The 67,138-nt window shown below is 44.1% G+C and overlaps 1 protein-coding gene across 4 annotated transcripts; it reads right to left on the bottom strand.

Annotated features, from left to right (window-relative positions):
• Positions 1-14,906: 14,906 nt before the first annotated feature.
• NTAQ1 (N-terminal glutamine amidase 1) lies at positions 14,907-59,381 on the bottom strand. 4 transcript variants are annotated; one of them, XM_025871074.2, is made up of 6 exons: positions 59,131-59,379; positions 54,614-54,713; positions 53,224-53,274; positions 49,241-49,389; positions 48,254-48,378; positions 14,907-16,100 (listed from the first exon to the last, which is right to left on the bottom strand). In XM_025871074.2, exons 1-6 carry the CDS (start codon positions 59,217-59,219, stop codon positions 16,054-16,056), a joined length of 561 nt encoding a protein of 186 aa, XP_025726859.1. In that variant the 5' UTR covers positions 59,220-59,379; the 3' UTR covers positions 14,907-16,053. The 4 variants fall into 4 exon arrangements, with proteins under 4 accessions (XP_025726859.1, XP_025726858.2, XP_025726857.1 ...); XM_025871073.2 differs by lacking the exon at positions 14,907-16,100 and adding an exon at positions 31,369-31,547 and having other exon boundaries at positions 59,131-59,378; XM_025871072.2 differs by lacking the exon at positions 14,907-16,100 and adding an exon at positions 40,810-41,515 and having other exon boundaries at positions 59,131-59,376.
• Between the last annotated feature and the right edge of the window lie 7,757 nt (positions 59,382-67,138).

Here is a 67,138-nt window from a genome sequence, read left to right as displayed (position 1 = left end):
AAGACAGAATGCCTGCCTCTATGGAATTTAGATTCTAGTAGGAAAAACAAAGACAAACAAAGCAAGTAGGAAAACATTTAATTCATAATAAGTGCTATGGTAAGAATAAACAAGGGTCTGGGATGCAGAGTAACAAGGGAACCTGCTGATGACAGGCTGAGCAGTGGGTCTCTCCAACAAAAGATAGTGAGGCTGAGACCCAAAATGTAAGAAAGAGCCTGCTGCAGAAAAGTGAGGTCTTGAGCATTCCAGAAAGAGGGAATGGCTTAAGCAAGGTTCAGATCGTGGTCCTGCCACTTACTACGCTGTGACCTTTGTCCCCTTAATTCCGCGAGGTCTCAATCTCCTAGACTCCAAAATGGTGATAATAAATCCATTACTTATGGTTGTGAGGGCTAAGCGAACTAATGTGAGTAAAAAGGCATGGAACCAGGCACACCACACATGTTCCATAAATGTTAACAATCATGATTCCCCAAGCAACATTGCTCTGCATCTCTAGTTAGGTGTGATGTGCTCCGGTGACCGACATGGTAGCTGAATTAATACATTTACTCTGGAATGTACCCTGATCCTGCCACTAACTCTCCATCAGAAAAAGACATAAAAGACACATTGGAGTAATCAGATTTTTTTTTTTTTTAATTTCCACCAGGAACACAAAAGCTCAACACTCACTAAATATCCCATGCATTCTTTGCTCAGGCTGCTCTATCTACCTAGAATATTCTTCCCCTGCCTCTGTCTGGGAAGCACCTATGGCTCCTTATGACCAGCTCATCCCTAACGCCTCCTCCGACTGAGTAAATCTCACCTCCCATAACACTTTCCTGCATCTAGACTGTAGTCTGATTTGGGGTTGTGTCATCGTACCCAGCACAGCGCTGGGGCTAAATGAATTAATAACACACACAAACCGTAAGAGACTCTTAATCTCGGGAAACAAACGGAGGGTTACTGGAGTGGAGGGGGGTGGGAGGGATGGGGTGGCTGGGTGATGGGCATTGGGGAGGGTATGGGCTATGGTGAGCGCCGTGAATTGTGTAAGACTGATGAATCACAGACCTGTACCCCTGAAACAAATAATACATTATCTGTTAATAAAAAAAATTTTTTTTAAGTAACACACACCAGACATTCACAAAATGCTTTTGAAAGTCTCACTGATCACATGCTTACCCTCCACTCGAATAAGAATCAGTGTGAGTTTATGGGCATAGACAGAACTATTTATAGCTTCTTGGTTAAAAATTAATGGTAGTTGAAAAAGTAACAAATGTGAAGACCGAGTTTAATTAAAGTTTAAGTTCAACTACATCTTTACAAGTCTAGTGCTGTTTAATAAGCTCAAATTGAACAGACTAAAGTCTCTTTAAAAAACAAATCCCTTTTGGGGCACCTGGGTGGCTCAGTCGTTGAGCGTCTGCCTTGGGCTCAGGTCAGGATCCCAGGGTCCTGGCATCGAGCCCCGCATCGGGCTCCCTGCTCTGCGGGAAGCCTGCTCCTCCCTCTCCCACTCCCCCTGCTTGTGTTCCCTCTCTCGCTGTGTGTCTCTCTCTCTGTCAAATAAATAAATAAAATCTTTTAAAAAAAAATCCCTTTTGTACACTTAATGAAAATTCCTTGGAACCCCTGGGTGTGGTGCAATCGGTTAAGTGTTCGACTCTTGGTTTTGACTCAGGTCATGCATGATCTTGGGGTTGTGAGATCGAGTCCTGGCATGGGGCTCTGAGCTCAGCTAGGAGTCTGCAAAAGTTTCTCTCTCCCTCTGCCCCTCCCCATGCTCACTCTCTTCTCTCTCTCTCAAATAAATAAATCTTTAAAAAAAGAAAATTCCTGGGCGCCTGGGTGGCTCAGTTGGTTGAGCGACTGCCTTCGGCTCAGGTCATGATCCTGGAGTCCCGGGATCGAGTCCCGCATCAGGCTCCCTCCTCAGCAGGGAGCCTGCTTCTCCCTCTGACCCACTTCCCTCTCTTGCTCTCTATCTCTCATTCTCTCTCTCTCAAATAAATAAATAAAAAAAGAAAATTCCTTTAAACATGTTAAAGCTACAATTATAAATCTAACACATCTGCTTTTTTTTTTTAATAAGCACTTCAAATACCTGCTCAGGTAAGCATCAACCCTAATAAACAAAACATTCCCAGGTAAATTAATAACTTACAAGTTTAATAAATTAAGCATAAATATATCTCAAAAACTCTAGCACTGTTATGAGTAAAATTATTATACCTTTCCATTTAAAATCATATCTTACACTAATTACTTATTTTAAGTGGAAATCATAAGGCTACTACAGTAGGCAGAATAATGACTCTCCAAAGATGTTCACATTCTAATCCCCAGATCCTGCGACTGTGTTACGTGGCAAGGGAGACTTTGCAGGTGTGATTAAGTTAAGTGCTTTGAGATGGAGATGACTCCCGACTACCTGAGTGAGCCCAATCACAAGGGTCCTTAAAAGTGGAAGAGAGAGGCACGAGAGGACAGAGTGATGTCATGGACAACAGGCCCTCCCGCCCTTGCTGGCCTTGAAGAGGGAGAAAGCGGGCCATGAGCCACGGAAGGAGAGCACCAGGTATAATCAGGAAAAGGCAAGGGAACGATTCTCCCCCAGAGCCTGCAGAAAGGCATGCAGCCCTGCCAACACCTTGAACTTGGCCCGGTGAGACAGAGGATCAGCGTTTTGAAGTCTTCCCCAGGAAGCCATGTTTACAAAGCAGCAGTGTCCTGGCAGGGGGCAGTCATTCAGAAGTGTGAGCCCAACCCCTGCCTTCAAGAACTTGCATAGATCTGGTCAGCGGGGCTGGGAGGGGCAAGAGAATGTACATCAACTACAACACAAGATCCTCAGTTCCAAGTACCCTGACTGAGGTACAAAGTACCAGAGGAATTCAGAGAGGAAGGACTGAGTTCATGCTTGTGAAAAGGAAGAATGTGGGATAAGACAAGCCTACAACACACTCTTCCTGAATCGGTATAAACAAAGGCTCCTCTGGAATCTGGAAGCCAGGGACTGTGGCTTAGAGCCCAGAGACCGAGACTCACCACCCAAGCCTGTTTGGTGCTGTCAGTAGGTTTCTTGAAAAAGACAAAACAAAACACTGACGGTTGGGCAGGTTTCCCTTCTGAAGGGAACTGAAGAAGCGCTCTGTGTTCCCTGGGGACCCAGGGCCTGAGCCTTGTCGTGGTTCTCAAAAATTAACAAAAGCTCAGTGAACCCCAGGTCCTTTCAATGAACTCTGTGATGATCAATTCTGAGCCAACTTGGCTAACCCATGGTACCCATTTGTTAGGTCAAACACCAATGCAGACGTTGCTGCGAAGGTAGTTTCTAGATATGATTAACATTTAAATCAGTAGAGAGAACAGATTAGCCTCGGTAAGTGGATGGGCCTTAGCCAATTGTTGAAGGTCTTCAGAGGAAAAGGCTGATGTGCCCCCAGAAAGAAGGAATTCTTCCTCCAGACTGCCTTTGGGCACAAGACTGCAACATCAGCTCTTCTCTGGGTGTCCAGTCTGTCAGCCTTCCTTATAAATTTTTTTTTAAAGATTTTATTTATTTACTTGAGAGAGAGAGAGAGAGAGCAAGACAGAGAGAGAGAGAGAAAGCATGAGCAGGGGGCAGAGGGAGAGAGAGAAGCACTCCCCGATGAGCAGGAAGTCTGACGTGGGGCTCGATCCCAGGACCTCGAGATCATGACCTGAGCCGAAGGCAGACGCTTAACCAACTGAGCCCCCCAGGCGCTCCCAGTCTTCCTTACAAATTATAGACTTGCCCGCTCCACACCTGTGTGAGCCAGTTCCTTATAGATAGATAGATAGATAGATAGATAGATAGATAGATAGATAGATAGATAGATGACAGATAAAGAGAGACTATGTATATCTATAGAGAGAGAGAGGGAAAGACAGAGCAAGAGAGAGAAATGCCTCCGATTGGTTCTGTTTCTCTGGAGAACCCTGACTAGTACAAGCTCCTAGAAAGAGAACAAGGGGAAGGAAAGCCTGCAGGAAGCCTTCAGAGGGCAGGAGGGAAAGGGAGAAAACCCAGAGAAAGAGCGGAATCTAGTGGCTCTAAGGGGCTGTCAGCCAGCTGCCACATCCTGAGAAATCATATTTGGCAGATGCTAGAAAATGCAGCAAAATAGTCGCTCTTACTAAAAGTGAGTTGGCTCTCCTTTCTTTGTACGTTTTAAACTGGCATTCAATTGTTTTAATTATATTTAGTTCTTTCTTTTTGTGTGCGTGTGAAAGCAATGTGAGCCTTTCTATATCCGCTAGCACCCAACTGACCTGTCAGCTATGTTTTTTCTCTAGTTTTTATTTAAATTCCAGTTAGTTAACATACAGTGTAATATTAGTTTCAGCGTACAATGTAGCGATCCAACACTTCCATACATCCCCGGTGCTCCCCACGACAGGTGCCCTCCTTAATCCCCATCACCTGTTTCACCCATCCCCCCACTCACCTCCCCTCGGGTCACCCTCAGTTTGTTCTCTGGAGTTAAGAGTCTGTTTCTTAGTTTGCCTCGCTCTCTCTCTCTCTCTCTCTCTCTCCCTTTTTTCCCTTTACTTGTTTGTTTGGTTTCTTAAATTCCACATATGAGTGAAATCATATGGTATTTGTCCTTCTCTTACTTATTTCATTTAGCATAATACCCTCTAGCTCCATCCATGTCATTGCAAATGCTAAGATTTCATTCTTTTTATGACCAATATTCCATTGTATATACAGACCATATCTTCTTTATTCGTCAGCCAATGGACACCTGGGCTCTTTCCATAATTTGGCTACTGTAGATAATGCTGCTATGAACATCAGGTGCATGTATCCCCCTGAATTAGTGTTTGTGGGTGCTTTGAGATATACCTACTAGTGTGATTGCTGGATCATAAGGTAGTTCTCTCTTTAACTTTCTGAGGAAACTCCATACTGTTTTCCACAGTGCTGCACCACTTTGCATTCCCACCAATAATGCGCAGGGGTTCCCCTCTCTCCACATCCTTACCACCAACACCCATTGTTTCTTGTGTTATTGATTTTAGCCATTCTGACAGGTGTGAGGTGATAGTTTTGTCTTAATTTCAAAATTATTCCAGGAAGCCCCTACTTCCTTCAGAGAGGTAGCCTAGCATAGTGATCAAGAGCAAAGAATCTGAAGTCAATCTGCCTGAGTTCCAACTCTGTCCTGCCTCCTCCTTCTTATATCAGACAGACTGCTTAACCTTGACATGCCTCAGTCCCCTTATATGTCAAATGGGATGGTAACAGTACCTGCATCATAGCACTGCTGTGAGGAGTACCTGAGTTGATGCATTTTAAGCAATTAATACATTTTGTGTGGTTAGAGCGTGCTTAATGCATGGTAAGTTTTATATAAACATTCATTATTATTATTCACTAAGGCCACTTTCCATTTTCTGTTTTTGCCTTGTGCTCTAAGCAGAAAAACCATGTAGCCTTCACTGTCCATAAACAGAAGCATAATTACCACAATTGTAGCCTTTGCTTATTGTTTAAACCAATGGTCTCCTATCATCCCATCAGTAAGCATTTTTAACATAAACCCAATATATGTGTACTTATTAAATATAGGCAGGGGCGCCCGGGTGGCTCAGTCAGTTGAGCGTCCGACTCTTGGTCTCAGCTGAGGTCATGATCTCATGGATCATGGGATCGAGCCCCATGTTGGGCCCCGCACTCAGCAGGGAGTCTGCTTGAGATTCTCTGTGTCTGACCCCTCCCTGCCCCCCGCTCACACTTGCTCTCCTGCTCTCTCTCTCAAATAAATAAATAAAATCTTTAAAAAAAAAAAGTATAGGCAGGCATTATTATCATTAATATTTCAAAGCATAATGAACACTCAGGAGGATAGTCAACGTTAGTAATGATGGAAATATACCCGTATTTCAAATAGTTGGGAGCATTTTGAACTTTCGAGCCAATTTTCGGTTGGCTCTCATTAGCTTGTCATTGTAGCAGAAACTGCAACCAGTGAAGAGACCCTCCTAGGAAGAGCCATGTTAGTGCTGACATTTTCCTGTTCCTTTATGTGCAAGCGTGGTATCTTCACTCTGTTGTGTTGCCGCAAGAACCTTCTTAAAGCATTTGTGCATTTTGTGAGATTTAATTTAAAATCAGATACATAATCCATAAATCCGTGTAGCCAGGCAGACAGAAGTTGCAGTATGTTACAATACACCAAACACGAATGCCTGACTGAGGGTACCACTGGCCTCCGCTTTGCCTTGGGGTCAAGGTGCCTCGGGTACTGACTTGACACCTGATGTCTGACAGGTGGACAGAAAGGACCATTAGCAATCTGGATATTAAATATTTGTAAAGCTTCCGTGCTGGTTGTTCTCTGTTTGTCCCCAAAGATCCATGCCCAGCTCCGTGCCCCGGAGGACTGATCGAAAAGGGCTGCATCCCCCAGCCTCCATTGCCATTGGATTGGTGTGTGGTTGGGTTTGCCCAATGGAACATGCTAGCAGAGACCAGAGAGCAGAAAAAGAGAGAGTTCGGGGTCTTTCTTGCCTGCTGCCTCTTGGCTGGCCACTCATCTCCAACAGGGGCTGTCTCCTTCCTCCACATAACCCTCCCCATGTCTCCAGCTATCATGGGTCTTCTCTCCAAGCCTGGGAGAAGCAATGCTCATTGTTGCTCACCTCTGGGGCCCTCCGCATCCTTTGTGTCTCCTTAACCGAGCCCACACCTCTCCAAGTCGTCCCTTCATGAATGTCCCTTCGCTTCAGTTCCGTAAGGAGATTATTTCCCATCAAAAAACACGAATAATTGCTTTATTTCTTCCTCTTCAAGAAAGCAGTCAATGGCAATTTTCATTTTTTCCTTCCAGGACCTCACTTCAGAGGCCACCGGTTTTATGTTAAAGATTTATCTATGTATTTTTGGGGGCAGGGGAAGGGGCAGAGAGAATCTCCAGCAGACTCCCTGTCAAGTGCAGAGCCAGACACAGGGCTCGATCCCAGGACCTTGAGATCACAACCAGAGCCCAAACCAAGAGTCAGACGCTCAACCAACTAAGCCACCCAGGCATCCCTGAGACCACCAGTTTAAACAGCTATTCTGAACAGTAAGCCAAATCATTTTCCTGACCAGGGTGAGTATTAAGCCTCAGAGTCCCGATTTCTTCCATCGCTCTTCAGGGAAAAGTTTTTGCTTGAGCCAATAAACACCTGCTGACAAGGGGAGGGCTCCCAGAACGAGCCCTGGATAGACAGCCACTCGGCAGCCCTGGCCTCTACTCGGGGGTCTGCCCCACCAGGCTGGAACTGTGGGAAGCCACTACAGCTCTCTGTTTCCTTGTCTACAACAACATGAAGGTATGTTGGACCAGCCAGGCTCTAGGTCCTCTGTAGCTCAAATATCCTTTTGTAATTTTAGGAAGTCATATGGTAGTTCAGAGGAAACTGTTATTTGGTATTTTTGTTTACGTTTTTGTTTTTCTTCTTCAACACCATCCCACCCTCCTCTCCAAAACAAGGACATGCACTCCTCCATCGGTTAGAATGTTTCTTGAGTTAAAATCCTTTAAATTTCATAAACTCCTGAGTAGGGGCGCCTGGGTGGCGCAGTCAGTTAAGCGTCTGACTCTCGGTTTCGGCTCAGCCATGATCTCAGGGTGGTGGGATTGAGGCCCACATCAGGGCTTGACATTCTCTTCCCCTCCCTCTCCTTCTGCCCTTCCCCCAGCTCGTGCTCACTCTCTCTCTCAAATCAAATAATCAAATCTTTAAAAATAAATAAATAAAAATAAACTTGTAAGTAATAAGAAAGCCCAGACATAGTATCAGTAATAAATTGAATCCTGTGCTTTCAAATCAGAGCTGATTCTTCAGCATTTACTATCATACTCTGGCCACACAGTTACTAAACCACAGAGCTATGATTTAAGCTCAAATCTGTCTCACCCTAAACCCAGTGTGCTTTTTATGACACCACAGCTGTCCTCCCTGCACAGCACCTAATACTGTGCCTCGGGAAAAGTCATTGTGAAATACATATTTCCTGCACCAGATACCCAGAGGTCTCCTGGATACATTTTCATTAGCCTTGCCATTCAAATGGGCTTGCTATTAGATGAACACTTGCCGACAAATAACTGAAAGAATTCTTGGCTTGTGCTATCGCCCTGCCACGGGGAGATGGATTGGATTATACACAGAGCACTGCTTTGTTTCCATTCCTTCATATGTATGAGCACAACCCTCTCTTCTCCTCTCCTAGTTAGGACTGTCCCCCTTTCCAGGTCTGGCTTCACGACCAGGAAATGCCTCGACATGAATGTGATCTTAACTTGAGACAAAACAAAGAGGGAAGAAAACCTTGAATTCAGGCAACCCTAAAACCATGAACTTCACAGACGTACAGACATTAAACCTGACAGAGACCTGAAGAGGTGATCCGGTCCGGCTTCTATCAACTTCCTATAAGCATACAGCCCACCCCCGCCCCTCATTTCACTGAGAGAACTGAGACCTAGGAATGGTCGGTATCTGCCCCCAAAACAATACTCTGTAACTTAGTAATTGCTATAATAGGATGTTGAGTGGGGTTTCTCTGGTCCCAGAACTTTGCTTTTGTTTTTTCCTAGTTGATGGATTTTAACTAGTTTCGCTAACTTGGGTCACCTCATTTCCCAGCTCTGGGGACATCTGTGTCTTTCAAGGACTTCTAACATGTGCCATATTTCTTAGCTCAAAAAAAAAAATTGCCTATGTATATAATTTGGGAAAACTTCCAATGACTCATTTCCAGACATACAATTCACAAAGTCATAGCTTCAGGTATGAGGAGAAAAGAGAATGATACACGTTAAATTTTATGGTCTGTTTCATAGAATCATTTAGGAAATAAGCATCTCCTAAGTTATCTCTAGAAGATTTTTTTTTAAGTTTAGAAACTAAGTCCCTAGTTTTGTTTTGGTTTTTGCTCCAGCTTTACCCAGATATAATTGACACATAACACTGTGTAAGTTTAAGGTGTACAACTTGACGACTTGATACACTTGTATACTTGAAATGATTACCACAATAAGGCTACTTAACATTTCTACCAACTCACATAATTACCGTTTGTGCGTGTGGGGGGGTGTGGTGAGAATATTTAGGATCTCTAAGATTCTCTAAGATTATAAGATAGAGAATCTTTAAGATTCTCTTAGCAACTTTCAAATAGAGAATATAGCACTGTTAATTACAGTCACGATGCTGTGCATTAGGTCTCCAAAACTTATTCCGCTTATAACTGGACGTCTGTACCCTTTGATTAACAGCTCCCCATCTTACCCCATAGCTCTGGCAACTAGCATTCTAGTCTCTGTTTCTATGAGTTCAGCTTTTTTAGATTCCACATATAAGTGAGATCAAACAGTATTTGTCTTTCTCTGCCTGACTTATTTCACTTCGTGTAATACCCTCAAGTTTCACCCATGTTGTCACCAATGACAGGATCTCCTTTTTCATGTCTGAATAATATTCCACCACATGTCTACATACACCACAGGACACACACACACACACACACACACACACACACACACACACACACACATTTTCTTTATCCATTCATCCGCCAATGGACATTGAGGTTGCTTCCATGCCTTGGCTACTGTGAACAATGCTACAGCGAGGTCCCAGACTTTGGCTAAAACCCAATGCAGAGGACAAGTAGCACTGAGTATCCTGACATTCAAAGTCCAACAGGTGGAGCCAGCCACCTCGCTGCAGGGCTTTTGGAAAGGCCAGAATCAACCCTCCTGAATTAATATAAAGGAAGGAGTAGCCAGGAGGGGAGGGCAGTGTTCATGGAAAAAGCCTATCCCCTCCCTTAAGTCACAGCCGGGACTCCAGGAGAATCATTCATGAAGCCCAAGGGTTCCAGCCATATGGAATACTGGCATTCCATTCCCCCATGGTTGGCTGCTTGGCCAACGGGCTTGCAAATGTTGCCTGGGGCTAAGGAAAAGAGCCCTGGAGAAGACACAGGCCTGGGAGACAGAGGGGCAGAGAGGCGGCCTGCGCTGTACCCAGGGGCATGCAAGGGTGTGCGAGGTTTCCTCCAGTGGGCTGGATGCTAAGAAGGTAACGAGGCTTGAGCTCTTTCCTGCATCTCATTAAGGGGGGCGGGGGGGCCTCAGGTAAGTGGCCCCAGCAGCCACTGATGGGCGTGAGGACTGAAGCAAGGTCATGGGGAAGAGGCTTTGCTGGAACCAGATCTCCAAGCAGGGAAGTGTGTGGGGAGAGACTCCCAAAGGGGACTTGGAAGGACTTGCTCCCACAGCCCACAGGAGAGCCAGCTTTAGAACCTGCCCCGAAAGGAACTGACCACAAACCGATTAGCTAGAGAAGCAGCCACAACCCACGGGGAGAGGATGGATACCTCCTTTTGGACTCAGTAAGGAAGAGCCTCAGCCTCCTCCCCGTTCCCGCTCTCCCACTACCCCCCAACCACCACCTAAGCTCCAGGAAGAGGGATGGCCACAACGCAACAAGGAAACCAGGCAGCTCCCAGAGCCACCGCCTCCCCCTGCCCTGGGGGGGGGGGGGGGGGGGGGGAGGGGGCAGAGAGGAGAGCTCAGACCTGAGAGATGCTATAAAATTAATCAGGCTGAGGCTCGCATACTGGAATGAGATGCTAATAACCAGCAGGCGATGGAAAGCTGCAGGACTTGGCCTGAAGGTCACCAACAGAGCCATTCCCATGAAGCCTTGGGAGGAGCCATATAATATCACTGGGAGCCACTACTGAAAAAAAAAAAAATCTTTTCATGGTGATACCATGAACTGAGACTTCCCATTTAGCCAGTTCCAACTGACTCAACATTATTTACCTATTATGCACCTGGTATTAGGTCTAGTAATTGAAAAAAGACAACTGGAGTCATATTTCAGGAACCCACATATTTAAGGGGGAGACTCAGATATATGAACCGACAGTTTTAATATTCTACAATCAGGTATACATGAGGTTCAGCAAAGACACAATAATACTTATATCAAATAGAGTTTTCTATGTTTCATTTTCCTCATCTATAAGATGGGAATGACAATAGCTCCTACCTCATAGGATGATTGGTTGGATTAAATGAGTTATTTTATGTAGAACAGTGCTTGGCATAGTAAATTGAACACTTGTTAGTGTTTAATGCTGTAGTTATTATTGTTATCTTATGTTAAATAGCGAGGCACTGTTCCAAGCAGGCTAAATGCTTGCTTATCTCAACAATTCTATGAAATAGGTACTATTTATTATTCCCATTTTACAGAGGAGAGAACTGAGAGGCACAGGAAGGATAAGCAGCTTGCCAACACACACAGTAGAACTGGGATTCAAACCGAGGCTGTCTAAATCCAGAGTCTGCACTCACAGCTCAGGGGTCTCGAATGGCCAATTTTGCTGGGTACTTCTGGGAACACAAAGGCTAAAATGGTTTTTTCCAAAACAGCGACCAATAAAATATAGTCCTAAAATAACTTGCAACAAAGAGGTCTGGCTCTGCCTGAACTTTCTAAAAAACGGTCACATGAATTCTTCAATCCCATTTCAAATTAGAAAAGGCAAAAATTCATTTGGGGGGTCCTGGGTATGCAGATACAAGCTCCCCAGCTGGTATGACTCGGGCCTCCACCCTGGCATGTTGATCCTTCAAGCCTGCATCCGGCTCTTGCAGAAAGCTGCATCCTGCCCCTCAGCCAGGTGCCTTGTTTGATTTGGATGCCACGCCTTCCAAAGGGGAATTTCAGGTCCTCGAAGTATAGCCTGGGCAAGCAATGCTTGCTCTTGGTGTTTATATAACCATCCCAGCTCCAAAACAAGGGATGCTGGTACTCTGTAATTACAGGCTTTGTAGGCCTGTCGCTGGGGAGAGAAGACAAGGATAATAGCTCCATCTGCCTGTGGAATCCAAGCTCTCTCCTAGAAGACCAAGAAAGCTCCCGGAAAAGGATGCAGGAGACAAGATCCCCTAGCACCACCATTCAAAACATCCATTTTTATTAAATAAACAGAATTTGGCTGCTTCTAAACTGAGGATGACTGTGGCCTTGCAAATGACATCATCACATCTGGGTAGCATTTTGATAAATTGAGAGCTCCTTTAAGTCCCCAACCACATAAACCCCCCCCCCCAACATGTTCTTTAATCAAGAACAGCAAGAGTTCAACTTGGGAAGCATAAAAGAGACACACTCATTAATCCATACCATGTATCAGGATTCCAGATATCAAAACCTTGCTTCTCTTTTACAAACCACTAAATTGGAGCTGGTGTCCAGTGCTCCCATGTGGAGCTGGAGGTCCCAGCTTTTAATTCTACTGCATTTCACCAATTCCAAGATGAACATCCTTTTCATTCTTAGTATCTTTGAATTCAAGCTGTATCTTATAACCACTGGCATCTTAGATTCAATGAAGCACAGACTCATGACTGAAACTCATGTACCCCATCAATTCTATTCTTCAATCCCTCCCTGATGGTTCCCTTCCTTCTCCCCCAACTAGAGCTGTCAACATTGCTTGCCTGGAAGTCTGCAGGAGGTACTTAACATGCCCCCCTATCTCTAGCTTGAACCCCTCCAATACATCCATCTTACTGCTTCTAGAATGCATATCTAATCATATCTAATTGTTGGACCTGGGGGATAGGTAAATGAAGATTCTTTTCACTATTTTTTTTTTCTATTTTTGGCAGGTATTGTGGTTTCAGGCTGCTGTAACAAAATCCCCTGGACTGGGACCTTAAACAATAGAAATGCATTCTTCCACAGTTCTGGCGGCCGGGAAGTCCAAGATCAAGGTCTGGCGGCATCCAGTTTCTGGTGAGAGCTCTCTTCCGGACTTGCAGAGAGCCTCCTTCTCCTTCTGGCCTCACATGGCAGACACCTGATTGCACCTCATCTGAACTTCCTCCCATCTCCCGTCACCTTGGAGGTTAATGATGGCTTCAACGTGAATTTCAGGGGGACACAATTCAGTCCACAGCAGTAGGTCTGAAAATATACATAATAGGGGCACCTCAATGGCTCAGCCAGTTGAGCATCTGAGTCTTAATCTCAGGGTCATGAGTTCAAGCCCCATGTTGGGCTCCACGCTGGGCATGGAGGCTACTTTAAAAAAAAAAAAAAGGAAAATATACATAATAAAATATGTAACACATCAGTGAGGATGCCCCAGACTATTAACAAAGGTTACCTCTCCATTGGGGGGGGGGAGACTGATTTGGATGGACACAGAAGAGAGCCATGAAAGGGGACTTTCTCTCTTCAACTGTTAAATGACTCTGGGTTGTTTGAAAGTTTGGCAAGAGTTGCTTTTGTCGTTTTTATAATAATTTTTCCAATCACTTCAAGGCATCTCTTGATACTGGTCTAACACTGAAGCAGACTGAACCACAATATATAACTAAGTCTGTAGTCATTTTGCTCTAAAAAATAGTCTAGATCTCAGTATTGTTGTTCACAATACTCCCTGGAGGCACATTTTTTAAAAGATCTATTTACTTATTGAGAGGTGGGGGGCAGAGGGAGAGAATATCCAAGCAGACACCCACTGAGCGTGGAGTCCAACACAGGGCTCAATCCCACAACCCATGAGATCAGGACCTGAGCCGAAACCAAACGTCGGGTGCTTACCTGACTGCGCCACCCAGGCGCCCCCGTGGGGGCACATTTTAAAAAGAAAACAGATTCACAGTCCTCGGCCAGGCTTACTGAATGAGAATCTCCAAGGACAGAATCCCCAGATCTCTAAAATCTTAAAACATCCCTGAGAATGCTGATGTAGTCAGTCCAAGGACAGAAGTTTTGGGACCCCTGATTTAGGGAAAAATATGAAAAATTTAGGTCAATTCATTCATGATACTGTGATGTCAGCCTGTGTTTTGGTCTTATATTTACAGTAAACGACGGACTAACTTTAACATATCATTTGCTTTGAGAACTTGCTGCATCACGCTGAGGAGTGAATTAGACATTAGAAACAGGTGCCCTGACATCATGTATCTGCGCTATAAAAATATGAGGAAAACCCAAAGAAGTTGGGTCGAAGGCTCTGCTAGAGAGAACTCACAAAAGAGAAGGCACAGATGAGTGAAGGAACCACTCCAAACTTCCTACTTTATTATAAGTTCCAGATGAGGGGCAAACCGCTCAACCAACACTGGCCTGGATATTTTCCATTTGCTGCTCGAGATCTGCTCTCCACCCCTGTCCATCCTCTTTGTCGCCCGAGAGCCTGACCCATGTGAACTGTATCGTGGGTCCCCTGCCTGTAGCTCTGCTTCGATGAGGCCAGGGGAAGAAAGAGAGACTTCTGGGTGGCGAGACAGAGTGAAGGGAGAGCGCTTATGCCCACGGACATCTTCCTGCCAGGCCATGGCGGCTGTCAGTGGACCCTCTCCTGTAGCTTTCTCCCTGGGTCTGGGCACGTCCTCCCTCCCCTCACTCCTTTAGGCGTAGGGGCTGCAAAAAGTTTTCCTATTGCTGCTGTAACTACTTACCACCGACCTGGTGGCTTAAAGCAACACATTTATTATATTATAGTTTTGTAAGTCAGGAGTTTAAAATGCGTTGACAGGGCTGCGTTCCTTCCAGAGGCCTTGGGGAGAATCCACTCTTTTGCCTTTTCCAGTGTCTAGGGGCACTGGAAGGCCCACATTCCTTGGATCTCGGCCCCACACAGCTCCGACCTCTGCTTCCATCATCCAATGGTCTCTGACCATCTGGCCCCCCTCTTGTAAGGACTGCTTGGTCCCAGGCACCACGATCTTTGGTCCAGACCACCTCAACAGAATTTTTATCCTGTCTAGTCCACAGCAGCAAATCAGATCACATCACTCATCTATTTAGGACCCTTTGGTGAGTTTCCATTACACTTCAAATACAACCCAATTTCTTACGAAGAGCGGATAAGACCCTCCATTGTCTGCCCCTGCCTACCCTTCTGGCCCCGCCTCATCCCCCCTTCCTTGTTATGCTCCAGCCACAGGCCTCCTCTTTGAGGCCCTCCAACTTGTGGAGCTCTTTCCCACCTCAAAGCCTTTGTCTGTATTGTTCCCCTTGCTAGGCTCTTCCTATCGTCGGGTCTTAAATGCCACCTACTCAAGGAAGCCCTCCTTTCCTACCCCAAGCAAAGTAGGATCTGACCTCCCCTTTCCTGTCCCAATTCCATTATTCTGTATCTCAGCCCTCTGATTATTTCCTTGGTGGCTTTATTACAATTTGTAATTATTCCATTACATTCTTTGGGTTTTAATGTATTCCCTACTAGACTGCAAGTTCCACGAGCACAAGGCTTAGGTCTAGTCTGATATTGTCTCCGTATGGAGTCTGACAAAGCAGGCCCTTAGTGTAATATTTGTTGTATATGGTATATGGCCATTTCTTAGACTCTAGGAGGCAATGCGTAATCAGGCCATGACTGTAGACTTTCTTGCAGGGTGGGCCAGTTCCCTTCACTTGTTTACCAACCCTCTAACCTGATCCGCTGTCACGATCACTGTATCTCCAGCCCCACTACAGAGCCATATGTACTACATGCACTGAGTAGAAATCCTCACCACCACTATTCATTTCGACTCACTAGCTACTTAGGAACACTAAGCACTGTGTGTCTTACATAGCAGAGGTAAGTAGCATCACCTACTTAGTACTGAAGAACAGCACTACGATACTTATACATGCAAATAACAGCAGGGATTCACTGTGATCCTTATTATAGGCCAGGAACTGTGATAAGTCTGTTACATGCATCATCTCATTAATCTTCACAATAGCCCCACAATGCTATAGCACATCAACAAAGAACCCAGGTTCTAGAATCATACTGATTTGGGTTCAAATGCCAGTTCTGCTACTCTTGTGAGGTTCCTTAACATCTCTGTGCTTCCGTTTCTTCATGGGTGAAATGGGGGTACCAGTTGTTACCGAATCTTAGCGTCATCAAGAGGAGTAAATGGGATCATGTCCGTGAGGTGCTTCACTCGGTGTGTGGAACACAGAAAGCGTTCCATAAATGCCAGATGCTTCTTCTTAACTTGCTCTTCTGTGGGACACTTTATGGCCTGCAGCATCCAACTCTGCATCGAACACAGAGGGAGAACAAATGATCCGGGCTGAGCTCCTGCCCTTTGGGAGCACACAATCAGAGACAGCTGTGAGCACATACTTAGAATCCAAGAGAAGGCAGTGAGTGTGTTCCTCCAAGTGGCTGCATTCATTTTATGGTGTAAAGCTCAGTAACCCTATGTTCTCATTTCCTCTTTCACCAAAATAGCTATCTCTGCTCCCTGAAGAGGCCCTGGATTATTATAGTCCCTCGAATGCCCTGAAATTCTCAGGAGAGTAGGAATGTTTTTTCAAAAGAGGCACAGCTTGGAGCTAGGAGACAAAAGGTTAAATTCTCTTAAGCTACGACAATGTAACTCATTTCCTGTTTTTCTCAACTGTCTAGACACAGATCTCATAAGCATTAGCCATGAATCCCACCATCACGTTAAAAATAGAAAGTTTAAATATGAAATGCTGTGGTGGAGGAAAGATTGTAGGTTTCTACCTTCATCCACAAAATGACTACTTTGAAACAGGACTTTTTGTCTTTGGCGTCAGCTTTCCCCTAAATTCTGTGACGCTATATTTCAACAGCAGGAGTAGAGAACACTGCTTTTTCTACAGAATATATCTGCCCCTCAGGAAAGTGAACGCAATTTTCCCTCTAGGTTTGGAAAGCCATTTGAAGACGAACTTACGGCAGCTTCTCTTAACAAGGAATGTGGTCACACATCAAAGTTTCCAGGTTATTGCAGAGACCAACATTTCGTCCCAAATCAATTTGTGCAACAGAAAAGCCATACAGGTTAGACACGCTTACTTTTTCTTCTTATATCTTCCCCTTCCATAAAGTTTCTGACAAATGTTTTCTTCTGAAAATATATTTTTTCTGGAAAATGCGTTTTTTTGAACTCCTGTAATAATTCCTGGGCAGTGTTACACAGTGTGGGGGATCTACCATGACAAGTTTCCCAAATTTATTGGACCACAGAGCCCTTTTATCATAAGCCTTTTAACACTTCCCCAAACAATATTCCATGGAATTGCAGTTTAGGAAACATGCACTGGATACCTCTATGATTCTTTATTTCTGGTTTCAGAATTATATAAGGTTAGATCTCTTCCCTAACAATCTTAGCTATCTGAATTATAAAATTGGAAGTGAACTAGTACTATTGACTCTGCAATGTTGTAATGGACCTGTTGTTCTCTTTATGACTGGGAGACAGAAGCCTGCCTTACAGACACCCATGCATTTACTTTAGAAGGACTGTATTCATCATGGCTTTTAACAATGGAACAGACACATATTGAAATAAATGTAGATGTATGTGTTAGTATACGTACAAATATTTCCTTGTTCTGTCCACTAAAAGGGCCAAGAAGCAATGAGCACACCCATTACCAAGATCTTGGTTTCAAAACCGATACTCTTGATAAAAGGAACTAATGTTTTTCCAAAAAAAAGTCTGATCGCAGGGTTGGGGCAAGGAAAATACAAGATGAGCCGAGGGGAAAAAGGAAAGTGCCAAAAAGTAAGAAGTACTCACAAATGGTGGAGTACGTTGAAAGGATACAGGACCCAACCTAATTAAGCTCCTAATGGGCAAAGTGGGGACAATTTGAGCAACAAAATAAATAATGATAGTATGAGATTATAACCATAAATTAAAATAAATAGCCTAAGCCCCTCCTAATATAAATATATAAATGAGGGAGAAGGAACAACTCTTCCTGACAGAGAAATTACAATGAATAAATGGAGAAGGCACAGAGGACATAGAAAATCCCCAATGAGCAAACATCACGGTAATATCTTCCCATCCCCCCACGCTCAACAGCTAACAGTTCCAATCATTTTCGTCCACTGAAATTAAGATAATCTAACTCCAAAGTATCCTTGAATGAGGAAATAAGTAACGAAAGCACAAAGGTAGCGGCGGAGAGGGAGGCAGGCCGATGGGAAGAAGGAAAACATTCTGGCTAATTAATGGTTAAGAATATGCATGTACCCTACCCTCAGCTCTGCAATTTTCTAACAGTGACCTGGGCAACTTATCCTTTCTGACTCCTTCTTCTCAACTGAAAAAAAAAAAAAAAAGTTTTAATTAGTGTAGTGGGATGAAGAGTGTACCCCCCAAATTCACGTCCACTCACAAGTTCAGAATGTGACCTTTTTGGGAAATAGGGTCTTTGCAGATGTACATAAATTATGATAAGGTCATACTGGCTTAGGGAGGACCCTAACTCCAACGACTGGTGTCCTAATAAGAAGAGAGGACCCACAAACAGAGAGAAGGCCGTGTGACAACAGAGAAAGAGATCCTAGTGATCGCACTGCAAGCCAAGGGACAAACACCAAGGATCACCAGAAACCACCGACTGCTAGGAAGAGGCAAGGAAGGATTTTTCCCTCGCGCCTTCAGAGGAAAGATGCCCCTGCTGACACCTTGATTTCAGACGTCAAGCTTCCAGAACTGTGAGAGAATACCTTTCTGTTGTTATAAGCCATCAAGTTTGTGATCATTTGTTTTGGAAGCCCTAGGAAACTCAAAGAGTAAGCAATACAGAAGGCGCTGTATATAAAGGGGCTAGCAGAGGGCCATTAATCATCTTTGAGCCACATCACGGCTCTGCTTTAGTCAGGAGGAAGGAGGAGGAAGGTCAGGCTTGATTATACTGTTTCTCAGCTTTGGATATTTTAGCACTAGTTGGCACACTCCCTGCCTTTTCCCTACCCACAACTACTCTGAGTCACTGCCCAGCTACCAGGAACTCTCAAATTCTGGAAAGCAGCCTCCGCCGCTATCCATTTCAGGAGTGGGAGTGGGATTAAGACCCCTATCAAACAGTAACACCACAGAGCAGTACATACAGATTTGAATTGATCCTTCCATCTCAACAGCTAAAAAATGTTCTCTGGGCATGAGAGGTCATGTTATGGAATTGTGCTCCCCAAAAAGATAGGTTGAAGCCCTAATCTCTCCAGTACCTTGAATGTGACCTTATTGGGAATTAGGGTCATTGCAGATATGATTAATTAATTTAAGATGGGATCCCACTGGAGTAGGGTGGGTCCTTAACCCAATGACTGGTGTCCTTATACAAAGAAGAGGCAGAAACACACAGGCAGAGGAAAAGCATGTGACTTGGAGACAGAGATCAGAGTGATACATCTACAAGCCAAGGAATGTAACCCTCAGAAGCTAGAAAATGCAAGAAAGGATTCTCTCCCACCAGTTTCAGAGGAAGCATGGCCTGATGATACATTGATTTCAGAATTCTCACTTCCAGAACTGTGAGAATACATTTTTGTTGTTTTTATTTTTAAGATGTATTTATTTATTTTAGAGAGAGAGAAAGAGGGAGTGTGTGAGCAGGGGGGCAGGGAGGCTGAGGGAGAGAAAGAGAGAGAAAGAGAGAATCTCAAGCAGACTCCCTCCTGAGCATGGAGCCTGATGCGGGTCTCCATGCAGGGCTTGATCCCAGGACTCTGAGATCATGACCCGAGCTGAAATCAAGAGCCGGTCGCTTAACCAACTGAGCCACCCAGGGGCCCCTGTTGTTTTGAGCCAGTTTGTGGTGCTTTGTTTTGCAGGCCTGGGAAACATATATAATTGCTTTAACAAGGCTACATTTTGACACGTGGTGTCCATGATCTCCAAAAGTTCACATTATGAAATAAGTGGATACCGTCAGCATAGGTACCCTTGTAAGTGTCTGTGGTGGTTATTCTTTATTTACACATATGCTTCTCCATTTTCTACCCTTCTCTGCGGCCTGATTCCTAAGGACTGCGGTATCCAGGCTCCCTTGTCCTTAGCTTCTGGTTGGGTTTGGCCGATGAGAGACAACAACTGGGAATTTGAGGGTAGAAGACATAAGGTTGGAGATTTCTTGCTCTCTCCCTGCCTCGGTGTTCTGGCAATGTCTTCATCTCTCTACCACTACAGCTCCCGTTGGGCACCGCTACCCATTCTCACCCAACATCTTCAGCTCTCTCTGAGCTCCATGACACATTGTCCTCCTTTTTCTCCTTTAGCCCTTGTGGTGAAAGAGCTTCCCTCTGCCACCAGTCCCTGAGAGCCTCAACATCCCCAATTGTTCTCTCTACCCCTGCCTACTACGGAATGCATGTTTGTATCCCCTGAAAATTCCTATGTTGCAGCTCTAGCCCACACTGTGGTGGAATCTGGAGGTAGGCCACTTGGGAGGTAAATAGGTATAGATGAGGTCATGAGGGTGGGGTCCCCATGATGGGATGAGTGCCCTTTTAAGAAGAAGAGAGACTAGAGCTATCTCCCTCCAGGTGAGGACAAAGAGAGAAGGCAGTCATCTACAAGCCAGAAGAAAGCCCTCGTCAAGAACCAGTTGGCCAACACCTTGATCTTGTACTTTCCAGCCTCCAGAACTGTGAGAAATAAGTGGCTATTGTTTAAGCTACCCAGTCTGTGGTATTTTTTTATAGCCTCTCAACCTAAAACATTGTCCCATCTGGGTATATAATCCCTTCATTAAGTCCTCTTCAAAATCCCAGGTAAATATGCCTTAGATTTCCTCCCAAGACCCTGACTAACACAGTGGCCATGTTACAAAGCCAAAGGCGTATAAACCTGACCAAGGCTAACTCTATAAGGGTGACTAAAAACTGCAGTTGTCCCCCCTGGACACTGGATTCTTAACTACAATAATTAATTAGTTTATGAACTGCAAGCGTCCATTCAAGTCCATCCAACCCAATAAACTGCCTTTGACAATAACTGAAGAAGTGCCTTAACTCTGGGTTCTAGGAAGACTACAAAATAATACACTAAAAATTATTGAACCAACATTCTACAAAACACATGCCCAATTCTCCTCAAAATTGTCAAGGTCATAAAAAACAAAGAAAGATTAAGAAACTGTAAGAGACCAGAGGAGACTAGAGACATGATAACTAAATGCACTGTGGTATCCTAAATTGAACTGTAGAACAGAAAAAGGACATTCGTGAAGAAAAACTAGTGAAATCCAAATAAGGACTAGAGCTTAGTTAATGGTAATGCACCAATGTTGGTTTCTTGGTTTTGACAAAAGTACCATGATAATATCAGATGTTAACATCAGGATAAATTGAAAGTGGGTAAGGGTTATATGTGAACCCTACAATTTTTCTGTAAATCCAACATATTACAAAAGTAAAAACTTTATTTCAAAAAATGATTAGCCCTACATTATGGAGTAAGAACTATATGCAGGTCAAGGGACAGTTCATTTAAGCATAAATAATTTGTTTACAACAAGGAATATTACAAACTGGGTTCCTTATATAAATTTGATATGCCTCTCCAAGGATATAAAAAACCCTTCAGACAGAGCTGGGAGAAGTTGTGCTGAGAGAAGAGTCAATGCAAAAGATACTCCAGTCACACATGCATACCCACTCCATTAGGAAGAAATAAAACACCCAACCAAGAAACTACAAAACAAAGCATTACCTTAACTCCTACACAATTGCCATTGTTCAGCCCAAAAGAAGGTGCTATTGAATGTCTCAGTGGCTTGCAAAAGCAGTATCTCTTTTTACCCTACTTTCTGTGTTTCTTGAATGGAGCACTTAGGTTACTGAAATGGCAAAACCTTTGGTTTCAACCAAAATGGAATGCCCCTGAGGAGGTGCTAAGAAACAGCCCTCCAGAGAGCAGCTTCAGATGGAACATGGACTCCTTCAGATATCTAGATATAACCCTCGGTCTTTAAGGCCTCCTTCCTTTCATGACATGACGTGTCCACCTCATCAGGTATTAGCTCGTAGCAAAGAGCAGTGGACACAGAGGGTCTCTGGGGGTCATGGTAAGAATAAGCTCACATGGGCCCTGCACAGTCCCTTCTGCCTCTCCAAACTCCTAGCAGAGTGAGGGCAGGCATACACATTTTTGTTAATGCTGCTAAAAGAAAATGAGAGTCCACACACAAACACACAGGGCACGGACTTGTCTCTAATACACGCCTGGATTCCCTTGGCCTGGTTAGTGGGACTATGGTAGGCACTCAATAATCACTTGCGTGGTGAATTAATTAGCTTGTCAATCAACAGCTGCCCCTAGGCATTGATGACATTTTAAGAAAAGGTGTTACTACGTCCCCATCCAATAGTCTCAAGGTTTTATTAACATTTTTATATTTTTACTCTGACCTCTCTACCTCATTCAAAAGTTCATTATATGTCCCCAAATCTACCTTACAAAGAATGTCTATAACTTCATCATTTTTCCATCCATAAAAAATAATAGTATTTGATGATCTTTGACAAGGCTGCCAATACCACTTAATGGGAAAAGACAGTCTCTTCATAAATGGTATTGGTGTTGGTGCTGCATGTCTACAAGCAGAAGAATGAAGTTGGACCCTTATCTTATACCATATGCAAAAAGTAACTCAAAAAGGAATAAAGACTTAAATATAAGACCTAAACTACAAAACTCCTAGAAGAAAACACAGGGGAAAAACTTTATGGCATTGGACTTAGCAATGACTTCTTGGATACAACACTAAAAGCATAGACCACAAAAGCAAAAAGAGACCAAGGGGACTACATCAAACTTAAAAATGTTTGTGCATCAAAAGCACAATCAACAGAGTGAAATGCAACCCAGGGAACAGGAGAAAATATCTGCAAATCATTTATGTGATAAGGAGTTAATATCCAGAATATATAAAGAACCCTAACAATACAACAATGAAAAAAATCAAATAACCTGATTTTAAAATGAACAAAAGTCAGTGCTGAAAGCCTTCAGGGAGCAAAGAAAAAAAAAAAGATAAATAAACAAACAAACAAATAAATAAATAAAATGGACAAAGGACTTGAATAGACATATCCCCAAAGATGATATACCAATGACAACAAACATGTGAAAAGATACTCAATATCACTAATCATCTGGGAAATGTAAGACAAAACCACAATGAGATATCACCTCATATCCATTAGGATGGCCAATATTAAAAAACAAAACAAAACAAAACAAAAAAAGCAGAAAATAACAAGTGTTGGTAAGAATGGGAAAAACTGGAACTCTAGTACAGTGTTGGTGGGACTGTAAAATGGCACAACCACTATGGAAAACGGTATGGAGGTTCCCAAAAAGTTAAAAATAGAAATATCATGCAACCCAGAAATCCTACTTCTGGATATATATACAGAAGAATTGAAATCAGGGTCTCAAAGAGTTATTTGCAAATCCACATTCATAGCAGCACTATTCACAATAGTGAAGAAATCAAAGCAACCCAAATACTCATCAACAGATAAATGGATAATCAAAATGTGGTATATACATACAACGGACTATCATCCGGCCTTAAAAAAGGAAATCCTGTCAAGTGCTACACAATATGGATGAACCTCAAAGACATCATGCTACGTGAAATAAGCCAATCACAAAAAGACAAATACGACACACTTGCACTTATATGCCATTATCTAAAGTAGTCAAACTCAGAAACAATTAGTAAAATGGTGGCCACCAGAGGCCAGGGGTGGGAGGTAAGTACTGTTCTTCAATGGGTAAAGCATTTCTGTTTTGCAAGATAAAAAAGGTCTGCAGATCTGTTTCAAACCAATGTGAATATACCTAACACCATGGAATCATACACTTAAAACAGGTTAAGATAATAAATTTTGTGTTATATAAAACACATGCATATGTAATTTTTTAATTCATTGATACTTGGCAGGGGAAGAGGCATATTTCCTACCCTACTGCTTTGTTTGGAGGCCATTCCAGAATCTTTGTCTCCCCAGGTCTTTCTCACCTCATCTCCCGACCTTATGGCCACCTCATTGTTCCTGGTCCCTTGCTTCATGTGTTACCTCTCATTTATAGCCCTGAACCTATCACTTGTATTCACTGATCCTCTGGGCTTCACCCACCTCTCCCTTTCTTCCTTGCCTGCAAATCCTACAGAATTTGTTCTTTTTCTAAGTGCTCTGGGAAAGCCCTTAGAAGCTGCATATTAATAGCCAGTGATTAATTTATAAAGTCGAACCCTTAGCAATATTCTATACTCAAGATATTAGTGCCAAGTTTTTTTTAAGATTTTATTTATTTATTTGACAGAGAGAGACACAGCGAGAGAGGGAACACAAGCAGGGGGAGTGGGAGAGGGAGAAGCAGGCTTCCCGCGAAGCAGCGAGCCCGATGCGGGGCTCGATCCCAGGACCCTGGGATCATGACCTGAGCGGAAGGCAGGTCGAGCCACCCAGGCGCCCCTTAATGCCAAGTTTAAAGAAATTGATAAAACATCTAATGTAAAAATTTTCATATTATAAAAGCTTTAAAATTTATTCCAAACGTCAAGTAGCATTTAAACCTCACTACATTAACAAACAATCTTATGATACTATCCTGTACCACTGAATATGTGATAAAACTTTCATACAGTATCTGGTGGAAATATAAATTGGTATGAACCTTGAGAAGAGCAATTTGGCGGGGTGCCTGGGTAGCTCAGTCAGTTAAGTGTCTGCCTTCAGCTCAGGTCATGATCTCAGGGTCCTGGGATCGAGCCCCACTTCCGGCTCTCTGCTCATCAGGGAGCCTGCTTCTCCCTCTCCCTCTGCCCTTTGCCCCTGCTCGTGCTCGCTCTCTCTCTCTCTCAAAGAAAATCTTAAAAAAAAAAGCAATTTGGCAATATGTTTCAAAAACCATAAAAATATCCATGCCCTTTGACCTATTAACCCCATTGCCAGGAATTTGCTCTAAAGAAATTACAGTATAAAAGAAAAAAAAAAGGCTTATGTTAGATGTTTATTTCCAAGTTATTTCTGTACTACTGTGTGGACATTATCAAAACACACATTGTCATTTTTCTCCCACCATCCCTTTAAAATGTATTCAGTTTGGGGAGGGCGGGGAGTAATAGGAAGCAGGAGGTTGTCCTTGATTCTAGATGAGAACTATCGCAGGACCCTGCCTGCTCTGGTCACGTTCCGGTAATGACATTCTAATGGTCACATCAAGTCACAGATGTGGTCTTTTTTTTTTTTAAAGATTTTATTTATTTGACAGAGAGAGAGAGTGAGCACAAGTAGGGGAGCAGCAAGCAGAGGGAGAGGGAGAAGCAGGCTCTCCGCCGAGCGGGGAATCCAATGTGGGGCTGGATCCCAGGACGCTGCGATCATGACCAGAGCCAAAGACAGACACTTAACGACTGAGCCACCCAGGCGCCCCACAAATGTGGTCTTACTAGAGTAATTCAAAGTGTTATGATGTTCATCATATTAAGCAACAATTCCAGTTTCATTCGAAAGATTTCTCCCACTTCTCAGCTAGAGCCATCTGGTTCAGTGAGAGCGGCGAGGGAAAGCGGGGGCTCATATGCAGTCAACTTCTCTCTCCCAGCACCCCTTCACATTTCCTCCCCAACTCATTAGCTGCTGTTTTGCATGCCATGTCAAAATGGACGGAAGGCAAAGAGGTAAGTGGTTATGTCTGGGAACACTCTAACTGGCTGGTGATGAGCCAGGGAGAAGCAGTCCATCCCAGCGGTCACTCTCCTCACCCTGGGCCCTGGCACACCTCTCCACTCGGACTTCATCGTTGGAAGTCCTCACCCTCCCAGAGGGTCCTCTTGGCCAGAACTTAACTGACTCCATTAAATGACGGATAAACAAACTGTGTGTGATTATACAAGGGCATGCTACTAAGATACAAAAGAGAATGAGCTACTGACACATGCAACAACACAGACAGAGCTTAAGGATGTTACGCCCAGTGGAAAAAGTCAATCTCAAAAAGCCACATACTGCACGATGCCATTATATAACACCCTTGAAATGGTAAGATTACAGTGATGGCGAATAATAGCCCGGTGGCTGCGGGCGGTAGGGGTGGGTGTGTAGCTGTGGCATTAGGGAGGCATTTTTTTTAAGATTTTATTTATTTATTTGACAGAGACACAGCGAGAAAGGGAACACAAGCAGGGGGAGTGGGAGAGGGAGAAGCAGGCTTCCCGCAGAGCTGGGAGCCCAATGCGGGGCTCGATCCCAGGACCCTGGGCCCATGACCCAAGCCAAAGGCAGACGCTTAACGACTGAGCCACCCAGGCACCCCCATTAGGGAGTTTCTTCATAGTAATGGAGCAATTATGCACCCTGATTGCGGTGATGATTACACAAATCCACAAATCTATACATGTGATAAAATTACATAGTAACACACACGAGTGCATGTAAACATTAATGAAACCCAAAAAAAGTCTGTAACTTAGTTCATAATATCATACCAATGTCAATGTCAATTCCCCAGTTTTGAAAATGTACTATGGTTACGTAAGATGGTATCACTAGGGAAAGCAGGGTGAAGGGCACATGGGAACTCTCTATTTTTGCAACTTGTGAATCTTAAATAATTTTAAGTTTTTTTTAATGGCTCTGGCCCAGTTCTCTCTTCCCAGGGGGGCCCACCTTTGAGCCCCAGGAAACATTCTCTCATCCTTTGCCCCAACAGAGCCTGGGAGGGCAGGACCAAAGCTCGCCCCCTGGGTTCTCTGCCCTCAACTGTAGAAAGTATATTTCAAGCTCTATGTGGTCCTAAGGAAGTCCCCATCATATACTTTCGAAGAAAGCCTTTCCCCTGGGGAGTGAGGGAGGAGTCACAGCACGCATGCACCCTCACTAAGCTGACTGCTTGTGTATTCAGTCTGGCTGCAGAGGTCACGGGCTTGGACTACAGGTCCGTGAGAATTCCCCTGGCATAGTGGATGCTCTAGTCTCTGCCCAGACCTCCTCTCGGGACTGAGGCCCTCATTCCCACCCTGAGTCTCTCTGAAAACGGCTCTAAGTTGAAGAGAGCTATCTCACCCAAGGTCACGTCCCCTTCCCAGGGGCAATCTGCACCCAATGACTGGTCCACATAGAGCCATAAAGAGGCGGCCTCCTTGCTTCCACAGGGGACACCTCTGCAAGACCGTCTCAGCTTCAGACATAGTGGAGGGGCAGCTGAGGCCTTTGCAGTGACCGCATCAAAGAGCAAATACTCCCTCTGCCCAGCCCTGCTTCTTTTACTCCTCCACAGGCATTGATCCCCAAGCACTACCCAGTGAACCTCCTATATACAAATCTCCATCACAGAGTCCTTCCTGGGGAACCTGACCTTTGACACTTGGTGAACTCCACATATGATGGTCAGCCTCACCCTCACTTTGGAATCTGCTATCTACTCAATCGGCGCCTGAATCAAAAGTGAAAAAGGAAAAGCCCCACTTAACGCCATAGGAATAACCAAAGAGACATTTATTAATAAATCATGGCAAATCAGCTCTATGGAATATTAAATAGCCAGTAAAAATTATGAACATTTTGCAGCAAAATACTCTGGAAAAATGACCATGTTCTAATATTAAAAGAATACAATGTTGATTCTGGACTTGGAAAAAGCACTAAAGGACATCTTGGGAATATTTGGAAAAATTTGAATATAGAATGCGTATTGTATATTACCATTGCATCAATGTTAAATTTCCTAGACATGAAAATAATATTGTGATTATGCAGAAAAATGACTTTGTTCTTAGGAAATCCTGCTGTTGTATTTATAGCCAGTCTCTTGGTATCTGCAACTTGCTTTCAAAGGGTTCAGCAAACAATTGTGACCAAGAGAGAGAAAGAGAGAGAGAACTCTTTTCCTGCAAAGAGCAAGAATACTCTCTGCAGTGATCTTAGTCCCATTCCTGTGCTAAATGCTCCCCCTTGTGTACCAAGAGAGCAGAATGCACTCATCAAAATGCACTTTAAACCTCCTCTGTGTAATGGGAAAGCAAGACCCTAAGACTTTTACAGAAGGCAATCAAAGGATGGCACGTTTTAGTATACTCCTTCCCGACCTGCAACCAGCAGTGTAGTTCCTGTCCCCCAGCTTGCTCTCCATGGTGTCAAAATTGGAGTTTCACTTCTGGTGGAGGGAAGGCATAGTCGGCAAGGGGTGGATAGGAGGGTACCTATAGTCTTGTCGGTGAAGGACATGGACTCTAGAATCAAATAGTCCTGGGAATGAATCCCACTTTGTCTACTTCCTAGCTGAGTGACATCTGTTGAGCGTTAGCTTCCTTGTCTGTGAAGAAGGGGTGATAACAGCACTTATTATCAAAGGGTAACTGGGGAGACTAAATGAGATAATGCAGACCAAGACATAGCCTAGGGCATGGCTCACCACTTAAGAGTTAGAGTCCAGTATACATTAGTCATTATGATGATCTATTAACCTCTTCTCGAGGAGACTTACAAGAGAGTTCCTTGGAAGTCCTACTGCCTTGTAGAGCATAGTTTGAAAAATACTACCCTGGAGTATCTGATTTGTAGACTTTAATCTTTGGTGAGAATCCATCCCATTTTTTTTTTCCTAGAAAACTATGCTTACTAGTATTATATTGAAGACAAGAAATAATTTTTTTAAAAACTCCCTGTTGGGGGTACTTGCACTAAAAATTAGGACTATTTCAATAGTGATCTTTCCTAAGTGATTCTCAAGAAAATGGACATTTTTAGTTCTCTGCCAATTTTTCTGCTCACCATTATGCCCCCTCTGGGTCCTCTGCTTTTGACACTCTAATCATGGTCTCCTCCAAGGCAAGTCACTCTCATGTCCCATGTCAAGATGCCTGGAGAATCTCTTTCATGCTCCCCAAGGTCAGGCACCCAACTGCCTACGCTTCTGCCTTCGGCCCTCTTCCTCTCGCTCGCTCTCTTCCTTTCAACAAATCCCCGTGGAGCATCTATTCTGCATGAGAACAAGACACAGTTCTTGCTGGTCTTGGGTACAAAATTACTAAGACCATAGTTCCTGCCTTTTATGAGCTTATATTAGAGTTAGACTCTTGTAGGAAACCCAGACGTGTAAAAAGACCCAGGGAGGCATTATAACAGATACTAAACATAGTCTAGCAGAAAACAACATCAGGAACCCACTGGGCTAAGGAGACCTGGATTAAAATCCTAGATTTGCTACAGACTGGACTTGTGAGCTTGAACAAGTGAAATCACCTCGCTGCGCCTACAGAGTATCATCTGTAAACCGCCTTAGGTTGGGTTCCCCCAAAGTCGACCTTGAGACAGGGACTGGGGTACAGGTAGTTTACCTGAGAGGGGATCCTGGGAAGCACCAGCATGGGGTGGGGGGTGAGTCAGGGGAGGCAAGGAAGCAGGTTACTGAGCAGGTGCCAAGCAGGTATGCCGTGTGGGCAGCTGGGGACCAATCCTGCTTGGGATGCCAGGAGACCTGTAGCACCTCCCTCAAGAGTGTATCCTCCGAGGAACAAGCAAGCTGAAGCATTCACCCTCCAGTCCCTGAGCATCAGCTGCTGAGGACAGCTCCAGGGCGGATTAACTCTTCCATGCGTCCAGCCAAGCACGTCAGGCCAGGGAGAGCCTCTCATGGACAACACCAGGGCTTCACTTAGGTGAGGAAGAGTACGGGGAGATGGGAACTATCAGGGAGGTGGGCACTGACAGCATCTGCTGCACCTTCTGGAAGAACCGTTTTGGCAGACATGAAAGCCTTGAGCAGAGTAGCTGGCAGAAGCGTTAAATGCACCAGAACGTACAAGCAGGATGAAATACCTCCTCAGTGACCCATCCCTGCATGACAGAGTATGCTAACCATGTTGTTCTCTACTGGCTTCCTTTTCAGCCTTCAACCGGTACAAACCCCACCAAATCCTTGAGGGAAATCGCCCAGATCCACCCTTCCATGTCCATGGAACCCTCCCTAGTTCTGACCCTATCGGTTTGCATGTGGAGGCCCTTCCCCCTGGTCTCCCCCCTCCTGCCTCTGCCGACCCCAACCTGCCAACCCCATAAGGACACTCTGCAAAGTGCTAGTCTTCCCACAGCCCTCTGCTGTTTAAGAGCTTGCCACCAGAGCCCCTTTTCTCCTACAAGATTAAGCCCTAAATCTCATCTTGTGGTTTGAGACAGGCCACCCCATTACTTCCCCAGGTTCTCATTTCTATGATCCATGCTGCTCTCAAAGAACAATGCCCTAATTTTGCCTTTGGATTTATTTCAACGTGCCTGCATCTTCATTTTGTGAGATAGTATTAATTCTGGAATCAGACACAGGTTCAAATCACGTTCCTCTATGTATTAACTGTGCTCCTCTGGCTAAGTTGCCCATGCCCGTTTCCTCATCTGAAAAATGGGGATAATACTAATTCCTACTCCATCGGGTTGTTGCAAGGATAATAATTTTATACACAGAAAGTAGCTTTGAGCAATGCTAGGTACAAAACGAGTACCCAATAAATGTGAGCTGTCATTATGGGTTCCCTTGAGGTGTTAAGATTCTTAAAACAAGAGGAATCTACTAAGAAGGGTTAGTCTCTTTGCATGAGCTCATGGATCTCCTGAGCCTTTCTGCACCCAAAGTGCAGCTCAAAGCCCTATGCAGCACAGAAACACATCCTTCACCAGTACACAAACCACTCCTCTGCTGCTCAGAGGTCTCACCTTCACTCTGAGCAGCAAAATCACAGGTTAGAGCTGTTGAAGACGAGGCTAAGAGCAGTATAATGGAAGAACAACTGGGGGCATGTTTCCTCATTCCGCAGGCTCTCACCATGGGAACATTACCTCCAGGTTCTATTAAGTGTGCCTCACACACCCTGACTTTTCCTGCTGTTGGTCAAAGCGATTTTCACAACAGAGCGTGCCTGAAGCTGACCTGTTAAAAGTTGTGTGTGTTTAAAAAAAAAAGTATGTGGGTAAATGTGTAAGTGATGGAAAGTGTCGTTTTTTTTTTTTATTTTAAATCTATTTCTGGGCACCTGGGTGGCTCAGTTGGTTAAGCGACTGCCTTCGGCTCAGGTCATGATCCTGGAGTCCCGGGATCGAGTCCCGCATCGGGCTCCATGCTCAGTGGGGAGTCTGCTTCTCCCTCTGACCCTCCCCCCTCTCATGTGCTCTCTCTCTCTCTCTCATTCTTGCTCTCTCAAATAAATAAATAAAATCTTTGAAAAAAAATCTATTTCTAACAAGTGATATATTCAGAGATCACAATTGTAAAAACAGAAAAGGGTACACAATGAAGTTTCCCTCCCTTCCCGACCCCAGACACCTGGTTCTCCTCCCCAGAGGCAACCAAAATTACCAGTTTCTTTCGGATATTGGATATTCTTTTACATATTCTGTCCAAACACAAGCCAATACATATGTATTTTTCTCTTTTAATACACACTGTTTCACATGCTTTTTAAATACCCGATACAAAAGAATATAACCTAAGTTAACACGAAAGAATAAAAACATCACCACTCAGCTTAAGGAGCAGCCTGGCTCATTTATTTTCACAGCTTCACAATATTTTCCTCTACAGGTGGATTACAGTTCGTCCCATCAGGCCCCAGGGAACGGGCCTGCAGGTGGTTTCCAATCCTGGGCTGTTATCCTCAGGCTGCAGTGAGTAACTTGTTTATCCGCATCGTACATATGTGCAGATCTGGAAGACAAATTCCTACGTCGGGGATGACTAAGTCAAAGAGTATTTTTATAGGTCATTTTTAAAGATAGATATCTGGGTTACCCTCCACAGAGGTGGAGCCAAATTGGTTTGTTTTTTTAAGTTTCCAAGATGCCTAGAAGCCCAACAGGTGACAAAGTCATTTAAGTGACAGACTAAGAGGATGGGAAAGCCAAAGGATCACTTTAAAATGACATTTAAAAAAGATATGGCACATATTTTGCATGAAACCAGTGTCAGCAATTTAAAACACTTTACCTTTCGGAGTATTAATCCTTTCAGAGTATGAAAACTTCTGTCTCTCTCTCTCTCTCTCTCTCTCACACACACACACACACACACACACACACACACACACAATCTCAAAATAACCTTAAGTGAAACAACCAAAGCCCAGAGAGGTTAAGTGATTTCCCCAAGGTAACACAGCATGTGGTGAACAAAAAGCACAGCTGTAATGGTGACTAAGGACTGAAACCTGATTTTTCTTGTATTCTGAGTGCAGGAACTAGGCCTCCTCCACACCTGGCCTTAGAGATCACAACAGCTCTGCACCCTGTGGGCCTTGAGTGGGAAGTGACTCATTCATCACCCACGATTCTAGAAACGGTGTGGGCCAGCACAGTGACTGTATTAACATTTTGCCCCTCAATTTCTTTCCAATGTCTTCCCAGAAATTGCTCTAAAACTCCAGGTCCCCATGGAAACCTCAGGAAAGCCTGTCTGCTAACTCTAAGCGAAATTCAGCTCTGACTGCTCCCTTGTTAACAAACGGGTGTTATTAAAAGCCTGGCCCCAGCAGACGCCTGCTGTAGCTCACAGCCAAAGCCACACTCTCCGTGGCTGAGAGGGTAAAAGAGATAGTCCGTTCTAGTGCCAGGCTATGTGGTCAGCTTGGAGGAAAGGGGGACATCCCCTGAGCCCCACCGTCACAGTCCGACACAGGACAAGGTGTTTTCTGGGCACGTTTGTGGAGTGGGGAGCCCACTGAGAGTGTGGGTGACGCTAATAAAATCACCTCGCGACGATCCTGGCCACCTGCAGAAGTCATCTGTGATGTGCCCTCCAGACCGAGAGGTGAAAGAGCAGAGGCCTGAGAGTTTGTGATTTAAGAAAGCTGCGTGGGCAAGGCCAGCACGATCTAAAACGGAACAGAACCTCATCAGAGCGAGGAACCCAAGGGGCAAGAATTGAACAGCACTGACCCGGCATTATCCAGAGATGCAGTGGTTGGGAGACTTGATCTTCCAGACTCTGCTGGCGACAGAATTGTTCCTTCATGAAAACAGTCGAGGAATACTTGCTGAGTACCTACAGGGCCAGACACTGCTAGCCTGAGTAAGGCAGAGCCAGCGCCCTTGGTCTGGTGAAGGGGGACAGCAAACAGGCTCTTAAATAAATCTATACACGAGGTCATTTCCATTAGTGACAACTGCTATGAAGGAAAGAAGTGATGAAGTGACGTGACCTTGGCTGGTCGGGCAGCTTGGATTAGTGGACTTGGAGCTGGGAACTAAATGTCAGGGAGCGGTCAGCCCAGAGAAGATATGGGAAGGAGGGGACAAGCCAGAGCAAGCAGAATGTGAGGTCCCTCAGGAAGGAATGGGCTCGGCCTGGTTCACAACACAACCTTCATGGGGATGACAAGAAGGGGTATGGACCGGGAGTTGTGGAGCTGGAGCCACAGAGGCGGGACGGTCCAGACCACACAGGGCCTTGAGGGCCTCGGAAAGATTTTGTCTTAAGTTCCTGTTGAAGCCACCGCAGAGTAGCAGGGACGGGGGTTTGTTGTTTTAAAGCAGGGGACTGAGGTGCTCCGGTCTGTATTTTTAAAAGACCACTCTGGCTGCTTTGTGGAGATATAGATGGCAAGGTGGGAAGGAGACAAGAAAAAAAGCAGGGAGTCTTATTAGGGCTGGTGCCCAAGGATGAAATATCCCTGCAGGCCATCCAGCATTCTTTCCTCCATGTCGATGCTCAAGAAAGACAGTAGGGGGGGCGCCTGGGGGGCTCAGTCGGTTAAGCGTCTGCCTTTGGCTCAGGTCATGACCTCAGAGTCCTGGGATCGAGCCCCAAATCAGGCTCCCTGCTCAGCAGAGAGGCTTCTTGTCCCTCTCCTGTCCCTCAACCCTGCTCGTGCTCTCTCTCTCTCTCTCTCTCGCTCTGCTCTCTCTCAAATAAATAAGATCTAAAAGAAAAGAAGAGAGACGAGAAGCGAAGCGAAGCGAAGTGAAGCGAAGCGAGCGAACCAACCATGGGACGGATCTAGTCATAGGGAGTAGCCCCCAGAGCAAGAGCTGCGTGGTGTTAGGCCCGTGGGCGAGGACGGCAGGCCTGGAGGACAGGTCTCTGGTATCATCAGAGCTCTTTGGAGGGGTAGAAGTGGTTAATCCCTTCATAAAGGAAGAACTGCACAAGGGACAGGGACACAGCAGTCTCTCCTTGGTCCCCTTTCCCCTTAGCTCCCCCATTTCTCTGCTCCCTTTACTACAGTACTCTGCCTCCTTCCTCCCGCTCTCTCCTGAATCCATTCAACCACTTCCATCCCCGTTGCTCTGAAGACCTCCATGTTGCCAAAGCCAACAGTCACCTCGGTCCTCCTCAGCTTACTCTACTGATCAGCAACATCTGATCTGATCCCTCTCTCCCTCTGGACTTTCCTGGTTTTCTCTTCGTCCCCCAACCCCCACTCCTGCCCCCACCCACCCTCTCTGTCCATTTCTGGTACCTTCTCGACTCTCCTGAACCCTAGATGTAAAAGTCCCCAGGGCTAGGTCCCCAGACCTCTTCCCCATCTACACCCAGCATCCCCGTCATCTCCTACAGCCCTGTGCCTTCAAACACTAGCTCATGTCCCCCATTGTATATTCCCAGCCTGAATCTCATCCCTGAATCCCAGACTCCTTTACCCAACTCCTATTTGACATCTCATCTAAGACATCCAACTGGCATCTCAGATTTAACATGTCCAGAATGAAACTTCCTGCTCTTCCTCCCCCAAAAGGCTCCACCCACAATCTTTCCCCAACTCAATAAATAGCAACCACCTTTTTACACATCGTACATGTTCACCGTCTGTCCACTCCACCAGAATGTAGGCTCTATGAGCACCGGGGCTTTGTTTTCTCCACTGCTCAATCACCGGGGCAGGAGCAGTGCTTGGCACAGAGTAGGAGCTATCTGTCAGACGGATGAAACACCTCCTCCAGGAGGGCTCCCCACCCCTTTTTTTTTTAATTTTTTTATTGTTATGTTAATCACCATATATTACATAATTTGTTTTGGTGTACTGTTCCATGATTCATTGTTTGTTCATAACACCCAGTGCTCCACGCAGAATGTGCCCTCCTCAATACCCATCACCAGGCTAACCCATCCCCCCACCCTCCTCCCCTCCAGAAACCTCAGTTTGTTTTTCAGAGTCCATCATCTCTCCTGGTTCGTCTCTCCCCACCCCTTTAACCAGATCCTTCTCCCACCTCACGGAGCTGTTACCTCTCCTTGATAGCAGGGTGCACAGCTGCCATTGTGTGGTCATTTGCATGATTCTTTGATTGACGTCAGTCTCTACCGTCAACCTGTAACCCACAGGAGGGCAGGTGCTACTCTGGTTTCAGTTAGCAGCATCTAACCTGGAGCCTGGCACAGAGCAGCCCTTCCGTAGGTAAAAATAATAATATTTTTAAATGAATAAATAGGTAATACAAGCTATGGGACCTTGCTCCAGAAAAATGTGCTCATATCATCATACACAATGTGTGCTGGGACTGCACGTTAGGAATTCTTGGTTTTAAACCTTTCAGGCCACCCTAATAAAATACCACAGACTGAGTGGCTTAAAAACAACAGGAAGTTATTGCTCACAGTTCTCGATGCTGTAAGTCCAGTGAGGGTACCCGCATGGCCAGCTGAGGTCGTAGGCTGCACACTTATCATTGTGTCCTCACATGGGAAGGGGCTAGGGAGACTTCTGGGATCTCTTTCAGGACAGTGCTAACCCCATCCATGAGGGCGCCACCCTCAGGAACTAATCACCTGCCAAAGGCCCCCACCTCCTAATACCATCACCTCTGTGGGTTAGGATTTCAACATACGGATTTGGGAGAGGGAGAGGGACACAAACATTCAGACCACAGCCCCCTTGCTATATTACAACAGGCTAAACCTACACTGCGGTTTCTACAAGTATGAAATACAGGGATATTGTCCCCTCCTTGTTCCTCAGCCACAGCACACACAGAAGTAGATCTCTTGACAGAATGTTCTAATTAGTTGGAGATACGTGTGAATGCTCTCGGAACTGGCACAGACAATGTGTCAACAAGACTGGGAGGGAGCACAGTGAGACAAAGGGCAAAAGAAGACCCAAAGAGAAGCCCTCCCACAGAGCATTCTTGTCATTTCTTCACCAAGAGCAAAATGACTCTGGTGGTGTCAGTTGCGTGTCCCACAACCAAATTCAATCTCATCAACTGGCTACAGCTGCCTTAGGTGCACAACCACATACCATTTCATTGATTTTATAATTAACATCGCTAACAGAAATGCATCTAGAGAACCTCATAAACATACATTCATTCCTTCACCAAATGTTTATTGAGCATCCTCCATGCACCTCACACTGCAAGAGAACGTCTTATGGGGGACGACTTAGCCCCTTTTGTCCCTGCGAGTATCGGACGCTGAACTGTAATTGCTCCAGCACTCGGCCTGGAGACTCACTGCCATTATAACTGGACAGCCTCTTTACCTCAGTGTTCTGTGAAGGTGACAGAAGGACTTGTTGCAGAGACTGTCATTAACCTCCAGAAAGAGTTCTATATACTCAACATGTACACCTGCACCCAACACACAGAAGCAGCAGGTGCCGATACGAGTCTCCAGCAAGTCCTCACCAGAGAGCTGATGATCACCCCTGAACAGGGCAGCTAAGTGAATAATTCTGGTTCAGGCTGGACTTTCCTTTCTGTTCCTTGGGATCTTCATATATTTCCACGTTTTCTGGTTCTATACCTTCTGTACTACAATAGTTACTTCCTTCCTCCAAGGCCTTTTTAAATAATTACAGGACAGTTCTTCAGTTGGGCTTATGTTTGTTCAAAGTGTAATCTTGTAAGTGCCAATTTTTTATCAAAAGATTTCTGTAGACCATGTTCTGCAAAGGCTAGCTTTCTGCTTACTTGCTAATGAGTGATGTGGCAGCTCACTGTCCCTTAAACCTGAGCACTCTGCATCTACCACCTTCTTTTATACAGTTCTGCCTTGCTCACCATGGCCTAACTCTGCAAGTGGTAGGCATGCAATAGACAGGGGGTGGATGGATGACGGAGGAAGGGAAGATGGGGAGGAGCGACGGACAGAAGTAGGAAAATTACCTCCTTGTAACGTCTACCTCTGTTCTCCAAAATCTATTCAAGGCAAATGAGTATGACTTCCTATTCCCCTAATGGTATATATCTGGTATGTCCCAGGCTTCCAACCACTAGTAAGTACAAACCTATCACATTTATAGTAATCCCAAATCTTGATGATTTAAGCACACCTTCACCAAGTCCAGCTTTTTAGAACAGCATTCTCCACCAAAAGTTTCCACGAAGCATCAGGGGCACTCATTATTACAAGCTGAGTGTACTCAAGTTCCCACCAGCTTGCGAGTCCCACAGAAGGTCATTTTCTACTTCAAAGTCATGATGAAACGGGTCCACAGAGAATCATGCTCCTGCTCTGTTGCTCTGAATCAACCACTCAACCACCGAAACTCCAACCTTTGTCAGAATGCTGATCTCCTCCTCCTGACCAAGACCAGCTCCCTCCAAGGTTCTCACAGAGCCATGTTGAGCCCTGACAGCTCCTTCCTTTCATTCCCAGAAGACGGGGCTTTCACGAAGGTGGAGGAGGTGAGGCCAGAGTGCACTGTGAAGGGGGAGCAACGGGGAGGCACACCTCACACCGTAACTGCCACCTGCAGTCCCTCTAATCTCCAGTCATTGATCGGCCTGAACCACTCAGCCGTATGTCTCCCCAACTCGGGTGTCACTTTCTCTCAGGAACCTGTTTTTCTCTCATCTAGCAAGGACTGCTTTCAGGACTCCTAGGCCATCAGATAGGCCTGAACATGTATGAACCATAAATGAAAACAGGGCTCATTTGGCATCTTTCCCACAAGGCTCCTAACCTCATGCAAAAAAAGAGGTATTAATGGGCATAATGGGCATCTGTTTTTCAGTGTTCCTGAACATTTTGTGAAGGGCAATAATTCCACCAACATTGCAGGACACCGAAGGGTGGCTTGCACAAGCACACAGAGGCTCTGACTCCACACAGAAACCCAGTCCAAAAATACCCTGTCACAAGTGCCTGAATGGGCACTAGATTATTTAGGGAGGGCCAAACTGCTAAGTCAAGACTCACCCAATAATTCCGTGACTTAAAGAAATACACAAGGTTGGCTCTGAGGACTTCCACGTATAAGACTCAGCTCCATAGGGTCATTCAGGAGTCCAGGCTGATGGTGGCTCTGCTATCTTCAATGGGCAGCTTCCGAGGTCATTCTAGTGCTCAACCACTCCATCAGTAGGCAAGGGGGTGTAAAGGACTGGGTAGGCTGTGTTTCACCGTCAGCCCCTTACATTCTAATGGTGAGAACCTGGTCACATGGTCACACCTCGCTGCAAAGGAGGCTGGGAACTGTAGTCCCTGGCAGAACAGCCACACATCAGCTACAACTCTTACTCTAGAACAAGGGACAGCAAATTATAGCCTAACGGTCAAACCCTCGAGTCCCTGGATTTTATAAACAGTTTTCCTGGAGCACAGCCATACATTCATGCAGAGTTGAGCAATTATGGCAAAGACCTTATGGCATGCAAAGCCCAAAGTATTTACTATCTGGCCCTTTATAGAGAACATTTGCGATTCCCATTTTTAGGGAAAAAAAAAAAAAGCATGCATTCGGTGGGACAACTAGCAGTCTACACTTTCAAAATTTAACTCAGAAACTGTTAGAAAGACACATAGACGAAAATGTTCCTTCAAGCAGTTTTGTCATACCAAAAGACTAGAAACAACTTAAAAAGGACTGTGAAATTATGGACCATGCATACCACAGAATACAATGTAACCCTTAAAAAGAATGAGGAAGTTCAACATGTACTGATTAGAAAATATCCAAGTATTTTAACTTTAAAAAGTAAAATGCAGAACAATGTTTAGAATGTTACCACTTACGGGGGTGAAAAAAAAAAACAGAACTTAATATATAACACCTATATGCTAACATGGGCATAAAAATTCCTGGAAGGACATAAAAAAAACTGAAGACAGATTGTTTCTGGATAGAGAAATCAAAAAATGGAAGGACGGAGGACTTTTTACCATATACTTTTATATATTTTGAATTTGCATAATGCTCATGCACCACCTATTTTTAAAATAATTAAAAATTAAACTCAAAAAACCATACACACAAAACAGTTTGCCTTTACTTTCATTGCTAACCAACCCCTCTTCTGAAAGACATAAACCTTCTTACAAGCCATGGTAGTATCTCCCATCAGAGAGTCAGTTCTACTGACCTGGGAACCATTTTACATTGTAGAATTTGCTTCCCTGCTCCGTCATGTGTCAGATTCTCAGAGATACCTCATTTCTCTTATTTTCATAGTCAACTTACAAATTCTATTTTAGTCCCCTGCTTTTCTTGAAAGTTCCTCTTTGCAAACAGACAGCATTTATCAGTATTTATTCAGTTCTCTCACACATGTTGGGTATAAAGAGAAGCAACCCTGACCTTAGAGAAAAATTAAGCATAGAAAGACAAAAGTACAGTTCCTGATAAACAACTTTCAAGAAAAATCTTGCAAGGGAACCTACCTTTCAGTTAAAACTGATGGCAATCCAACTCACACAAGCTGAAGAGAAAAAGGAATCCACTGGTTTATGTAACTGGGAAGTTCCAAAGTTGCTGCTGGCTTGAAGCAACAGAAAGATCCAGGCACTCAGAAATGCCTTCAGGGTTTTTGCTCTGCTCTCAGCTCTGCCGGGCGGCATTCTGCAATGGGCCCTTCAGTGGCAGTCAGGATGCATGGGGAGCCCCAAACTCCCAGGCCCCTAGTTTAACATTCCTCATGGAGAGATTTTTTTTTTCTCCTTGAATGTCAATACAGCAAATCCAGAGGACTTTGTGACAGGTCATTCTTAGACTTGTCCACGGTTGGCTCCAAGCCTGTTCCAGCTTAGGCCAAAGGCCTTTCCATTTGGGCCACCAGGACTAAACAAAATGTACAAAGAAGAGGTTCCCGTAAGGAGCTGTAGCAGTGGGGAGTGGTAGGTAGAAAAAAACAACAAATGTCCTCTTTTGCTTCTAACTCAAGATTGTGACCACTGGACATTTTAACAGGCTTAAAACTTTAAACCGTGCTTCCTACACTGGCAAGAAGTAAGGGGTTTTCAATTTCAAGACAAGTTGGCTGCAAAGTTCAAACTTATACACACACACTGTCTGATTTGTCTGTACTAGACAAAATTATGAATACCAGATTGGAAACCTGCTCATAAATTGGCAAAAAAAAAAACTCTCTAAAAATGCAGTTTGTAAATCAGATTACAATCTTTTGGTCCCTCTGAAACTTTCTGCTCAAGACAAAGCATTTCCGTACTATAGCCTGCCAAAATTTATCTTCTTCATTTTAGCCGCATGCTTTTTAAATGACCATCTAAAAGTCAACAAAGATATGTAAGTATGAGGTCTATAATTAGTTCTAAATTATAAAATAACTTAAGAGGTGGTGTTTCTGTTCCTCTTACCAAAGGTTCATTCACTTTCTCCCAGAAGCCTCCTGGTCAGCTGAACCAAACGGATATATGACATTTCCCTTGATTGATTCTTGAGTAACAACTGCAGGTGTCCCTCCATAGCACAAGGCAGAGGATCTACATTAAATGAAAGTTTCTCAATAAGCTGAAAACTCATCTAAGATCAAAAGCCTGGACATCCTTGCTTTTAGAAATTGCTCACTGTTACAGGAGAATCATGAAGACATGCGTGAGAGTTAACACTGTATATGCCGGTTTCATGCCAAACATCTTTCATTTGGAATTATATGATGAAAGCCAAATTTCCAAAACATCTTCAAGAAGGAAGATCGATACATGTATTTTAAAGTAATGGTTCCCGTCTACAAGTAAGATATTCTTGGGTATCTCAGATCATCAAGGGTGACACAAAATCTTCAAAACAAAATTACTTTTAAATCAATTTTATTTAAAAAACATATATAAATAGGCCAAATAACACTCAAGCCTGAGAGGGCTGCAATCTTTTCTTAAGAACATAATAGTCCAGAAAGACTAATACTTATTGCTGATTCAGCTCACAGTACCAGCCCTCTTCAAGCAGCAGTACAATCACCAGCACACATTTTATGGGCAACTTTGAGGTGCATGAGGGAGTCACAGACCAATGAGCCACAGCCTTGCCCTCAAGGAGCTTACAGTGTAGCTGGAGAGAAACAAAACATCCAGAACAGACACAAAGTCCACACATTTATCATAACAAAAGCAATTACTGGCATAAGTTATCACATGTTTTAACAAATGAGTGTTGGAATATCTTAGCAAATACACACTACATCAAGTTTCAACCTAACATATCCAAAAAAAAAAATCGTGTTTTTTTTTTTTTAATTTCTTTCATTCATTCATGTTTCAACTCAACTGAATTAAAAGAGGAAAATATAATTCCAAGCCAAATGTACCATAGTGTTTGCTGTCCCCAATGAAGGGATGAACTGTTCGTGTCCTAGAATTTCTCCATGGTTCTACATCCAGATGTCAAGTTCAGTAGTTCTGACTGCCAAACCGATGTACGAATTCAGATAGGGAGTAGACAGCTCCCCATCCTACCTCAGGATCCATACTGATAAAATCATTCAGGTTCATTTTGGAATCTAAAAAATTCATGAAAGAAATGTCCATTGAAAACACAATAAAACAACCCAGGGACCAAAAGTAGGGAAAAGTATTCAAGTGGAGAAGGGTTCAATATCACTTCTGCAGTATTCTTGTCTCAAACGCGTAACTCAATCTAATCATGACAAAACATCACACAAACCCAAACTGGGGGGACACTCTACCAAATAACTGACCAGTACTCTTCTAAACTGTAAAAGTTATAGAAAGGATAAAAAAAGAAATTGTCAGAGATTGCAGGGGACTGAGGAGACAGAACAACTAAATGTAATGTCGTGGGGTAGATTCTGGACCAGAGCAAAGAAATTAGTGGGAAGACTTGCAAAAGTTAAGTAAGGTCTGTAAGTCAACAGTACTGGATCAATATATATTTTTTTAAATATTTATTTATTTGACACAGAGAAAGCACAAGCAGGGGGAGCAGCAGGCAGAGGGAGAAGCAGACTCCCTGCCGAGCAGGGAGCCCGATGCGGGACTCGATCCCAGGACCCCGGGATCATGACCTGAGCCGAAGGCAGACGCTTAACCGACTGAGCCACCTAGGCGCCCCTGGATCAATATATTTATATCAAGTACATCATTTTCTTGGTTTCAATAATTACACTATGGTTATATGAAATTCAACATTAGTGGAATCTGAGTAAAAGGTATATGGGAATGCTCAATAGTGTTTTAGCAAATTTCTCAGAAGTCTAAAATTATTTCAAAATAAAAACTTAAAAATGCATGAAGGAGGGCACTTGATGGAATGAGCCCTGGGTATTATATGCAACTGATGAATCACTAAACTCTACCTCTGAATCTAATAATACATTATATGTTAATTAATTGATTTTAAATAAAATTTTTAAAAACAAAAAGCATGAATAATCAAACTGCCAATTAATTGGATTCAACTGCCAATTACATGAAATTCAGAGGCTACAAAAGAGATACAATCAGCAAAATCCAGACTGCTTCTCCCAGACCCAGTTTCTTCAACAAATACGTAGGAAAACAAGGGTTGGGCAAGGAATCTATATATTAAAAAAGACTCTTAGGAGACATAACCAAACACAATGTGGGGCTTTCATTTGGACACTGATTCAAATAAAGAAACTGTACAAAAAAAAGATGATATGGGGGCGCCTGGCTGGCTCAGTCAGTAGAGCATGTGGCTCTTGATCTCGGGGTCGTGAGTTCGAGCCCCATGCTGGGTGTAGAGATTACTTAAAAATAAAATCTTAAAAAAAAAAAAAAAAAGGATGATGACTTTATGACTTTTTTCTTTTTTTAAGATTTTATTTATTTATTTGACAGAGAGAGACACAGTGAAAGCAGGAACACAAGCAGGGGGAGTGGGAGAGGGAGAAGCAGGCTTCCCGCTGAGCAAGGAACCCGATGTGGGGCTCGATCCCAGGACCCTGGGATCATGACCTGAGCCGAAGGCAGACGCTTAACAACTGAGCCACCCAGGTGCCCCGACTTTATGACTTTATAACTGTGAATGTGAACACTGGCTAGAGAGCTATATGATGATTTTAAAGAATTACTGTTAAGTTTTTTAGATGTAATAACGGTATAGTGGTCATATTTAAAAAAAAAAAGAAAGAAAGCCTTATATTTTAGAGATCCATACTGAAATATTTAGAGTTGAAATGACATAGTATTTGGGATTGGCTTCAAAATAATACGAGAAGGGGGAAAGTGGATGGGATACAAATGAATTGACTGGCCGTGAACTGATAACTGTTGAAAGTCTGACATACTATTTTGTCTAGCTTGGTATATGATTTAAATTCTCCACACTAGGGGCGCCTGGGTGGCTCAGTCATTAAGCGTCTGCCTTCGGCTCAGGTCATGATCCCAGGGTCCTGGGATCGAGCCCCACATCGGGCTCCCTGCTCAGTGGGAAGCCTGCTTCTCCCTCTCCTTCTCCCGCTGCTTCTGTTCCCTCTCTCTCTGTGTCTCTCTCTGTCCAATAAGTAAATAAAATCTTGAAAAAAAATTCTCCACACTAAAAAAAATTTTTATGTACATATTGCTGTATCTGCCCATCAAAAAATTGTTACAGAAACTGCACTTCCACCATAAACTTACAGAAAACCATGCAAATATATTTAGCAACTCTTTCCAGACGTTGGGACAACAAGCAGCACACACCTGGGATTCCTAAGAAAGTAGAAACAAGTAAGGGAAGCCCTGGGATCCCTCCGGCTTACTGGCCTCGGGGGCAGTGTCCGGAGCCCAGCACACAGAGGGGAACACACCCAGCATGGCAATCTCCCTGAAGTGAGAAGACAAACATCTAGGTTCGGGAGGGGCCGGGCAGCTGGACCTAGGGGGCAGAGAGTACGGGGGGGGGTGCAGAGCGGACCCCCCCACACCTTTCCCCACCCACCCTGACCACGACACACACCCGTCTTTGGCTGGGACTGACTTCCCAGGGGCAGGAAAGAAGCACCAGAATATAGTCGATCTAATAACTGCCAGAACTTCCGTAGTCCCCCCCAGCCAGGGGAGAGAGAACTTGTAAGGTACAAGCATTTGGTAGAGTCCTTAGAAGGGCTGCACCAGAGCACTGGGGCTAAATTAGCACTAGATGAAAGGCTGCTCTGGACCTACACTAAAAAAGCCTAAAAACAAGCCCTGAAAGGACCCAGCTGACTCCCAGTAATTTAACTGCATGCCAACACTGTTTTTAAAAAGGACCTCAAGACCCAGCAACTGACAACATAAATTCAAAGTCCAGCCTCCAACCAAATTTTACAAATCACACAAAGAAACAGGAAAATATGACCCAAAACCAGGGGAAAATTCAATCAACAGAAATGGACTAAAATGACAGAAATAATGGAACTAGCAGACAAGGAGCAGCTATTATAAACATGCCCCATATGTTCAAAAGGGTAGAGAAAAACATGAGCATGATGAAGAGAGAAATTCAAAACATTAAATCAGTCCAAAATGGAATTTCTAGACATAAAAAAATATATAAAATTTTAAAAAATGTGCTGGATAAGATTAACAACAAATTAGTGAATGCAGAAGACAAGAGCAATGAATTTACAGACAAAATAAAAGAATTATGGCTCAGTCATTAAGCGTCTGCCTTTGGCTCAGGTCGTGATCCCAGCATCCTGGGATCAAGCCCCACATCAGGCTCCCTGCTCTGCAGGAAGCCTGCTTCTCCCTCTCCCACTCCCCCTGCTTGTGTTCCTGCTCTCGCTCTCTCTCTCTCTGTCAAATAAATAAATAAAATCTTTAAAAAAATATTATTCAAAATTAAGCACGTACAGAAAAAGTCTGAAAAAAAAAGAAGAACATCACTGACCTATGGGAATAATATCAAGCCATCTAACACATGCGTAGCTGAAGGACAAGAATTTAAAGGAGGGTGGGTGGTCAGAAAAAAATGTGCAAGGAAATAATGGCCAAATGTTTTCAAATTTGATGAAAACTATAAATCCACCAATCTCAGGATCTCAGAATAATCTTCAGGTTATTCAGGAATAAACCTAAAGGAAACTACACTACAATCCATCCTAATCAAAATGCTAAAAATAGTGACAAAGAAAAAAACCTTTAAAAATATTGAGAGCGGAGGAGCGCCTGGGTGGCTCAGTCGGTTGAGTGTCTGCCTTCGGCTCAGGTCGTGATCCCAGGGTCCTGGGATCGAGCCCCGCATCGGGCTCCCTGCTCAGTGGGGAGCCTGCTTCTCCCTCTCTCTTTGCCTGCCACTCTGCCTACTTGTGTTCTCTCTGTCAAATAAATAAAATCTTTAAAAAAAAAAAAAATGGAGAGCGGAAAGCATTCAGAGAAACAAATACAAGATCAGAGCCCACGCAAGCAGAAAACAAGAGAGAGAAGCCTTTAAACAACTGAAAGCAAAAACATGTAAGCCTAGCATCCGTGACGCCACACCTGTATCTTTCGAAAATGCAGGTAAGCACAGAGGATGTAGAAAACTAAAAGAGTTGCTAACACCCTTCTAACACAAAAGCTAGATAATCAGCAAACACAGAACTTTTCTTGAAGTCATCAGAGAGCTAGGAATGCTGGATTACCACGTAACCAGAAATAAAGGGAAGACGAGCACCTATCAGGAATGATGAAGTGGCAGTTCCTACTGACCTGGGTGGGTGGGTGCCAGACTCTACAGAGGCCAGCAAAAGTCTGTGAAAATTTTTAACAAACTGCTTTTAAAAGAAATCTCAGCTTCTGAAATACAACATTTGTTTTCTAAGGCACCCCCCCTTTTCTGTTTTGTTTTCTAAGACTTTTTAATGTAATTAAATAAAAACTGATTATGATCTGCAATCATTCATTATGTAAAAAGATCAATGTATTAAACACAAAATATAAAATTTTTTTTAGAGATCAAGGTATAATAAGTAAACACCTGTCTCTTCTAATCTCCCCCATGAGGCACTATAACATTTGTTTCCCTAACACTCATCCTCCAGCTTGGCTCAAATTAGCCAGTGTTACTAGACATTAGGAAGCAAGAAGATCAGAGGGATATGCGGATAAGAGGCAGGAAAGGACTCAGAAAGAGGGGGAAATTTGGTGTGCTCTATAATTCAGCCCAAGACTTCAGAAGCGTCTTTAAAAACTGAGCCATCAGCGGCTAGTGCTGGAACTGACTCTTCAGGGCAAGGTGATATGACTATAAATTTCAGTTTCCTTCTCATGGGGGCAAAAAAAAAAAATAGTTCCTTTCTTTAAAATACACTAAATGCTGAACTGAAAAAGAGTGGTCTTGCAGACATATGGCCACCAAAATTATTAATCATATAATCCTAATGGTCAACATATCAAATGTACTAAATTCAAGCCCTAAGAGTCAAACCCGCCACTGAATGCAGGGGATGGAGGGAAGTGCTATTAAAGTACCTGAAACAGACATTAAGGTTCAATATTTTTCTTGAACCACTTTTCTTTTTTTAACCTTCTTTATTTTTTTATAAAACACTACTAATTAGCTAAAAGTAATTCTCACTTATCCTAACTTCAAATATATTCCTTTGATAAACACAGGATCTGAAGTACTGAGTTTACCACATGAGAGAACATTACAGTGTCGTTAAATTATGACATGGGAGACCCACATGTTCACCCCACACTTCAGAGCAGATTCCTTTTAGTTTCAGTCTCAAGTTCAGAAGGTCCCTGATGAACTAATCACACACAAGGCAGAAACCACCACCACCATGCCCCCTCCTCATCCTGCCTCGCTGTGCATCCGAGGCAAAGAGCTTAATCTTCATGCACCTCACTTTACACAGCTATCAAATGTGCAAAATAAAGCTTGCCTGAGCTGTGGTAAAAATTCTACTAAACTCCTATGTAAAGTGGCTGGCACCAAAGCCTGGCACAAAATAGCATCTACTGGGCAGTAGTCATCAAAACCAAAAGGAATGGGTGCCTGGGTGGCTCAGCTGGTTAAGCAACTGCCTTCGGCTCAGGTCATGATCCTGGAGTCCCAGGATCGAGTCCCGGGTCGGGCTCCCTGCTCAGCAGGGAGTCTGCTTCTCCCTCTGACCTTCCTCCCTCTCATGCTCTCTATCATTCTCTCTCTCTCAATAAATAAATAAAAAAATCTTAAAAAAAACTATTTAAAAAAAAAAAAAAAAGGAATGACTCAAAGAGGATCCGGGCTGACAGGCTGGTGTTTACTGAGTGCTTGCTATGTGCTAGGCTCTGTGCTGGGTGCTCACGTCTGAAAGAGAAACGGCAGGTGGCTGAAGGCACGCTGTTCCAGGCCACACCCTATACGGCAGGCTGCCCGAGACTAAAAGGAAGATCTATGATACCCCCTCCTAACCTAGGAGCTGTCCCCAATCTAATGCTGAGGCTAGCAAGCAGGCTGGCAGACCCAAAAGCAACTCCAATATAAATGTTTAAAATCATGAGACAGTTTTTCAGAGGGAGCCTCAAAAATCAGTTTGAATCCTCTTTCAGTGATCAAATACACCAAATATATTTATTTTCTTCCTTGCTCAACTCCGATTGCCACTGTCCTATTTTTCTGGTATGTTGTATAGCTTACAGAGAACTTTCACACAGAAGGTCCAAGCCCCAGGACGGAATGACCTCACCAAGAAATGGCAAACGTTGCGAATTACTTACAATCATCAATAATGTTTCAAGCTCATGTGAATGCCAAACAACAGTAATAGGGTGAAGAACTCTTTATCTACTTAAATCTCAGAAATTAATTGGACTGATGCCTAAAAGCACATAAATGTGATGAGTGGTACAATAAAACCTCCTAGATCTCACTTCCTTCTAATGCAGATTTTATCACAGAGCCAGGGAAATGATATTTCACATATTGCAAGGATGCCCTAGGGACTTTCACCCTAACATGAAACCCCACCATGGCAAGGTGCTACTTGTCCCACTGTTAAATGACCCAAGCACGCAGACCTCCTGAGGCCCAGTGTCCCATCAGTAGGCACACCCAATACCCTGGCAGTGTGCAAGGCGGTATGCAGGTCTCGTGATTCTGCTCCTGAACACCTCCCCTCCCCGCGAGCTCTTACGCTTAAGTCCTGGTCTCTGTGCCTCAATTTCTGAATCTAATAAATACGCACATCTGTGCTCCCTATTACCTTCTTACAACTCAGGGAGTTTCATACAAAGAATAACACACACTTCTTGTCCCTGGTTAAGAGGCAATGCTGATCTGCATGGTGATCAGAAACCTCTATGAGAAGGCATCTTTGGCTCACCTCCAGTTTCAATGCACGGATATGATGGAGGAGGTTCTCTCCAGTTCCCACTGGAATCTTTCATGTGAGATCGATCAGAAGCAAAGTTCTTCAAATACGAATCTGCACGGATCACTCTAAATTTCCTGCAGATAAAGCAACATTCACTTACATTAGGAAGGTTTCATAGTAAAACTCCCGCTCAATTTTTATACAGACTCATTTTCTATGACATACACAAAAGTACCCAGGCATTTCTGTACTATTAGTAATACACAAATATCTATGCAGCTTTATCACCTGTTAAAGAAGCCTTGAGAAACGATCAGCTGAAATCCAAAACTACACAGGCACAGAAATATATCCAGGTGCCTTTATTTACTCAATTGTGTATCGGGGGTAAAGGGCATAATGTTCAGGTGCCACCATCACAAACCCTTCAATTTTCTCATCATTAAGGTCACAACCCACACACCCACCCACCCACATACACATGTATGACAGAAATCCCCAAAATGGCTTTCAGAAAACGTTTGGGATCTCATAGCACACACTTTTTTTTTTTTTTAAGATTTTGTTTATTTATTTGACAGAGAGAGAGTGAAAGCAGGAACACAAGCAGGTGGAGTGGGAGAGGGAGAAGCAGGCTTTCCGCCAAGCAGGGAGCCCAATGTGGGGCTCAATCCCAGGACCCTGGGATCATGACCTGAGCCAAAGGCAGACGCTTAACGACTGAGCCACCCAGGCGCCCCATCACACACATTTTTAAAAGAATGCCAACCTTTTATATGTTGGACAACTTTTAAAACTTCAAAACATTTTGAATCTTCTGTATAGCAAATCATTTTTAAATATCAACTCAATGGTGATGCCAAATCAAGTGATATTTGCAAAACAAATGCCAAAAAAATAGAAAATCACATACACACACACACTCACACAAACTCCCTGTACAACTGTCAAGGTCTAACTTCAGAAAGTAGGTAAATCCATCCTGAATCTCCTCACCTTCTAAACTGTGGATGGATGTCCTCGTCAGACTTAAAGGCATCTTCCACGTAAGTGTCAAATGGACAGGGAAATGGCAGCACAGTGTCAAGATCATAAATGAAGCTCTGTCCTCCACTTGAGACATGAAGCAGGACAACATGGTAATCCTAGAAGTAAAAGTTGCTGAGGTTAACCAAGTTACTTCTTGATGGTGAATTCCAAGGTCACAGTAATAACTCATATATAATCATTAACAATGAATACAAGACTAATTCAACCCTTCTTAAAATAGCAAAATAAAGCAAACACAAAACCCCAAAAAAAGACTAAATGTCTAAGTGACAGGGAACACTTAAGTAGTGGAAATGTTCAATACATTAAATGTATACCCTTTGACCTAGCAATTTTACCTCTAGGAACCCATCCTACAGAAAAAAATGGCCATACACGTGTAAAGGTATATATATACAAAGAAAATCTCTGCAGCACTGTTTACAATAGTGAAAATTCAGAAACAACCAAAAGCCCACCACAGGAGGAATAAGCCACAATGCAGCCACCAAATAAAAAAAAAAAAAAACCTAGGTAAATTTATGCAGAAAATGGAAAAACGGATTATGTTACATAGTTGGATGGGAAGAGTAAATTGCAAAATATGTACTATATATTATTTTTTTAAAAGCTATGTGTATATGAAGACACACATGTGCATTCTAAAGTACACATGCATGCATATGAATACAGAGGAAAAGGTGTGCAAGGATATCCTCCAAAGTATTAACAAAGGCGATTGCTCGGGCTAGCCTGCAACGTGAAAGAACTTTAAAGTGTTGTTGCTGTTAAACAGGCCAACCCCGGTCTGTAGCCATTAAGGAGGAAAGATGAAGACAGCATCCCCTGTGTGGCTCAGCTGTGACGCATCACTCAGTCCCCGACGCTGGCACTGCCCAACACCAGCTAATGGCTAGAAGGGACGGGAGGGAAGTTATGGAGGGGCATGAGGGCAGTCAGATGCTCTGAGTCCCTTGGAAGAAAGGCGCTCTCACAGAGAACAGGACTGGGAGATAAAAGGCTCACATTAGTACTGCATTAGTCCCATCAGCTTATATTTCTAGTACTTCAGAGCTTACAGAGCACTTTCTCAAACGTTGTTTCATCGACCCTATGATGGGAGGAAGGTGATTAATTATGACTGGAGATGCTCTGCCATCAAAAACTAAAGAGCTTCTTTTGGCTCCAATGCTATCTTCGTAAGGCAGAAATAGCATCAGAAATGGATGGTTACGCCCTGCACTCCCCTTAATGCATGCTACCCTCCAGATAAATAAAGTGAGAGCAGCCCCCCTTCTACTGGGTGCGTCCGTGTAATTCCCGTCCTTCCACGGCAAGCTTTCCACCTCTCCCCCCGCAGCCATCCCCTGCATGCTGGCTCTCTCCAGGAGTCTCTAGTCTCTGCCTCATCCAAAACCTGTTTCTCTCCTGACATCGCTTCCCTCCTATTCCAGTGGCTTTGAAGTGCATACTCTCTATTGCCTGTGAGAAACTGTGTGATTGAAGTAAAGATGCAAAGATGAGAAAGGAAAGTCCTGACCCTCGAGGAGCTCCCGGAGCAGAGAGTGGGGACCAGTCAAGTGCTGCAGACAGCGTGAGGGTGGCAAAGAGCAGGAGGCTACAGGTGAGGGCCTTCAGGTCAAACTTTGGCCCCTCCCCTTCCCACAGCGGGCTGTGGGACAATTAAGGAGATTATGTATGTAAACACTTTTTAAAAGCCAAACCAGAAATGGAGGGGAGTGGGGTCCAAAAGCCAAGGAACATGTCACTGAGGAAAGGCTGCCATGGCTGAGTCCTGCCTGAGGGGAGTGTGTTCCGGGAAGAAAGTACAGCTTGTGGAAAACGCGTAAGTAATGAATATCCACAACCTCCCAGTAGTTTGGGTCCATACCCCCACATCCCGGATGGCTGGCGAACTGGAGAGGGAAAGCAGGCCTCAACTCCAAGTCACCTTTATAGCACAGATGTGGAGTCAAGGAATACAGATCAAGCAGCAGCCTCACAGATCTGAGTTGGATTCAGCACATGCCCAGATGCCTGGACGAGACCAAGCTGGGCTAGGGGGAGGGAAACCCACCTAGAAGGTGATCAGCTTCTTGGGACTGGGTGTCTCTACCCACTAGGGGTACCGATTTCCTACAAGAGGACAGCAATGAGGCAAAGATACATTTGCCAGAGGGTGTGGGGGGACTTCTCATAACAGGAACCTCATTCTGGGATGCCATGAGATGCTGTACAAGGGGGACATGACTACAGGTCCTTTCCCTGCAAGTTTCTCTAAAACAAGAAGAAAGACCATGACTCAAAGTCAGCTGAGTGGTTCAGCAACAGGGATGACTTCTAGGGCACGTGGACAGTCTGCAACAAGGGTTACGCAGCTATTGTTGCTAACAAGAAAAACCTGAGCACCAGTACCAGACACTGTACCAGGTACCAGAATAATGCCTCACACACATTATATCACTTAAGGCTCGCAACGCCACTGGCCAGAGGAGGACACTCAAGATAAGATAAATAACATGTCCAGTTCATAAAGACACCAAGGGGAGGACTGGGACTTAACTCCAAAACTGGACTTGGGCTTTAATATTAGCACAGCAAATCACCTGCTGGTAAAAGAGGCAAGAATGTGAGCTCTATGAGGCCAGGGATTTTAGTCTATTTAAATATAGGCTAAATAAATGCATGAAACCAATTCAAATGCTATCTTATTTTAAACAAGTATCAGAAATAGATGCTGGTGGGAGCTCCTGGGTGGCTCAGTCGTTAAGCATCTGCCTTCGGCTCAGGTCATGATCCCAGGGTCCTGGGATCGAGCCCCACATCAGGCTCCCTGCTCAGCGGGAAGCCTGCTTCTCCCTCTCCCACTCCCCCTGCTTGTGCTCTCTCTCTCTCTCGCTGTGTCTCTGTCAAATAAATAAAAATCTTTAAAAAAAAAAAAATAGATGCTGGTTACATTATCATGAATGGAGCTTTTCTTTTACTTTATCTTCATGTTATTAGCATAAACAATTCTTCAGGGGGACAGGTTAAGGTGACACCTAGATGTGTACTAGAAAGGACCCCAGGCTGAGACCCCGTCCTGCCACTGATCAACTAGATAACTTCGAGCTTCTCACTCTTCTTCGGGGCTTGTTTCTTCACCCGAAAAATGGAAGGGCTGCAGTAGATCCAGGTTTTTCAAATGCTAGTCATGGTCACTCACGAGTCTGCTAAGAACACTAACTCCTGAACGTTCTCTAAATCAACTAAATCAGAAACCTATACTTTTAACATGGTATCTAGATAATTCTAATGTGCAGCTGGACTAGATATTGCTGAAGTTCCTTCCAGTATTAAATGGGTAACAGCCTAGGAGATCACAAATATATCTGCCACATCAGCTATTTAAAATCTTTCCTATATGGGGCACCTGGCTGGATCAGTCGGTAGAGCATGTAACTCTTGATTCTGGGGTCATGAGTTCGAACCCCACATTGGGCGTAGAGCTCACTAAAAATAATAATAATAATAATTAAAAAAATAAAATATTTCCTGTAATAATAATTATATTAAATGAAAAAGTGTCTGTAAGTACTACCCTAGACAAAAATAACATCTATTCCCAAGAGGTCAATTATCAATAATTATCATAGCCTTTCTCTACTGCTCTAATCACTTCTGCTTTACCAAAACATAGAGAGGGGCGCCTGGGTGGCTCAAATGGTTAAACGTCTGCCTTCAGCTCAGGTCATGATCCCAGGATCCTGGGATCGAGCCCCACGTCGAGCCCCACATCGAGCCTCACATTGGGCTCCTGGCTCAGCAGGGAGCCTGCTTCTCCCTCTCTGTCTGCCTCTCCCCCTGTTCATGATCTCTCTTTAAAAAAAAAAACAAAAACAAAAACATAGAGACCACTCAGGAATTACAAGTACGAATGCACCAGAAGCTCTCTGAATTGACCATCTTACCCAGATCACAGGTCCATCTCCAGGTCTTGCCTGTTGTTTCCAGATAGGTATCTACAAAATATAACCAATTTCATAAGGCACAACTTCAATTATACCACTACTAAATTCCTTAAAGCAATACATAAATATAAAATATTTCTAAGCAACCAACAATCAAGGTGAATGAAGAAGAAATCTAAATCCTTCCAAGTGTTTTTAACAATGAAAATGCAAAAATTATCTGATGTTCTTTGGAGAGTAGAAAGAGATCTCAACAGGCAATCAGAAGGCCTGGAAGGGGGGTGCCTGGGTGGCTCAGTCGTTAAGCGTCTGCCTTCGGCTCAGGTCATGGTCCCAGGTCCTGGGATCGAGCCCCGCATCGGGCTTCCTGCTCGGCGGGAAGCCTGCTTCTCCTCTTCCACTCCCCCTGCTTGTGTTCCCTCTCTCGCTGTGTCTCTATCAAAAAAATAAATAAAATCTTAAAAAAAAAAAAAAAAAAAAAGGCCTGGAAGGTTCAAGTCTTGCTTTCCCACATTATTTGTGGGACCTCCCTGAGCCCCTATTTCTTCATCTATAAAATGGAGATAGTTGTCTGAAGCCTGCCTACTTTACCATGTTCCCGCTGGCATCAAATGAGATGATGCTTACAAAAGTGCTTCACAGGGTGCCAGGCTGGCTCATTTGGTAGCATGTGTGACTCCTGACCTTGGGGTTGTGAGTTCAAGTCCCACACTGGATGTAGGGATTACTTAAAAATATAAATCTTTAAATATTTTTTTAAAGTGCTTTACAAAATATTAAGGGCTTACTTTTTTTTTAAAGGCTTGCTTTTTTAAAACTTCATGTAAATTTACCATAATTTTATTTAAACTCCAGAGACAAAAACATCTTTCCTTCAAACCTGAGAGTATGTGGCTCTAGCCTAAGCAATTTAAAAAGCTCTAACTTGGGCGCCTGGGTGGCTCAGATGGTTAAGCGTCTGCCTTCGGCTCAGGTCGTGATCCCAGGGTCCTGGGATCGAGTCCCGTGTCGGGCTCCCTGCTCCTTGGGAGCCTGCTTCTCCCTCTGCCTCTCTCTCTCTCTCTCTCTCTCTCTGTCTTTCATGAATAAATAAATAAAATCTTTAAAAAAATAAATAAATAAAAAGCTCTAACTTAATACCTAAAGAAAAGGGACTTAATCTGTGTATACCATCACCTATTTCTTGACCTACAAATAAGGGACTAAACTTTTCTAACTCAACTGTGCCCTGAAAGGAAAAAAAAAAAAAAAACTCATTCAAAAATAAACTTTAAAATGTTGCTGTATTTTATAAAGCACATTATGGGACAGTGCTGACCCCATATTGTATTTAGTTCCTATTGTCACCATAAATCTCTTGTTCTCTTTCTGCAATCACTCACCAACTTACCATCTTCCTCTCATTAGATATGAACACAGCATAACACTCTTCTAAAGGATACTGGTCATGGTTTTTGATGTACTCACAGAGCTTCCAAATATTTTCTTCACTGAAATAAAATAATAGTTTAATCAGTACAATTAAGCAATAGTGCTCTGTGTCTTTCAAATTTGAACAGAAGACTGATGAAGACATAAAAAAGTTGGAAGAGACTTTAAACACCACCTCATCGAATAACTGACTGATGTTTGACCCTCTTCTAAAACATCCCCAACAAGGTGTGACCCAATTTATACTGTGCGCCGACCTCCCTCCAAACAGAATGCTCGCTATCTGCCCCAGCAGTGCTTGCACATGGAGGCATTTTATAACTGATAAGATGCTCCATCAGTACTCCCTAAGTTTTGGATCCGGGGACTTGAGATACAGCTGGAATTCCAGCTCAGCCACTTAAAGGTAAGAAGCTTTGAACATCCCGACCTGAGTATCTGCTTTTCTCATGTGTAAAATGGGGATAATCATACCATAAACACTTGACAAATCTTAGTTAATATTGGTTCACTGCTCCCCTTAGCAATGGGGCAGGATGAGTGTGTTGGGGAGGAGGGCTTCTGGCTGGAAAGGACCGGGGAGCAGTTACACGATATGCCGAGGAATTCTTTTGGAGGGAGACTCTGAGTGGGATTCCCTGCATCCCTCTGGTACAAAAGAGGTTCTGACTTTTAGGAAGTCCCTTCTCATGCTGAACTGAAATCCATCTTCCTATACCCCAGATGAATCTCCTTTTCTCTATGACATGCCTTCAGATATTTAAAGCAGTAGTCAGAATCACCTAAGTAAAGCAATGCCCAGTGCATGAAACCAAGCCACACTGATAGCCACAGGCACACTCCCACACAGGCAAAATCAATCATTGCTGGCAGTATTCACAGCTCAGCCTCTGGATTCTTATCTTTTTCTAATGAGCCACACCGCACCTTTGTTCAAAATGAGCTGCATCAACACTCTGCTCGTACTCGTGACTCAATCTGTCAAAGCCTAACTTCCAAACAAAACCTGGATGTTCTAAGACCAAGTTTTCAGAAGACATTTTTCTGTCCAGCCTGTAGACATTCTGGAGTTGACTGCAGACATCTTCAAGAGGCTGTGATGTAAAAGCACTATGCTAAGTGCTTGGAGGATGTAATGATAAATTAGAGTTCACAGACAATGAGAGGAGACATACAGATCCATAAATAAGCAAGCATCAGAGAAGGCCATAAAAGATGCATAGAAGAGAGTCATTAATTTTGAGGGACACAGGAAGACGGAGGAGGTATAGGTCAGTGGCTTCTCATTGTTTGTTCCCCTCCCCCAGCCCCAAGGATGAGAACAGAGTTAACACGAAGAGTTTGAGAATCCGAGTGTACCACAAATACTGTTGGCAAGCTGAATACATATGTGAACGGACAAACTTTGTCTATTATTTTTCAAGTATGTATGAATGTCACAAAGAGAAAAAAAAACTTAAACATAGGCGTTACTGAATCTGTAGTCCTTTTTTATCAATTTTTTATGAGTACAATATCATACAGGATACAATACCATATAGGAGGATCTCAAGAAACATTTGATGTTTAAAAGAGGGGGGCCTTGGGACACCTGGGTGACTCAGTCAGTCAGTTAAGCATCCAAATCTTGATCTCAGCTCAGGTCTTGATCTCAGGATCGTGAGTTCAAGTCCTGTGTTGGGCTCCACAATGGGCATGAAGCCTACTTAAAAGGGGGGGAGGGGGTGCTTATATTTGGAAACTCTGGGAGTTACTGTTGGGATAGGAAGACCCTCAGATTTGGTGTGAGTCCTGGTACCTCTTTAAAAGGGGGGGGATTGTAATAATAATGTTCCAACCTACTGGTTGATTATTTTGTAGCAGAAAGACTAACAAAGCAGCATTAAGGTCAAGATTCTGCAAGGGCTACTGGTGATGGGCTGAGGTCAGAGAAGCACGCAGAAGGGAAGGATCCCTGACACATAGCAGGTGCTCAACTGTTCAAAGAATACAAAACAATTACAATTGAATCAGACATGCTCTGCAAACCACCTAGTGCCACACAAATACCGGTTACCACTATTATCATTCAGCTGGCTCTGAACAGATAAATAACATCTGACTAAAGCAGCAGAAAAGAGGCATTTATTTCAAGTTATAAGAACCTGCAGGAGCAAGCGTAGTAAGGTGCACCTCCTTGATAGATTAAGACTGGGCAGAACACTGGTTCTCAACCAGAGGCGATTTTGCCCCCCAGGGAACATTTGGCACTATCTGGTGACGCTTTTGGTTGTCACAAATTGGGTGAGGATGCTACAGGCATCTAGTGAGTAGAGGCGAGCGATGCTGCTACACGCCCTACAATACACAGGACAGCCCCCCATAACATTAGCATGCTCAAAATGTCAATAAAGCCATGGCTGAGAAGCCCTGGGTTAGAATAGAAGGCAGGTTCAGAATGAGATTGGAGAAACACATGGTGACCAGATCTGAAAGGACCTGCTATGCTCAGGAGACAGACTTCACTGTCTGTAACTGTATTCCTGAAAATGTGATAAATGGACGAGCTAAGACTCCTCCACTGCACTGTTCACACATCCAGACTCTCTGTGGAGTGGGACCGTAAGATCTGCATGCTTTACAAGCTCCCAGGTGATTCTAGGGCTCGTGTGAATTTAGAACGGCTTTCAGCAGTGTGAAGCCAGCTAAGGTTCAGGACGTGAGGGGATAGGAGAGATCTGGGCAGAGGCCTGTAAGGAAGGACTGGAACAAGCCACTGACAGCCAAGGAGGGCCTGGCCCATGGCTGAAGGAACTTAAAGGAGACCATCTATTGAAGAGATGTCTATTCCCTGCCATGCTTCCACCAGATGACTCCACTCTAGCTGTCCCAGCTACCTTGTTCCTAGAACACTCCTGCACCCTTCCTTCTCAGAGCCTTTGCACCACTGCTCCCCTGCCTAGAACGATCTTCCCCCAATATCCACAAGGCTCCCACCCTTTTTTATTCGGATCTCTGCTCAAATACCACTTTATCAACAATGCCTTCCTTAAATATCCATCATGAAAAAGTGAGTCACCATCCCTTACCTTGCTTTATTTTCTCATAATACTTAACACCAAACATGCTTTACTTGGTTTTGCCTGCTTTCCCTGAACCAAAACATAGGAACCATGAGCTCTTACAGGGAATTTGTCTACCCTGTGTTGTATCCCAAAGTGCCTACAATTGTGCACCACACAGTCCAAGTGCCTCATAAACATTTACCGAATGAATAAATAAAACGAATGGACGTTAGGGACAAGAACTAAGGGGATTTAGGTGAGAAGTAAGACAGAAATAAAGTGCAGTCGTTAAGAATCACGGACTCCTATACTACAGAAGTTCCAATTTCAGCACCACCTCTTGCTAGATGTGTGATCTTAGACGCAGCTTCTCTGGCTGCTGAAAAGGCTCCCTTTTCACTAATAAAATGAGGTAAATCATAGAACCTATCTCCGAGCCATGGATGGAAACACTTGGCACGAGCCCTGACATGCAGTCAGAGCTGAACAAATGTTAAAGTCTTGGTTACACTGGTTTGATGACCAGCTAGAGGAAAAGGTAGTTTAGATGGGCCTGAAGTTTATTCTGCAACTGGAGGTTGGGGAAGAAATCATTACTCAGGTGTGGGAGTGAAAAAGACCAAGGTTCCAGGAGGGGTGACTCGGCCACACAGGTGGCCTGGGACAGGGGTATAATGTGTGGACTCCAGAGCCAAACTCTCTACATGTAAATCCCCATTTCTTCATTCACAAGATATGTGGCCTTAAGGCAAATTAGTTGCACCCCTCTGTGCCTGTGTTCTCATCTTTATAAAAACAGGGATAACAAAAGTACCTACCTCCTAGGGTAATTGTGGGGCTCAAATGAATTAGTTTACACAAGCGAATCAAAACAATGTTTGGCAAACAGCAAGTGCATGTAAATGTAATGGGTATGATAATGACAACATGGTGGTTCATGACGGTTTCTGGTACAAGAAGGTCTGAAGTGGATTCCTGGTCGCTATCAGCTGATGACCTTGGGAAAGTTATTTGCAAAATCTCCGTTCCTCCATTCTCTTCCAAAATTAAAATGAGTGTGAAACCACAAAGGCTTCAGCAGAGTAATCTGCAAAGGTTCTCCGCGCTCCACCCTCCGCCTCCAACTCCCCTTCCTGGGCCCCAAGCACTGAGATCTGCTGCGAAATGTGCAAGCGAAAAGCGCCGGGCATTAGTAATGCACCACCGACCCTACCATTCCTGGGAATTCCGCCCCTCCCCCCCTCCAAACGCCTACGCTCCACTCAAGAGACGAGGGCTGCCATTCCCGCTCCCTCATCCCACAAGCGGGAAAACCCGCCAGTGGAGGCCCAGAGCGCCCCCAGGGAGGGGCTGAGAAGAGGCGGGGCCCGGCTGCGACGCGGAGACCCAGGGAGCCAGGGAGATGCCGGGGGCTGCACCCGCGCCCCCTCACCAGTAGCAGCTGTTGTAGACACAGGCGTCCCGCGGGGGGCTGGCCGGCTGGTAGCGGGCGGCTGCAGCGGCGGGGGTATCCCCCTCCATGGCGGGCTAGCTTGGGCCAGGGCACGGACCCGAGGCGAAGCGACTGCACCAGTCCCGCGAGCAGGCTTCGGGGGAGGAGCCGGCGCTCGGCGGGCCGCGCGGGTCCTCGGGGCGGAGCTCGGGGCAGCTGGTACAGTTCCCCGGTGGTGGAGCCAGGAACCGGGTAGGCGGAGTCTGGGCGGAGCGAGCGACGCAGGTTCCGGGCGCGCGGGGCCCAGGAAGGCGGTGCAAGTTCCGGATGGATGGAGCCCGGGCTGCGCGGGTTTTGCAGATTCCGGTGGGCGGAGCCCAGGCGGGATGCGCGGGGCAGGTTCCGGAGCCAGGGCGAAGTGGGCGGATGGGTTGCGGGGTAGGGGGGGGGCGGTGAGCGTCGTGGGCTTCCAGCGGGCGGAGCCTTGGACGAGGAGGCTTGCGTAATTCCGGGTACGCGGGACCCAGGCACGTGGGTGGAGCCATGGCGGGGCGGCGCTGGCCGAGCTCGAGTCTGCTGGGGCGGGGCCGGGCATGCTCTGGGCGGCGGTGACAGCGAGGATGGGGTTGGGGTGGGGAGGACCGAGGTCACCCGCAGGTGGCTTGAAGGAGTCGGGGGAGGGCGTGGAATTGGTAAACCGCCCGACCCTGAACGGCGCTTCGGGAGTCTCCCGGACGCGTCTGAGACCCTCTTCAAAGCCTCCACAAGGCTGTGGAGGAGCCAGACGGGACGCGGAAGACTCGACTTGAGCAAAGTGAAATGAGAGGATCATGTGTGTGAAAAAAGAAGCTTTAGCAGTTTTATGCTAGAGGCCCCTAGAACCAGGGGAAAGGGGGAGTTAATTCCAAATACGTCCGCATCGGACGGTTTTAGAGAGGGATAGCGACCCCAAATCTCACCATGTTGTAACATGTCTTTAATAGAATTGTGTGTGTTGACTCAAAAAGATACAGTGATTCCTTGATAGAGTAAGTTTTTTTTTAATATTTTATTTATTTATTCATAAGAGACAGAGAGCGGCAGAGGGAGAAGCAGCCTCCCCGCTGAGCAGGAAGCCCGATGCGGGACTCGATCCCAGGATCCTGGGATCCTGACCCTAGCGGAAGGCAGACGCTTAACCATCTGAGCCCACCCAGGCGCCCTTGAGAGAGTAAGTTTTAAAAAAAGTTTAAAAAGAGTCCCCATGGCATCTGTTTTATGTTAATCATACATTTGCCAGCAGTCTGGAAGTAACCAAATTATTAAAACTGTTTATCTCGAATGAATGGTATGAAGGACTTTCACTTTATACTTATTAGCCTTCTGAATTGTCTTATATTTGTAATGAACATATATAACTGATATCGTACTTCCCATTATAAAAACTGAAATTCTTAGTTGGTTTATAGGCCATCTGCAGTCAGGAGTTCGAAAGCCCCTACGGAAATGCTAAAGACTTCAAACATAAGTGCTTGTGTCAGTTATCAATGTATTGCCTCTCGGCTCTGACACACTTCAATATAGGCTCTATGATAAATAACAGAATTCCTTTAAACATTTCTCCTTCAAAGTGGGCACCAAGTTAAGCCTTCTCAGTAAGGTGTGCTGGAAGAAGAAGCTTCCTGCAGTTTCTGGGGCGGTACAAGAGTTGGGAGTGTGGTCCTGAGAACATCCAGTGGGGTCTGCTCCAGCCACAGGCTCAAACCCAATTCCTCTGTGACTTCACAGCTTTAGTTTGGCAGTAACCTTCCTGCAGCCCTCTTAACCCAGAAACCAGAGTCCTGTGAGGCCAGCAGGCAGCCACCTGCCCATACTTTGGCAAGCCCTTCAATGGCAGGCAGTTACCTGGGGCCAGCAGGGTCACACACTGAGCAGTCATTCCCTCACCAAGCCTTCCCTTCCTCCCCCAAACCCACCATTCTCCCCTTGGCATTCTGAGAGCCTTCTACTCCAGCTGGCTCCCAGACTCCTAAGGCATTCCCATGCCACTGGTTGATGATTGTTCCCCTCTGCCCCCTTCTCTACCTTGCTTAAGGGAAGTTGAATGTCCAGAATTAACTGATAAAAGTGTAACCAAAAGATATACCTAGGGCTGAGGACAAGTACTCAAGGACAAATCTGAAAGGAGTTTGCACCTGTTTGGAGAAGGCATGAGTTGCCTACCCAATCACAGAGAAGTTCACTGGTTTACCCAGTCTAGAGGTGGTCTGAAGTTGCTGGGCAAACGACAGAGACAGGGGTAGAGGAGAGCCAGCAGTTCTGCCATTACGTACTTTCTTTATGCTTCTTTATGCTTCAGACTTTCTCGTAAGTAGGAATTTTTTTAACAAAAAAAAAATAGATTGTATTTTTTACATTCATGTGATTTCATAGTAGAGACTACAAAAAGGGATATGGTTTCAGAGGAATAAGGTTCTAATGCTTAGAAACAGATTCTGACCTATAAACTCCAAAGATCTGGTTGAGGAAGAAATAAGAGTGCACTCAACGAACCCCAAACCCAGTGAAATCAGGATTTTAAAGGATTGGGGTTTACAGAAAGGACACAGAACAAAGAAAGTATAAAAGAGGACCACAGATGTGAAAGGGGAGATCAAGAAGTAGGCAGCGCATAATACACTGAGGTTTAACCACAAAAGGGTTTTTTTTTTTTTAATTGGGGGAGGAGGTATTTTTAATGCTCAGTGGTTTTTTTTGTTTTTCTTTTTAAAGATTTTATTTATTTATTAGAGAGAGAGAGAGCACGAGAGGGAAGAGGGTCAGAGGGAGAAGCAGACTCCCCACTGAGCAGGGAGCCCGATGCGGGACTCGATCCCAGGACTCTAGGATCATGACCCGAGCCGAAGGCAGTCGCCCAACCAACTGAGCCACCCAGGTGCCCAATGCTCAGTGTTAAGAGCTAGAAGAAAAAAGAAAGATAATCCCATCGCTTGGGACCATATGATATGTGGTAAAGGACTATATAAGTGAAAGAAACAAATACCCAATGTCTATTTTGATTGTGTTTTTTTTTTCTCTGTCAAAGAAAATGATCCTCAGGCTGTAGAGAATAAGGGAAACAGCAGTGACAGGAAATTAAAGCCAAGATAAGTGCAGTGGTAGAAAGCACCAGTTTGCCTTAAAACGGGTTAAAAATCTTCAGACCCAGATGAGTTATATCATATACCCATAATATAAGATTATGGATCTTCAAGAAAATATGTTGGAGGAGATGACTTAAGACTAAATATGAATACTTGCTGTCTTGAGTTTCATAAAAAGGAAAAATATGTATTCCAGACACTATACTCTGTGAACTTGATGCCTATTCCCAGGATGATTTGTGGCCATGAAGAAAGGTGATTATTTAGGGGCCTTTAGTGGTTTACCGAACCCATTTCATGCCGCATGGACCTCATTTCATGTTGTTGGAAGAATTAATTGATCATTAGAATAGAATTATAGCACAAGCACTATAATTTGATTCCAACAAAGCAGCTGGCCTGGTATTAGTCATGACTCATTCAGTTAAAAGTCAAGGCAGAAAGGCAGTTTATTAGCTCGTTTAATGGGAAGGACGCTGAAGTGGCTCTCAGAATCAAAAGATGAGCTGCAGAAACCGGGATCTCAAGGGACCAGAAGCAGAACCCACTTCCCCAGGCCTTCTTTCTCCCCAGCTCTCAGACTGCTTCTCAGTGCTTGGCTTCATCCAGAGATGACTTCACTTCCTGCTGTGGGGAGGATGGCCATTGGCAGCCCCATATTCATATTTTCCAGGCTTGGCAACCCCAGTGGAAAGAGAAAACTCCCTTTTCCTCATAGCAATCACACAGAGCAACTTGTACGTTTATTTTTTATGTTTCTGTACTGCCTTTTTTACACTTACAGTTGACCCTTGAACAGCACAGGTTTGAACTGCGTGGGTCCACTCACACAGATTTTTTTTACAGTACAGTACTGTAAATGCATTTTCTTTTCTGGTTTTCTTAACATTTTCTTTTCTCTAGCTTATTTTAATGTAAGAATATGGTATATGGTATATAATACAACATACAGAATAAGTGTTAATTGACTGTTAATGTTATCAGTAAGACATGTGGTCAATACTAGGCTATTAGTAGTTATATTTTGGGGGAGTCAAAAATTATATGCAGGTTTTTGACAGCATGGGTATTAGCGTCCCTAAGCTCCATGTTATTCAAGGGTCAACTGTATTACTTTCTAATAACAAATTTTTTTAAATAAAAAAATTCTTTAAAAATCAGATTTATCAACACTAATACAAAGAGCTGCATGGACAGACTATGGTTCACTTAACTTTTCCCCTACTTTTGTATATTTAGTTTTCAGATTCTCCTATTATAAATAAAGCTGCAATTAACATTTTTGTATGTAAATCTTGGTCCATGCTGCTGATTATTATGTTAGGGTAGAGTCCTAGAAGTGGAATTCCTGAGCCAATTGTTTTAAATATTTTCCAGGTCTCTTGGTACTTGTTGCTATATTGCTTTTAAGAAATGGGCCTAGGTGTGCCTGGGTGGCTCAGTTGTTAAGCGTCTGCCTTCGGCTCGGGTCATGATCCCCGGGTCCTGGGATCAAGCCCTGTATCAGGCTCCCTGCTCCATGGGAAGCCCGCTTCTCCCTCTCCCACTCCCCCTGCTTGTGTTCCCTCTCTCGCTGTCTCTCTCTCTGTCAAATAAATAAATAAAATCTTAAAAAAAAAAAAAAGAAATGGGCCTATACCTCATTATCACATTGTTATTATTAAAAAATAAAAAAAGGCAAAAATAAAACCCACTCTAGCATTCCCATTATTAATTTGCATTTATCTGATTATTACTTTCCTGTGTTAAAAGGATAACTTATTTTTTTAAAAGATTTATTTATTAATTCATTTATTTATTTGAGAGAGAGAGAGAAAGAGCATGGCGGGGGGAGGGCAAAGGGAGCATGGAGCCTGATGTGGGGCTCAATGCCAGGACCCTGAGATCATGACCGGAGCTGAAATCAAGAGTCAGATGCTCAACAGACTGAGCTCCCCAGGTGCCCCTAAAGGGATAATTTCAATATAAAGTGCTAAGATAGCAATATACAATGGGAGCTGGGGCGGGGGGGCCCCTTGCCATTAGAGGTGAGAAGCTGGGCTGGGTTGGAATGTAATAATGTTATTACTCATCTTACTTAGAATGGGGTGGGCCCTCTGTGTGGGAGAGCCCGTATCTGTGGTATTAGACTCAGGGCTGTGTACCATACCTTACATGGGAAAACTGAGAAATTGAAGTATATTCAGGGGAGGCTGATAAAGAGAGAAAGTCTGAAAACCACATCACAAAATTATGGCATCTCTTCCCAGTTCACTTCCTGTGCCCACATACCCTCTCTCCCAACCCTCCATCCTGATCTGAGAGGGGTATCTGTCTCACATGGCCCCCCAACATTCTTTTTGTCAATGTCCATTCTAGGAAACCATCGGTAAAATTTTCCCTCTGACCTGAAGCCTGTATACCAGGCAGAATTCTTGGTTGCAAACAACTGAAACCATCTCTGGCTAACTTAAACAGGAAATCAAATTTACTGGACGGAGGGGAAGGAGGAAGGTTGGGCAGGGCTTGGAGGAGAGGAAGCACAGCCAGGTCACACTAAGCTAATTCTCCAAAATTCCAAGAATCAGCTGGCTAGAATTTCACCAGTGATGCCACTACCTCTGTACCATCTGCTGTTGCCTCCATGAATAACCTCTGCCCCTGCATCTTTGGGTCACTCCTTCAAGAGGCAATGAATGTTTGAGGTGGGAGCAGTCCACTGACTGAGCTGTGGTCACGTGCCTGAGTCCTGGTTAGCATGTTAACAGGGAAATAAAGTCTGTCCCTGTAGGACTTCCATCAAAGGGGGTAGGACCCTGCTTAACCCAAACCCAGTCAAAAAGAAAATCTCTCAAATAGGAGAGGTATCTGTTTAAATTCAGAGTAGTTAAAAAATAGCAAATGGCAACTATGACCCCCCCAACTCCATGTGATTAATGGGTTTTTTTCTTTTGACAGTAATCAATGAGATTAGCTATTGTATTTAAGTAAGGTCACATTACAACATTCCTGAAAGAAATCCCTGTCCAAGTTGATGTTTACTTTCTAAACTTGTTACCAAAGAACAGAAAGGGACCCACCTATAACCTCATTTCAAATGAGGTAATGGAATTACGCTTAGCTCTTACCTCAGCCCTCTTTTCTCTCACACCTGAGGTAAAAACACTTGATCCTCTGTAAGCAGTCTGGGGCTATGGGAAAAGAACCTCAGTTTCCTCTGCTCCTTTTTTCCTAAATCAAGTAATTCCTATCTACAATCGCTAAAACTAAAAGGAAAGCAATACCTGCCAAAGACCAATTCCACACCAACCCATTAAGTTTCCTAAGGCTGCTGTAAAAAATTACTACAAACTAAGCGACTTTAAAAATAAAAAAGAAAGAAAGAAAACCCAGGAATTTATTCTCAGGAGGCCAGAAGTCTGAAATCAAGGTGTCAGCAGGGTTGGTTCCTTCCAGAGGCTCTGATGGAGTCTGTTCTGTTATCTCTCTCCTAGCTTCTGGAGGTTGCCAGCAATCCTTGGCATTCATTGGCTTAGAGATGCATCATTCCAATTTCTGCCTCCATCTTCACATTCCCTTCTTCTCTGTGTGTCTTTATGTGTTAAACACCCCTCTCCTTTCTCTTATATGGACACCAGTCATTGTGTTTAGGGTCTACCATAAATCCAGGATGATCTCATTTCAAAGTCTTTAATTACACCTGCAAAGACCCTGTTCCCAAATAAGGTCATATTTATAGGTGTCAGAGTTTAGGACTTGGACATATTCCTTCAGGATACACAATTCAACCCACCATACCAACCAAAGGCATGAAGCCAGTGTGGTTATTCTCAGTGTTGTTGGAGAGAGAATAAAGGAACAAAGAAAACCCTTTGGCTGTCTCTTGTCTCTTGGTGTTCTAAAATTTCTATGTCTTTACTTATTTTAAAAGAACTAAAACGACTGCTATAACCTCTGTGGAGGTCAATCTGGTAATATCTAACAAAATCACAAATGCATATGCCTTTTGGGTAGAAATGATGTATTGCATGGTGACTAATAAAATTAAACAATAAAAAATAAATGCAGCGTCCCTTTCCATTAGCTCAAGCAAAAAAAAAAAAAAGTAAAATAGAGTCATCCTTGATGCTCTCTTGCTCTCACACCTAAATCCAATTAATCAGCAGATTCACTTGGCTCTTTCTTCCAAATACATCCAGAATTCAACCATTTATTTCCTCCACTGCTCTAACACTGGCCCATGTCACCAACATCTCTTGCCTGAACAACAGCAGTGGCCTCCTAACTAGGGTTGCCAAATTTAGCAAATAAAAATACAAAGACACCCAGTTGAAATTTTAGTTAAGATAAACAAGATTTTTTTTTAGTATATATAAACCCAAATACTGCATTTTCCATGCAGCAGCCAGAGAGATTCTTTGAAGAAGTCACCCAGAAAAAGTCACTCCTCTATTCAAAACCCTGTGATATCTTTTCACCTCAGTTGTAATAAAAAGTAGTCAGAATGGCTGAAATTAACAAGTCAGGAAACAACAGATGTTGAGAAGGAGAAAGGGGAAGCCTCCTACACTGTTGGCGGAAATGCAAGCTGGTGCAGCCCCTCTGGAAAACAGTGTGGTGGTTCCTGAAAAAGTTAAAAATAGAGCTACCCTACAACTCAGCAATTGCATTCCTAGGTATTTAACCAAAGGATACAAACATAGTGATTCAAAAGGGCACCTGCACCCCAATGTTTATAGCAGCAATGTCCACAATAGCCAAAATATGGAAAGAGCCCAGATGTCCATATATATATGTATAATAATGGAATATTATAATTCAGCCATCGAAAAGATGCCTAAGCCAAGTGCTTTATCCCGCTCCAGTCAAGGACTCAGCATTTTGCATTTGAAATCTGGGGCGCCTGG

Source organism: Callorhinus ursinus, unplaced genomic scaffold, assembly GCF_003265705.2.
Source record: "Callorhinus ursinus isolate GAN/ISIS: 27379988/994484 unplaced genomic scaffold, GSC_fseal_2.0 scaffold5, whole genome shotgun sequence".
Classification (NCBI taxonomy): Eukaryota; Metazoa; Chordata; class Mammalia; order Carnivora; family Otariidae; genus Callorhinus; species Callorhinus ursinus.
This window is presented reverse-complemented; position numbering and strand designations above follow the sequence as displayed.

What these genes read in the sequence shown, in the direction of transcription:
- NTAQ1 (XM_073893178.1), bottom strand. Translation starts at nt 59,219, where the DNA reads ATGGAGGGGGATACCCCCGCCGCTGCAGCCGCCCGCTACCAGCCGGCC. An exon ending in GAGATGGACCTGTGATCTGG is followed by an intron (nt 49,390 to 53,223) that starts GTAAGATGGTCA and finishes TTTTACTTCTAG; the next exon opens with GATTACCATGTTGTCCTGCT. An exon ending in TCCGTGCATTGAAACTGGAG is followed by an intron (nt 43,804 to 48,253) that starts GTGAGCCAAAGA and finishes TTCTCACTTCAG; the next exon opens with GGAGATTGCCATGCTGGGTG.